Here is a 72,089-nt window from a genome sequence, read left to right as displayed (position 1 = left end):
AAACATTTTACATCTATTGTCTTTCTACTTGAGAGATTTTTTTGCCTTTGGAGACGCCATTTGCCTAGTGAATGACGTTTCATATGTTACTTTATATATATATTTGCTCATTTCGTTTAATGTCTAGTTTCTAGCTGCACTGCAGCATTAGTTAAAATAAAATTTAATAGATATACTAATATAGATATTTTATGCCTACAAATCCAGTAAATAACCATTTTATGATAAAAAACGAGGGAGCACAAAAAGACATTTCCCTTCACAGGAACTGCATACATAATTTTTATCAGTGACTGGGTAACTTGTTTCGTAGATAAATCAAGGTGATGCGTCACTCTAGTGTTAAGATGTGACATAAGTATTACACATGGCCATTTTTACTGTAATATTTTTTCTGCTTGAGCTTTGTCATGTTTAGGTATAAGTTATTGCCTTTGCTGCTGCTGCTTGCCAGGCACTGTTACACAAGTGCCTAGTAGAAGAAAGGAACTCGACGCAGTGTATGATGTTGCTTTGCAGACAACTCTCAGCATTCGGGACTTTAATTTGTTGACTGAAATATTTGATAACAATTCCTATAGCACAGTTCTCATGATAAATTGTTATTCATGTATATTGTTCTCACAATGAAAAAGTTCCTTGTTTACTCCCTATAGTCGTCACAAAAATGTTAAGTCTATATTGGTTGACATAAACAAATATTTTCCTTACACCACACACAGCTGATAACAGAAAAATTAATACATTCAGGCACTTCACAGTAGCTATTAGTTTTATTTAGACAAAAGTAACGCTGCGTGGGATTAGCCGAGTGGTCTAAGGCGCTGCAGTCATGGACTGTTCGGCTGATCCCGGCGGAGGTTCGAGTCCTCCCTCGGGCATGGGTGTATGTGTGTGTCCTTAGGATAATTTAGGTTAAGTAGTGTGTAAGCTTAGGGATTGATGACCTTAGCAGTTAAGTCCCATAACATTTCACACACACACACACACACACACAAAAGTAATGCCCACTTTTTTTCTCGAAACGTATTTATTGTTGAGAGTCAGAATTTGGTGACAATATACATCAACATGTCTTGTCCAGCTCTTGTTTTTCCATGTAGTCTCCATCACGTTCTATGGCTGTACGCCAACGTTGTGGAAGAGCATGTATTCACTGCTGGTAAAAGCTCTTGTCGTGTATGCGTAGCCATATTTTCACTACATGACTGCCACTCTCGTCATCTTCAAATTGTGTTCCCAATAGATAATCTTTAAGCAGCCCGAAGAGATGGAAGTCCGAGGATGCCAGATCTGGACTGTAGGGTGGATGAGGCAATGATGTCCAACCCAATTTGCCAATGTGTTCCCGGATTCCCAGACGTGTGTGGGCCTACATCATCGTGTTGGAGCAAGATTCTGCTGAATTCTTGTCCATCGAACACGTCGGAAACGGTTCTTGAGTCAAAGTCTTTACTTATGCCTCTGAACTGATGCTTGACCTCTTGGCATCAAGTCCACGAGACCACGAGAATGAAGATGTCATACTCCCAGAAGACTGTCACCATAATTTTTCTGGCAGAGGGGGTTATCTTGAATTTCTTCTTTTGTGGTGAATGAGGATGATGCCACTCCATGGACTGCCGTTTTGTTTCCGGCGCAAAGTGTTGGACCCAGTTTTCGTCCCCCGTAACGATACACGACAGAAAGGCCTCTCCGTCGGTCCGAAAACGCTCCAACAAATCATATGAAATGGCCTTCCTTTGAATCTTGTGGTCCGCTGTTAGCATTCGTGAAACCAATCGTGAGCATCTATTTGAATATCCGAGAGTATCGATCATTGCAGACGCACTTCCAATGCTGACCGACAACCGTAGAGCAAACTGTCGATTTGTGATGCGCAGGTCGGCACGATTCAGCAGGTCTGGAGCAGTGGTTGTGATGGGACGTCCCGACCGTGGCTGATCGTGAAGCTCTGTTTCTGCATTTTCTGAGGCTGTACCTTTCTTTACCCATCGCCCTACTATACTCCTATCAACTGCAGCATAGCCATACATTGCACACAAACGTTGTTTGGACGCATTTGGTAATAACGTCGCTGTAGTTCACGTTTCCGCATTTACTGCATGCATGTCAGAAAGGCATGAATCCCATACTAATACCTTGCCTGCATGTCACTGTACGCTAGAATCATACTACGTTGTATACACGCACAAAGATTTGAAACGGGAACTTTTTGTTCGCACCTTTATAGAATTGGAGCTCTTCCACAGTAAACTGTCTATTCCAATTACCTTATGGTTATTCACGCTCACAACGCTGGTTCCCTGGTAGTCTTCTTCCACAAAGAAGTAATGATTATGTGTTGGGTAATATTAAATCTCCATTTTGTTAACAGTTTCAGTAAGTGAAAGGGACTGTTCTGAGATGTGTATGTTACAGAATTAGTGTTACAACTTCGTTTTACAACGTAGATTCTGACACAAAGCAACCACATAGTTTAATCAGGCTTCCTCCTTATCATGCTCATTTAAATCCAACTGTAAATATATGGGCCTAGGTTGAAGGTAATGTGGAAAAAAGCAACAAGTAGTTTACGCTCAGGAGGTTGAAATGCCGTCAAAAGAAGCCATTGTAAATGTTACACCACAAGACTGGCCCCAAATTGTCAGTCATGTCAAGAAGGTAGTTGAGGAGGCAGGGCTTCATGAAGGACTGTGATGAGTTTTGAGTAAGATGTAACTTCGTTAGTTGCGATCTTAAAATATGTTTTTTGTTTTGTTTTTTGTTTTGGCAAAACACAGCAGTGTTTACAATATTCATCTCAGTAACTTATAATGCAGTTGAAATTGCGACAGAGTTCTTAAACAATTTATTATTAAGCTAGTAACTGAGGGCAAGACAGGTTAATAGCTTATCAAAAAGCTCTTATCAGAATAAAAACAAACGCGTAATTCTTCACTTATCTCGTTGTAAGGCTCACAGTAATTCTCGTTTCACCAGATACCGGTGGTCCTTAAAAATTATATCATTTCATTGAAAAAAATCTATAGTTGCTTTAATATTACGGCAGATATGAAAGTTTTGCATGTTGATCATATGGCAAAATACTCCCCTCTTTGCAAACTATCATTTGCCAATTGTTTCGATAATTCAGACCGTTTATGAGATATGAGTGATTTATGAATATTTCATTCTGGCTTTTTCACTGGCGCTTGCGTTCGTGACGGAGCGCTTTACATGCATTCCATTTTCTCGACATTGGATACAGATAGCGATAAGCTTCCAAGTGTCAAGTACAATGCAATAAGATATCTATCCTTCATATGCAGCAATATATGGTCTAACATGCACCAAACGCAAATTCATAGCAACCCCTATTTTTAACTGCAAACTTTAAGAATTTCTTGCAGTAGTTTACCTAATATCGAAATATCACAATAACAGTGACCATTAACGAAATGATAGGCAGTTCATCATGAAGCTGACGAATTAAGCTATAACAAGTGCTGGAAAAACAAGGTCATTATCGAATAGTTTCTTTAAAATCGTTTGAGAAAAATGGTAATCGTCCGGCTTGCTCTTCACACAATCAATCGAGCCTGCCGGTTTCAGCGCTGATCTGTCAAAAGTCATAAGTAATTTTAAACGCACCGTAAATGCATATACTTTAAATAGTTACGACAGTGGCCAAAGGTGGCATCACGTACCAGTTACTGTATGCGCTATATGCGCTATGCATTTACTCATAGCCAGACTACCGACTCGTGAACGAAACAGAAAGAGAATAATATTTATGTGTATGGCCATAATGTTCCAGAACGTGTATGGAACTAAGATGTTAAAACTACTCTTCTGTATGTTATTTTACTGTGTCATGTAGTTTTCAGTATATAACAGCACATGTATGTTAAGTCATCGCTAAGGTACATCAGCTACAGTACGTGAGATTTTTACTGTCGTAAAAGAATAATACAGACAATTCGGATGTGGAAATAACATATTGGTATTTAATTTGGATGTCTATTACCACAAGTGCGGCGCACTGCCCTGTCACATTAACGTGATCACGTGTCAAAAGCCTGAATAACCGCCTTTTGCAGTGCAGACTGCTGTGGGGTAGGCAGCAAGGTTGTCTGTGAGGTTCTGGAAGGTACCGACTGGGATGTGGAGCCATGCTGACTACAGTGTCGTGGCCAGCGGCTCTAGGTTTCTCGGATGAGGATCCGTGGCACAAACAGCCCGATGGGGGTGGCCTCACAGATTCTCTATTGGGTTTCAATCCAGGGAGTTTGATGGTCAAGGGAGAATGGTAAACTCATCTCGATGCTCTCAAACCATGCATGTACACTGCGAGCTGTGTGACACATTGCATTGTCCTGCTGGCAGTTGCCATCATGCTGAGGAAAATCAAATTGCACGAAGGGGTGGACATGGCTCTCTTTACTTGATCCATTGCGCCTTCCAAAATGATGAGACTACCCAGGGAATTCCACGAAAACATTTCCCAGACCGTAGAGCAAGCTGGATGTTTGCTTTCAGACGTTTCACGCCGTACATACCAACGGCCATCTGTTCAATGGAGCATAAGCCGTTGATTCATCTAGAAAAACCGCCTGTCGTTACTCAGTGGTGGTGCAGTTGCGGTAGTGGCCTGCAAATTCCAGCCTACATCGCCTATTAATAGCAGTCAGCATCGGTGCATGAACCAGGGACCTGCACCACAAGCCTATTCACAGCATAGTTTGCTGAACAGTCGTTGAGGAGACACTATGGGTATCATCTTCGTTCATCTGCGTGGTCAGTTGCTTAATAGTTGCACGTCTGTTCGTCCTACACATCTCTGTAGCGATCGTTCACCCCTGTCTTCTATGACCCGTGTTGCGTCACAGTTGCCTCAGCGCCAGTTTTGGATACTGCCATTTTGCCATGCCCGGTATAACCACGGTGGCACATGAACAGGGTACAAATATTAGCCCGAAATCCAATGATAATGCCCTTTTGGACGTCAGATAAATCGCTCAGTTTCTGCGTTACAACAACGACTGCAGTGTTTCTCGTGTCTCCCCGGCACGCTTTGTAATCCCTCTACTGACAGTTCTGCCACTTCCCGTCTGTGACGTCGACGTCGAACATCGGCGCTCGTCACACTGATGTGATTCGACCATGTACTAAGATCGTATTACTGTCGATGCCAAGTGTAGCTTAACCTATGACCTGTAACAATAGTGGCAATAAGCGAGACATAGGTATTTTGTACTGCTATGAAAAATATCTGGAAATAACATTGCGATATTTAATTTGAGGGTTCAGTGTGCCTTTTACCAAGTTGGCTACAAAGATCAAAATATAGTTATCGCCCAGTGTGTGTCTAGTTACTGTGAAGTCAGCAAGATCTCAATCAGTCGAGACTTGACAAATTTGTATGTGTTTTCTCCTGATGAAGCTGTGTCAGGTCAAGGTTCAGAATAGTTGAGATCTATAGAGAGCTGTGTGTGTGTGTGTGTGTGTGTGTGTGTGTGTGTGTGTGTGCGCGCATGTGCGTGTTCTGCTGATGAAGTTTATTTAGCGTTACTGCAAACACTAATAAGAAGGCCGACTCTGGAGTACATACTGGCTGACTGTTCCACTATAATATCTCGTAAAATACTGCGTTGTGACTGGGAGATCTAAGTATGCTTTTAACGGTTTATAAGTTGTCTGACTGGCCGGCCTATTTGCAAGAAAGGAGCGTTGTTTGGCAGTATCGATGGGAAGGGAAAGGAGAGGAGCGTGTTGTCGTCATGCATTTGCCCCTGCCCCCCGCATGTAGGCCATCCGAAGGTTCGAAGTCAATGGTGCAGAAACTCTATTTTCTTCCCACTAGTGAGACGTATTGTCTTGCTCCGTGATAGTATAAGGTATTTTAATAGTTATTTTTTAGTGTATCAGCGAATTTACCCAAGTTCAAGTGCAGTAAACATGCCAACTAAAGTAAGATGACTACATAAATGTGAAACAATCTGAAGTTTTGAAATTATACAAGTTGTGAAACTTAGTGATAAATACAGCAAACAGCACCAACTGCTCCACACTACGAGCTTCATAAGACACACTGACATGTCTTTCCAGTCACCGGGAGCAGTCTGGTGACGTTACGACCCGATCGTAGACCGGATACGTAGATGTGATTGCTGAACTTGTTTAACGTAGAAAATGCTACTTGAGTCTTTATAGCTCCTGAGGATGTCGCCAGGGCTCTTGACAAGGATGAGTGTGTCACACGCACATTCTAAGATCTCTCTAAGACTTTTGGCATTGTTGATCATAATATTCGACTAAATAAGATAGACTCGCTAGAAGTAGGAGGCATACCTAGTGACTGGTTCTGGTCATACATGGCGGATGGGGTACAAAGTGTGGAGATTAACAAGCTTTAAATAAGGCTAAGTAGTCAAACACTTATCAAAACCAAAATACATTAATGTAGGTGTTTTTCAGGCTAGTAAATTAGGACGAATACCATTTAAGATATACATTAATGACGTTACCAGTAGTGTTAGCCATGAGGAAAAATTCTCTTTGCTGTTGGCAGTAATATTATAGTCATTTAGAGAACAAGAGTTTTTCTTTCTGTGAAATCAAACGAAATTCTTAAGAACATATGTAGTTGAACAATACTCAATAAAGTGGCACCAAACACAAAGAAACCAAATTCCATGAACTTAAGTTCGAAGAGAGAAAGTGACACTGTTATGCACTGTGTAATAAACACAACATTTCTAGCACTAAATGTTTATTCTTATTTTAAATGGCGTGGACACACAAGCACAATGTCATCAACATGTCCTGTCATCAATGTGTAACAGACAGTGTCTTTTAGTTATATCACATTGTCCTTTTCTGTGGAATATGCCACAGTATTCAAATTACAGAATAGGGTCATAATAACACGACGGCGTGCTGAAACGTAATGCCTCCCAATTTCTATGTGGAAACTATAAATGCCTTTTAAATAAAACAGACGTTATTTGCATTCTACATCTTTTTTCTTCTTGCCTACGTATTCGGAGCACTCTGCTGCCAGTAGCGTGTAACGTTAACTGTATCGGTGCGTGAGAAACAGAGTGCTGTAATCAAATTTCGACGTATAAGAGTTCATCCACACACGAATCACCCTCTCCTTCAGGATGTGAGTGCCAGACCACACGCGAGGTCTGCGACATCTGCGTCATTGCAACAGTCCGACGCCTTGGGTTTTACCGTTGACTATCACCCCCCATACAGTCCCGACAAGGCCTCATCCGACGTTCATCTGTTTTCAAAACTGAAAGAACACCTTCGAGGATTTGATAGTAATGAAGCAGTGCAAGCAAATGTGAGCTTGTGGCTCCATTGACAGAGTCAAACATTCTACAGTGACGGTATCAACAAACTGGTCTCCCGCTGGGAGAAATGTGTTCGTAGCCAGGGTGACTATGTAGAGAAATAAATATGTAGACAAGAGGGATAAAGATGTAGAATGTTAATAGCGTTTGTTACATTATAAAGCTGTAAGAGTTCTCACATAATACAATCAGAGGCATTTCTTTTCAGTAAGCACTGGAAATAACAAAAACCCGTTGTCGAGCTCATTGCAAAGATCTGATCAAAGCACGAGGGATTCTAATTACACAGTGTGAGTACATTTACCAGTAAGTTATGCACATAAACAACATAGTAATTACTGCTCAAACGACTCTGTGCTTGATCATGGAACAAGATCTCGACTGAACGTGCATTTACCAAGAAAGAATAAACACAAAACTCGAAACAGCATTTTCTGCCGGGAAATAAAACGGTGCAATAAATTGTCTAAGGTACTTGAAGAGATTTTCTAAAAGGACCACTCTTTCACGCTGTTTTTCCTTTTCTTTTTTCTTCTATTTCCTGATAAACCCTACTCTCTAAGCTATGCCGTTACGCCTTATCATCTTAGTCATTATAGAAGAATGGTGACTTAGTGTTTTAGGATAGAAAATGGGAAGTTATGATACACAAATTTGAAATCAAACGTCGTCCATTTGATCCTGATGTCAGTTAATAGTATGTGTTGTGTTACCTTATGAAATAATGTAGGTATTTTGAGTGCGGTGACTGGGAGTCACAAATGAGAGAACAATAAAACGCTCACCTTTTACGTTATTAAATAACGTCTTCACAAAACAGTATTGCACACTAGGAATAATCTGACTGAGGTAGCACTGTCTTAAACACATTGACCTTGTATTTGTGAGAATGGTGATTCCAGTTTCATCCGGCCGTCATGTTTTAGGTTTTCTGTGGTTTCTCTAAATTATTTCTGTGAAACGCCGGGGTGGCCGCCGCAATAAGACCGCAGCGGATTACCTGTACCATTCACGTCAAACTAGAACTGCAAGTACGGAAATACTTATAAATATGAATTATTTTGTTTTGTGAAATTATATCACCATGACATATCCAAATCCTCGTAGAAGCGATCCACATATGAACAAAACTACCGCCACCACAACTACTTTAAGCATTCTCACATGGGACATTGTACTAAAATACTTCACAATTTTTTATTCTGCATGAAACTGTTGTTGTTGTGGTCTTCAGTCCAGAGACTGGTTTTATGCACCTCTCCATGCAAGCTTCTTCATCTCCCAGTACCTACTGCAACCTACATTCTTCTGAATCTGCCTAGTGTATTCATCTCTATGATTTTTACCCTCCACGCTGCCCTACAGTACTAAATTGGTGATCCTTTGATGCCTCAGAACATGTCCTACCAACCGATCCTTTCTTCTAGTCAAGTTGTGGATCAGATTTTTCTTCTCCCCAATTCTATTCAATACCTTCTCATTAGTTATGTGAGCTACCCATCTAATCTTCAGCATTCTTCTGTAGCACCACATTTCGAAAGCTTCTATTCTCTTCTTGTCCAAACCATTTATCGTCCGTGTTTCACTTCCATACATGGCTACACTCCATAGAAATATTTTCAGAAACGACTGCCGGCCGGAGTGGCCGTGCGGTTCTAGGCGCTACAGTCTGGAGCCGGGCGACCGCTACGGTCGCAGGTTCGAATTCTGCCTCGGGCATGGATGTGTTAGTTAGGATAAACTAGTTCTAAGTTCTAGGCGACTGATGACCTTAGAAGTTAAGTCGCATATTGCTCTGAGCCATTTTTCAGAAACGACTTCCTGACACTTAAATCTATACTCGATGTTAACAAATTTCTCTTCTTCAGAAACACTTTCCTTGCCATTGCCAGCCTACATTTTATATCCTCTCTACTTCGAAAAAATGTATGAAATCTTATGGGACTTAACTGCTAAGGTCATCAGTCCGTAAGCTTACACACTACTTAACCTAAATTATCCTAAGGACAAACACACACACCCATGCCCGAGGGAGGACTCGAACCTCCGCCGGGACCAGCCGCTCTCTACTTCGACCTCCATTAGTTATTTTGCTCCTCAAATAGCAAAACGCATCTACTACTTTAATTGTTTCATTTCCTAATGTAGTTCCCGCAGCATCACCCGACTTTATTCGACTACATTCCATTATCCTCGTTTTACTTTTGTTGATGTTCATCTTATATTCTACTTTCAAGACACTGTCCATTGCGTTCAACTACTCTTCCAGGTCCTTTGCTGTCTCTGACAGAATTACAATGTCATCGGCGAATCTCAAAGTTTTTATTTCTTCTCCATGGATTTTAATTCCTACTCCGAATTTTTCTTTTGTTTTCTTTACTGTTTGCTCAATATACAGATTGAATAACATCGGGGACAGGCTACAACCCTGTCTCACTCCCTTCCTAATCAGTGCTTCTCTTTCATGCCCCTCGACTCTTATAGCTGCAATCTGGTTTCTGTACAAATTGTAAATAGCCTTTCGCTCCCTGTATTTTACCCCTGCCACCTTCAGAATTTGAAAGAGAGTATTCCAGTCAACACTATCCAAAGCTTTCTCTTAGTCTACAAATGCTAGAATCGTAGTTTAGTCTTTCCTTAATCTATGTTCTAAGATAAGTCGTAGGGTCAGTATTGCCTCACGTGTTCCAATATTTCTACGGAATCCAAACTGATCTTCCCCACGGTCGGCTTCAACCAGTTTTTTCATTCGTCTGTAAAGAATTCGAGTTAGTATTTTGCAGGTGTGACTTATTAAACTGATAGTTCGGTAATTTTCACATCTGTCAACACCTGCTTTCTTTGGTATTGGAATTATTATATTCTTCTTGAAGTCTGAGGGTGTTTCGCCTGTCTCATTCATCTTGCTCACCAGATGGTAGAGTTTTTTCAGCGCTGGCTCTCCCAAGACCAGTAGTTCTAATGGAATGTTGTCTACTCCCGGGGCATTGTTTCGACTTTGGTCTTTCAGTCCTCTGTCAAACTCTTCACACAGTATCATATTTCCCATTTCATCTTATATTCCTTCCACCTTTCTGAGCTCTTGATATTCATACAAGTGGTTCTCTTTTCTCCAAAGATCTCTTTAATTTTCCTGTAGGCAATATCTATCTTACCCCTAGTGAGATATGCCTCTACGTCCTTACATTTGTCCTCTAGCCATCCCTGCTTAGCCATTTTGCATCTCCTGTCGATGTCATTTTTGAGACGTTTGTATTCCTTTCCGCCCTGCTTCGTTTACTGCATTTATTTCCTCCTTTCACCAATTAAATACAATATGTCTGGTGCTACCCTATGATTTCTATTAGCCCTCGTCTTTTTACCTACTTGATCCTCTGCTGCCTTCACTATTTCATCCCTCAAAGCTACCCATTCTTGTTCTACAGTATTTCTTGCCCCCATTCCTGTCAATCGTTCCCTAATTCTCTCCCTGAAACTCTCTACAACTTCTGGTTCTGTCATTTTATCCACGTCCCAGCTCCTTAAATTTCCACCATTTTGCAGTTTCTTCAGTGTTAATCTACAGTTAATAATCAATAGATTGTGGTCAGAGTCCACATCTGCCCCTGGAAATATCTTACAATTTAAAAGCTGGTTCCTAAATCTCTGTCTTACCATTATATAATCTATCTGAAATCTTCCAGTATCTCCAGGCGTCTGCCATGTATACATCCTTCTTTCATCATTCTTGAACCAAGTGTTAGCTATGATTAAGTTATGCTCTGTGCAAAATTCTACCAGGCGGCTTCCTCTTTCATTTCTTACCCCCATTCATTATTTGCCTACTACGTTTCCTTCTCTTCCTTTTCCTACTATCGAATTCCAGTCCTCCATGACTATTAAATTTTCGTCTGCCTTCAGTATCTGAATAATTTTTTTATCTCACCATACATTTCATCAGTCTCTTCGTCATCTGCGGAGCTAGTTGGTATATAAACTTGTACTACTGTAGTAGGCGTGGGCTTCGTGCCACTTGACCACAATGCTGCCACCGAACTTCACTAATTCCCACTACACCTAAATTTAACCTACCTATTTCCGTTTTTAAATTTTCTAATCTACCTGCCCAATTAATGAGTCTGACATTGGACGCCCCGATCCGTAGAACGCCAGTATTCTTTCTCCTGATAACGACGAGTAGTCCCCGCCCGGAGATCCGAATGGGTGACTATAAATCACCCACTATGCGCCACTGCAGCGCCTTGATTATGGACTACTGAATCATTTACGGTCGATTATATTTTGCAAATCGCTTATGAAATTTAACGTAGCACATAGCTTACGAAAAATCGAACAAATGACAGTATTTGGACGTAAACAGCCAAAGGAAATAAAAACTGCTGAACCACTTTTACGCCACATTTCTACCCCAAAAGTAGTCTCCATGTACATCGATACTCCGCAAGCCACCTGATGGAGTATGGCAGAGTGTACTACTGATACCATCAACTTAACCACCCCCCCCCCCTTTTCCTTGTTATATTCACGAAGGGCGCCTGGAAAGAATAACTGCTGATAAGTCTCTGCATTAGCTCTAATTTCTCGAATTTTCTCCTTGTGGTCATTTCACGAGACGTATGTGAGAGAAAGTAAAATGTCCGACTCTTCCCAGAAAGTATCCTCTCGAAATTTCAATAGCAAACATCTCCGTGATGCGCAACGCCATTACAGTTACTTGAGCATCTCTGTAGCGCTCTCGCACCAATTAAACGAGTCCGTGACGAACGCGCCGCTCTTAGTTGGATCTTCTCTCTCTCTCTCTCTCTCTGTCCCCCTCTCCCTCCCCCTCTTATCAGTCCTACCTGGTATGCGTCCAAGATTGTTGAGCAGTACTCAAGAATTGGTGAGATTCGTTTCGTAGGGTAAAACAAACGACGGTAAGCCACTTCTTTCGTGGGTGAACTTTCATGGATGAATTAAATTTCCTTAAGATTCTTCATATAAATCTCAGTCTCGCATCTGCTTTTTCTACTATTGTTTTATATGTTTATTTCAGTTAAGATCGCCGAGGGTAGATACTCCTCGATATTTTACGATGATTTTCAGCAATTTATCGTCAATAGGGTATTTGTACAGTAGGGATTTCATTTCCTATGTATGCGCAATATGTTACATTTACTTACGTTCAGGGTCAGCCGCCAGTCTCTCCACAAATCATCAAAGCTCTGTAGATCCTCGTGCACATAGTTACTGTCTTCTGGCATTGTTACCGTCTTATAGACAACCGCATCATCTGCGACAGCCTTAAAGAGCTTCCGACGCATTGTACTAGATCATTTACATACATTTTAAACAGTAATGATCTTATCACGCTTCCTTGGGATAGCTGCGAAAGTACCTTTACATCTCTCGATTTTGTTCCGTTAACAGCAATGTGTTAAGTTCTACCTGCAAGGAAGTCTTGAATCCAGTCGTAAATTTGGTCCGATGAATACTCCATTGTTGCTGTTGTGGTCTTCAGTCGAGAGACTGGTTTGATGCAGCTCTCCATGCTACTCTATCCTGTGCAAGCTTCTTCATCTCCCAGTACCTACTGCAACCTACATACTTCCGAATCTGTTTAGTGTATTCATCTCTTGGTCTCCCTCTACTATTTTTACCGTCCACGATGCCCTCCAATACTAAATTGGTGATCCCTTGATGCCTCAGAATATGTCCTATCAACCGATCCCTTCTTCTAGTCAAGTTGTGCCACAAATTTCTCTTCTCCCCAGTTCTATTCAATACCCCCTAATTAGTTATGTGATCTACCCGTCTAATCGTTAGCATTCTTCTGTAGCACCACATTTCGAAAGCTTCTGTTCTCTTCTTTCTAAACTATTTATCGTCCACGTTTCACTTCCATACATGGCTACACTCCACTCAAATACTTTCAGAAATGACTTCCTGACACTTAAATCTATACTCGATGTTAACAAATTTCTCTTCTTCAGAAACGCTTTCCTTGCCATTGCCAGTCTACATTGTCAAAAGATTTCTCTAAGTCTACAAATACTGCATATTGAACCTGAATCTGTCGCTGTATTTCACAACATATAATTCTGTTCAAATGTGTGTGAAATCTTATGGGACTTAACTGCTAAGGTCATCAGTCACTAAGCTTACACACTACTTAACCTAAATTATCCTAAGAACAAACACACACACCCATGCCAGAGGGAGGACTCGAACCTCCGCAGGGATCAGCCGCACAGTCCATGACTGCAGCGCCTTAGACCGCTCTGCTAATCCCGCGCGGCTATAATTCTGTGAAGCGGTAACTGTTGACGTATGTAAGTTGTTTGAGAGTGAGTGACATAATCGCTTTTATACAAACTTCATGGCGTCATCCTAGCGTCATATATCAAAATTATCTCCAGTAATCAGTTCTGCAGAACTCTTGTTGTGAGAGTCAACAGCAAAATTTCAACAGCGCGTGACGAAGAGGTGGGAGCGCCTCAAACTCTGTATCAGACAATTCTGCTGATGTCTGTTACCACCTGGTCACAGATGACCGACCGAGCGAGTTGCTGCAGTGGCTAGCACACTGGACTCGCATTCGGGAGGACGACGGTCCAGAACAGCGTCCGGCCATTCTGATTTAGGTTTTCCGCGATTTCCGCAAATCGCTTCAGGCAAATGCTGTGATTGTTCCTTTGAAAGGGCGCGGCTGACTTCCTTCCCCATCCTTCCCTAATCCGATGGGACCGATGACCTCGCTGTTTGGTCCCTACCCCGAATCAGCCAACTAACTACAGATGGCCATAGCAATTTAGCCGTATTGGCTTTTGTTACCTCTGGCAGCTGATAAGTATGCTGGACGCCTTACTACAAGAACATGTAAATCTCTTAAAATCTGAAGAGTGGTTTTTACTAGCAAACTAGAACGTAATACGGAATCCGTTATCCAGTCTAGTGCAATAAGCAAGCCAAATATCCACGCGTGATAATAGACCATAAATGCACATGCAGAAAATATGTGGACGTCATCGTAAGAAATGCGTAATTGAAGTTAGATATTCTGTATCAAATGCACAATGACGACTCACCTGTAGCTGAACAGTGCGTACTAAAACCAAGTAGCATAAAGACTAGTGAGGGTAGAGTCCGCAGCAGCATATGTTTAGCTGTTGAAACTACATTCCATCGAAAATAAGTTTCTACGATGGGCATATAATATTTCCTGAAAATTTTCTACACCCATCGTCTACGACGCAGTGGGAAAACCATATTAATTACATGTGTCATGAAGTTTGTCGTGGGAACAATGACTGTTAATTACAATGAAGAAAATAAATAACTCTGTATCAGTCACGAAGTTTAATTTCATCCACTTCGCATTTCGCTGATTAACCATCATTATAAGGTCGAAAGGATGTTTCACATGTTTGTTGGTAGTGGTAAGCATAGACAGTTTCGTGAAGCAGCATGTCAGGCGGCAAAGAGGTAAGATTATGACTTTCACTGTCAATAATTCAGTGAATTAACCGTAGAACTTATTAATGTTTTCATGTTCAGATGGCGACTGATCACTTTTGAGCCTGGAAAGCTTTTCTTTGTGCCTTTTACCATTTTCACAATGTTAACTGTGAACGAAAACATTCGTGAAGAGCAAAACAAATTTTGCGTAGTTATAGACAATTCAAATGCAGAATGTAGTGATAATTAACTAAATCTACTAGACAATGGCCTCAAATGTAATATTCGTCAACCTCTGAGCTATAAAAATTCAAATGATTTAATAATAGCCACCAGAAGCGCAACAGATACAAGAGAACTAGATTCTTAACACCAAGATAGCTATTGTGGACAAAGTGAAGTTCTTTTTTGAGAAGGAAAACAGTAATGACAAAGTGAGGGAGAAAGACACCTTAAGTAAAAAAAGGTCTTCCATAAATACAGAAAGTCACTTTCTGTAAGAGAACTATTGATGACACATTCCTCATCATTAATGGAGACAACAAACTTTTAAAAAACTCCAGAAGAATATTAACTTCGTCTGTGGGCATGAAGTAGAATACAGAAGAAATTTCCTTGATCAGAACATACGCAGGCAAAACGAGAAACGTACTTTTAAAATGTAGAGGAATCTCACCACCACTGGCATAAAGACACATTCTTCCTTTTGCCACCCAAAGACACACAAAGTAGCTGGATACAGCTTCTTTATCCCCCTCTGCCTGAATGGAATAGACACGAGAAAATGGATATAATTAAGCAGATAGGTGCAGTAATGGTTGTGCGTCTACATCAATAGACAATTTGCCTGAAAAAAGAAATTGAATACAATGAGGAACAAGAAAATATACCCCTGAATGTATCCCATATTTAAGTAATATTTCACAAGAAATGTCCTTAAGCGACATAAGAACAGCCAACCAACAACAATGTGTCACAGACTACCCCATAATCTTAAAACTAATTATGACAAATCCAACAAATCTCACACTTACAAAATTATCTACAATGAAAGCTCTGATATGTAGAACAGACTAGAATGAAGGAATGAATAATGGAGTTAAATGTCCCATTGACATCAAGGTCATTAGAGACATCAAGACCGGATTGTTTCAGGGATGTGGAAGGAAATCGGGCGAACCGTTTCGAAGGAACCATTCCGGCATCTGCCTGAAGCGAATTAGGGAACTCACGTAAAACCTAAATCAAGATGGTTGGACGCACATTCGAACTATCGTCCTCCCAAATGGGAATCCAGTATGGTAACTCTGCGCCACTTCACTCGGGTACAGAAAACTGGCCTGACTTTCCCACTAGGTTCAAAGAATATTCTGGTATCACAAATACGGGCCACAATTCTGATAACATTTCAAACGTGGGCCACAAAATTTCCGTTTATAAAGAGAAGATATTTACAACCATAGAAAGAAAGCATGATTTACTCATTGACCATTCTGAATGAGAAATCAAGTAAGTTCTTCAAAAGCATCGACACAATATTTAAAGATTTTCAGGTTCTTAACTCTTTCCCATGTAATCAAGAGTGCTGTACATATTACCTCCATTATCTTTACCCAGAAACGTTCCGTTGGCAATATGCATCACGCCTTTTTCGTGTATCTGTTGAGTTACACAATTTACATAGCTCTATTTTATTTTCATTACGATATTCCACAGAAATTTCTAACAGTGGAACTGTGCGACATTCAGACGTAGTTTAATCGATTCCTACTGTTGTTAAATGTTTATCAGAAATCCTCTTTATCACAGTACACACAGTAACACAAGAAACGTACTTACAGTATATGTCTTAATGAATGTTCTGTTTGCTATATTGGTTTAAAACTCTTTATCGAACAAATGAAACGTCTTTGCTACATAACAAGGTCATTGTGTGGCTGATGTTCTGTGAGAAGCCTATGCGAATTATTGGCTCATTTTGTTCTTTAAGAACTTTTGCTATCTTTTAACCATCTGCTACGTCGTGCTATAAGTTCTGTGATTTACATTATTAATTATTAACAGTGTAAGTCGCAACGTAGTCTCTCGTTTGCCTCACACGCTGCTGCACGAAATCGCCATTGCGTACCACAAACAACAATCATATAAAGGTCTTCCACTGGATGATGATGATTAACCATCGGAACGCATAATGGTTGAAATAAAATTTCGTGACTGACGGAGAGTTATATATTTTTTTCGTTCAAGAGGAGAAGGCCGACGACTAAAAGATTCAAAACTACAGTGCAAAAACTCTACGTCGATATAAGTAGCTGAAGTCATGGCCAAACATAGTCTTCCAAAAAATCGATAAGCTAAATGTGTATAAAATGTAACACAGTTGAGAGTAGGAAGAGTCGGTCAGCCTGACGCTACGGAAATTACATATATAAACTATGTAGGCTCAGTCTGTACTGTCTGTTACTGTAGTTCATGACTATATAGCGGGAAATAGTTTGAGATACATCCGCACGCTATAGAACATTTCGAGGCTTGCGGATAAAATCGGAATCCCAGGTTTTCGTTACGCTGGTTACTCGTATTAGGTCATAATACAACACGTCGCATTTGCGACCATTGCTGTGGGAAAGTATTTGTATCATCCAGTCAGAAAACGACCATTTAGAATGGAAGACACTTCGTAAGACTGATGATTTGTCTTCCTTGTTTCGAAACTACACAACAGTGGGTCCTTCAGTAAACGTGATTGACAGATGACTTTACTGTTCGTCGTTACCGGTGGACAATGTTCACACTACATAATTAGACATACAATTTGAAACCTGCACTTCTCACCGAATGAGACGACAGTGATAGTCAAAGATGTTCGAAAATAAATCTTACATCTCGAATTTCTAATCTTTTTTTATACGCTGGCTACAATTTTCTTTCACCGTGCCAACCACCTCGCCCCCATGAAATGCACACCTTTGACGGTTGTGCAAGAGCGTTTTCTCGCACTGTCCATGCTAATATTGGTCTATCAGAATCGATACTTCGTAGTGAGAATAATTCAGTTAGATCTACATAGAGCCTCATAAACCTGTCGTTCTTCCTGCCATACTAGAGTTTGTTTGTGTTAATGTTCAGTATATTGACAAAATGTGCGACGGGGTGGACAAGGCGTAATTGAGGAATCACGTAACACGCATCACACGGAGCCGCGTGTAGTAAGGAGGAAGGAAAATTAAGAGTTTGACGTCCCATCAACAGCAAGGTCATTAGAGACGGTGCACATAGCAAGATTAAGCACCACGTCTCCGACAGAGCAATAACAAGGAAAGTGGGACATTTGTTCTGGATCGTTGTTGTTGTTGTTGTGGTCTTCAGTCCTGAGACTGGTTTGATGCAGCTCTCCATGCTACTCTGTCCTGTGCAAGCTTCTTCATCTCCCAGTACCTACTGCAACCTACATCCTTCTGAATCTGCTTAGTGTATTCATCTCTTGGTCTCCCCCTACGATTTTTACCCTCCGCGCTGCCCTCCAATACTAAATTGGTGATCCCTTGATGCCTCAGAACATGTCCTACCAACCGATCCCTTCTTCTGATCAAGTTGTGCCACAAACTTCTCTTCTCCCCAATCCTATTCAATACTTCCTCATTAGTTATGTGATCTACCCATCTAATCTTCAGCATTCTTCTGTAGCACCACATTTCGAAAGCTTCTATTCTCTTCTTGTCCAAACTATTTACCGTCCATGTTTCACTTCCATACATGGCTACACTCCATACAAATACTTTCAGAAATGACTTCCTGACACTTAAATCTGTACTCGATGTTAACAAATTTCTCTTCTTCAGAAACGCTTTCCTTGCCATTGCCAGTCTACATTTTATATCCTCTCTACTTCGACCATCATCAGTTATTTTGCTTCTGGATCGAACACCAACAATAAACTGATCTACAGATTTTAGAGGTCCCGCGACTACCTCAAATCACATTTTGCAGAAAATATCCTGAAAGCGGTAGAGAAATCAAAATATGGCATTTATAAATTACCCTGTGGCCGCTACTACTGCCCAACACGTCCTTAAGAAATCCTCTGATGACTACCGTCTCAAGATTTCGAAGCTCAGAGGCAGAAGAAAAATGCACAGAAACTTCAGTGCAGTGGTTGGACGTACTGGCCTAGCGAGGCGTCTCATCACTTAGCATTGGACTGCTAAGCTTTACGGACCACGGAGCTGCATGCTGAGCGGGAGTGGGGGGTCCTGCTGACGACGTCAGTGGCGGTTAGCAGTTGGCCACTAAGTAATTTAGTTCCAGTCTGTGCTTGAATACCTGCATGTTGGTAGCTTCGATATCAGGAGTAGTGTGAACTATAGCCTCGATTGCTCCTGATCAGGAAGTCGTCTGTTCACAAACGGTGAGAAGCTGTGGTGTCCGCTGATTTGCTTGCTGCCCACGTCACTGTGAATTGTTTCATGTCAAAATGTTGGGACGCATTTCTGCTGTATGCCCGCCTCGATAATTGACCTTCTACTAGCCGCTCATATACAAGTCACTCATTTGTATTTGTGTGCAACGGTACCGCGCTAGTCTCAACTGCTGATTTTTCGGTCTTCACCGTAGTTGCAATACCCGTTCTCCAGTTTGAAACTCCAATATTCAGTGTACATCTGATTTAAAAAAGAATTCGTCGCATTTCTGCTTATTTTAAATACCCATTATTCTAAGCGTAACTATCGTACGTCTAATGGTTAATGATATCGCCAGTCATTTAGCTCTATTTAACCTATTTTATGTCAAAATTTTAATACATAGTGATGCGCAGATTTATTGGGGATGTTAGGAGTGGTGTGAACGATACTGTATTAATTCCGATTGGCGATGAGAAAACTTTTAAAGACATTGTCCAATGAGACTGTGGTGTTAAGGTAACCTTTCGCAACATCTAGGCGCAAGACGGTTTACCGTTACGTACCAACGGCTTCCACGAGTTCCGGAATAATCCAAGCAGATGAGCGGGAAGGATTCCTTTAAAAACACACGGACGACATCAATTCTTCCTTCCTTCTTCTTGCAATGTACTAACACCGGCACTCCTGGTTCTATTCCAATCACACAAGGTTTGAGGGAAAAGATGGCCTGTATGGGTCAGTCCATACTATTGTTTCTGATCTCATTCTTGTTCTGCCTTGATTGAAACTTTTGAAAAGGTTTTTCCGAGACTAGTACCAGTCAAAAACGTTTTGTCTAACGTGCTTAACATATTTCATTCTGGAACATGTTTCGAGGCATAATCTTACAATCATGCAAAAACAATACAAATACGTTTAACGCAAGCAGACATACATCTCAAAGTGGTTTGTATTCTGTATTGACACAAGCTGCAGTTTGCTCTGTTCATCTGAAGTGGACAGACGCTTATGTTAAATGTTTTTGTATTACCATTTTTGCCTAATGATGAAGTTATACTTCGAAACATGTTACAAGATTAAGTAATTTAAGCAACTTAACGAAAAACTGTGAAGAATATTGTTCTCTGGAAAACCTGTTCATATACAGGAGAACTGTTTTGCACAGTATAATTCGCTAATTTTACCCCACAAGGTTTCACAAAAACAACACTGCATTGCGTCAAAACCTCCTCATCTGTTCTACACTACCCTGTGGATTATTTCGCCATGTTATGATGTAAAGGGTGCATCATGGAGTTATTCAGACTTATTTCGCCAAACCGACATGTTCAGGTCAACAAGTACTGCAGCACTATTCTACGATAGGTACATAATCGATGCATTAGAACAGTTGCTGACTCTGCTTCGAATACATCCTGTGTGCTTTATCCTCAACTCTTAGTAAAAAAGAATTCACTTCTTAAAAGAAAGTGGTTAGAATAATGTGTGGGGCTCGTAGTCGCACATGTTCTAGGAATATGTTTGAAAGGTTAGGAATTCTTACAACAGCCTCACAGTACATCTATTCAGTAATGAAATTTGTTCTCAACAACGTGGACCAGTTTAAAAACAACAGTGACATTCATGATTATAATACCAGAAGAAAGAAAGACTTACACTATTCTCCACTTAACTTATCTTTGGCACAGAAAGCGGTAAAATACTGTGCCGTAAAACTTTCGATAAATTATCAAATGAAATACAATGTCTGAGAACAGCAGTAAAAGTTTCAAAAATAAATTGAAATCAAATCTCCCTGACGACTCCTTCTATGCCACAGATGAATTCTTGAATAGGAATAAATAAATCTATAGGTATAATATAAGAATTTTGTGCAATTTAAGGGAATAGGGTAGATAATAAAAATTTTAAACTCCTTTTTCTTTTTTTTTTTTTAAATTAAGCCTTGAACCATGTGTGTATTTCTTATGCACTTGACATGCTCCACATCATAACGGTTACCATGAGATCGTTCAATGGAACACGTAACTAACTAACTACGGCCAAACAAAAACTATTAGAGCGTTTTATTCCTTTATCTGTGCAAAACGAAGAGATACAAAAATTCTCCAAATGAAAGGACACGTGCGAGAATCTAATAGCATCAGTAGAACAGTGATGAAGATTTTAATCTCCTGAACAAGACCAAGTGGAATAGTTTTGCTGGAAAATGTGTGTATATCTTCATCTTATTCTATTTAGCATTAAAAAATATTGCTCTAGAAAATGGAATAAACGTGAAAAATATTCTAGATAGTGATAGTAATAATACACTGAACGTTCCCCAGATTAAAGTGTTATTAATTTCATAATCAGGAGCGTATTGTGTAGTAATAGCTTAATTCTACTGGCTGACGCCTCAGAGTCCCAGATCTTATCTTATTCAGCGATATCTTATCTAAGGTAAACCGCATAAGAGCGAAGCAGGTAGAGCAGAGGTACGTGTCACATGGAGTACGAGGCAAGGGAATGATGTGAGTACGAAATATTAAGTATAACACTGAGACACGAGCGGCACTTCATTTTCATCCACATATCGTGTTCGATACATGCTTGTACCTGTAGAATGGAACTGTGATAAATGCGAAACTGTCAAGAGGATACATTAGTAAACATTCATTCCAGACTACTTTACGTCTTCTGTGTCTGACCTGATTATGCGGTTTTAATCAAGGGTATCAGCTTTATTCTGTTTATACACAGATTGGCTATAAATGTACTCTTGTTTACTTGGAAGATCAGCTATTTAGAAAGAGGATCATTGTTTCGTAGTTATGCTATTTAGTTACTATTAATCGTCTGAAGCGTTTATATATATATATGCTCTGCATCAATGTGGTTTTTTGAAACATTATTCCCACATTATTTGTGGAGATTAGAAACCGCAGATTCAGGATATTCGGAGTAGAGTACATGACTAAGAAGATATCCGTCTAACACATTACGAATTTCTGCATTTTTGTAATTTCTTACCTTACTGGTAGACCTGTGAACACCTTTTACATCAGAAGATAACAATGTGTTCTGAACTACAAACAAGAGTCAAAAGTCCACGTGAAACTTATTATGTATCTTGTCTCGTGGTTGTGTATACATTCAGTTATGAACTTTGCTATTAAACGCAAATGGCTTCAAGAGCCAACGAACTGGCCTGTAAGTCTAAGAGCACCACGGATACCGACTTGCTATATATTCTTGTTTTTCGCTAGTGCAACATAACGACTCTTCTTGTTCATTATTTGTGTCCAGTGCACGCAAAAGCCGTTTTAAATACTAAAAATTGCAATGCTTACAGGGGCGATTCAAGAAGTCGGTCAAGGGGGGGGGGGGGTTGGGTGAGGCTAATAAGGAAGGGGGGGGGGGGTAGGGGGTTTGGGAGAATGGAATATCGCTTAACAAAAGGAGAGTTGTGGTCCTCTACCGACAAACTGGTAAAATTTGGTGTTTCTTAAAGTAGTTATTGGTAACAGTTTTGGAGTTCAGGGTAAAAAATGTGTATTAATAAATAATAAGACGCCTATTTTCAGTTAAATGATATTTATTGGTTTAGGTAGTAAGCTATTTGCCGCTCTTATTCTTTTGTTAAAATGTGTTTGGAATGCATTGCAACCTATATTGCTATATAATCATAAAAAATGATTGAATCTGTTGGAATAATATATTCGCTGATTTCTGAAGTCATTTTATCCAGTGTAATATGATACTCCATGGGGGGCTTTCAGCAATTTTCTTATTTGTAGTCCAGCAAATATACCCTCTTTCAGCTTCACCCCACTTAATTTGGGAAACTTTTCTTTTAAGTGATTGAAGGCCTCGCCTTTATCCAGAGCTTTTACAGAGTTCTTGATAAGGCGCAACTTGCTATGAAGGGGAGGCAGAATGGTTGTATCGGGCGCAACCAATCGGGTATTATTCACATTTACGTTTCCAGTAATATCTGACATCCTTATAGGCCATTTCTTGACTGTATAGTGGTTCTTGGTGTCACGGCTCTCCCAAAGGCACAAAAAGCAGCATTATTTCGTGAATCCAGCCTGTAAACCCGTAAGGAGTACAACAACTTTTAAATCATAGCAAAGCTGCCATGCATGATCCTTATATTTGATGCCTCTAGCAGCAAAGACATGGTTTCATATGTTTCTTTCACGTTTACTGCGTAAGACAAAGGTACCGATGGAAATGCTGGTTTTACTGGAATCAATAAATAGTCGGCACTCATGTGGATTATGTTGTACATCTAACTGCCTCATCAGACCATTGACATCTCTACATACACACACTGAATTCTGCATATCGAAATACTGAGCGAAGGAAGCACCTCTTGATCTGAATCAGGAAATTTTTGTCCCTGGAGCTAGGTTTCGTTGTTGCAGCCTCGAACCCAAGAGTTCAGCTTGCTGTTTCGAAAGTTTTAGATCGCAAACCAAATCGTTCAGTTCCTTTTTATTAAAGAGCTGTTGCGAAGTGTCATGATACTGAGGGCAGTACACTTCTATATATACAATAGTTTCTGATTCACTTGACATAGTGTCTGGTTCCGTGGCTTTCAAGTTACAGACAGGAACACGCAACCGCTCATCATGGGGCACAGGCAAATGCACTGAAGATACATTTGGATACTTTATTTTGTGTCTAGTTTTGCCTGAATGTCCCGAAATACTTGTAATACAGAAGTAACAGTCTGAATAATGGTCTTTAGGCTCACACCACACCATCGGGACAGCGAATGGCATGGCTCGTCGTTTTCCTTTCAACCACTCGGTTAAGGTTGTAGTACAAGTTAGGCAGGCAATATCAGGTGCAAAATTTTTATCTTGATCACCAACAGGACAATCAAAATACGATTTATATGCCTTCGTAACCAAATCAGTGATTGGTTTTCTATGGGATTTTGGAGTGAATTTCCCACACATATAACAAAAGTTGTCGGGGACGTTTCGACAGCAACGAGATTTACTAGTTTCCATTTCTCTTAGTGTTAGTTTAAACATAAAAAGTTTGCACTATCTTTCACAGGAAACACTCACTGAGGATCTCTTTCACACCACTGGATTACCACACCAACCATTTACTGACGATTTGGAGATCTTTTAGTTCTCCTGTGCAAATCAAAAACAACAGTTAAACATGAAACTTAAGGCTGTGAGGACGGGGCGTGAGTCGTACTTGGGTAGCTCAGTTGGTAGAGCACTTGCCCGCGAAAGGCAAAGGTCCCGAGTTCGAGTCTCGGTCCGGCACACAGTTTTAATCTGTCAGAAAGTTTCATATCAGCACACACTCCGCTGCAGAGTGGAAAGCTACTTCTGGAAACAATTAAACATCAAAACAGAAGAACAGCAAAAAGCGAAATTCTGAATACAAAAAATAAAAAAAACCTTAAAAACTCAAAAATGGTACATGCTACAACATTCTGAAAGGTATATTCGGATTCTTCACAGCAAAATACATACTAGTTGATGCATCACATCCCAGATGCAAATTAGCTGTTGATTAGTGTAATTTGTATAATTAAAGACAAACGGATGTTTGTTAGTCACTCCTGTCCATCACCATTTACGCGTTTCAGTAATAGATTATCTTCCTCGGGACAGGAGGAGCAGTCAAATTGAACCGTTTTCAGTTTAGTTTCAAATTGTGCTTTGCTTTCTGTAAGGCATCTAGTATCACTGAGTAAGTGATAAAAAATTTTGGTTCAACATTGTGAACCGCTGTTTGTACTACAGATAACCTTAATCTGACGTAACTAGTATCATTTTTTTCTTCTGGAATTGTAATTATGTACATTATTGTTTCTCCTGAAGTGCAGTGAATTGTTTACAACAAACTTCGTAAGAGAATAACTGTACTGTGAAGTGGTTAGATTGCTATTCACACGCCGAACAGCAGGCAGGCGCGACGAAAAACGAATTCATATTAAATTTTCGGTCAAAGCTCTATTCAGAAAGGAAGCAAAGCGCAGACACACATTCATACAACCATAGACACAAAACTCATACACACATGACCTCTGTCTGCGGTTGTTCCAGCCAGAATCTTTTAAAGAATAACGAATAATTAACGGCGGGAATAATTTAGGACAAAGGATGCTGCAACAACAATTAGCGCGGACTAGTAGCAGTGTGGTGTGCAGGGACGAGACCGTTGATATAGTGGGTCTCGGATGTCGGAGCGTTCGCGGTTTTGAAGGCAATGAAAAACACAGGAAAGAAGAAAAGTAAACAGCGCAGCCACAATTCGTGCGTACAAAAGAAAATAATGCTTGAACTACTCCACTTAATAATGAAAATGTGTTTCCTTTAAACTTTAGATTACGGTCGGATCGATTAGTACACCCGCAAACGACGCAAGCTGGCATTTTTGGTGAAATAACTACGTCCGCAGCTCGTGCTCTTGCGGCAGCGTTCTCACTCCCCGCGCACGGGGTCGGCGTGGTCAAGGATTTTCCCTGCCTCGCGATGACTGGGTGTTGTTGTGTCATCTTCATCATCACCATTCATCCCGATTACGGTCGAAGGAAGACAATGGCGTACCACCTCCGCTAGGACCTTGCCTACGCTTCCCGGAATATGGGAGCTCATCATCATCATCAACTACGTCTCCACACAAGCAAAGCACCACATGCTATTTGGGATACGACCACAAAAGTGGTAGATATTCACCACTGTCGAAACTGGGCACAGGCACGAGTGACATCACGCCATGGAGCCTCCGTGGAGTAAACCATTGAGTAGAAACATCTCTGCATCCTATACATGTCGCCAACATTAAGCTGGAATTTTCACGTGATTTTAGGACGACGACGTTCGTTTAAGGCCAATTCACTCTGCATGTCACGTCACAACAAAATATTTCACAGTTCATTTCAAATGGTGGCATCCACGCAGGCCGTCAATGGACTGTCACGTCACATTACGGCACGTAGAGATTTCTTGGGAAGAAAGCTTTGACGTTAAGTTAATCTGTTTTCACCACTCTCACTCGTTTTATAGTAGTGGATCCTCTGCTTTTGTGTGTTCTTAATTATCATTTTATTATTTTGCTTTTTCTTTTTTTTTTTTTTTTTTGTGGCAAACTGCAAACATTCCACGGCGACATGGATATTTGTTTCCGCGAGATCAGATATCTGAAAGCGAAAAATTATGTAAGTTTTACAGTAACATACAGAGCTGATGCACGCAATGTATATAAATAAGAACGTATCCAAGCAATTTCCAATAAATAATGTTTTAAGTGACAATATCAGCTTCAATGAAGGAGAAAAATACGGTTGTTTATGACATTATTAGTTACGTAGGAAAAAAAACATAACTGATAAGGTAAACAGACTTCATTTTTTCCTATATAGCTATTGTTGGAAGTGTTTGTATGTAGAGAGTTTGTCTAGCAAATAAATGTCGATTTTTTGAAATGTTGTTTCACTCCTCAGCCCTTTATGAAACGAAATTGTTCAAGAAGATACGTTATGAATTTTATTTCGTCCGTTAATAAATGTTACCATTGTTAGTGCTTTAATTTCGATACTATGATTCGATTTCTCACCTCACTTTCGTCGTTCGCTAGTGGGCCAAGTCAGCCGCCGTGACGTGACGTGATGTGAGAGACAGTATAAATGCACGCTAACATGACGATGCCGTTACGTGATGCCAATTCAAAAATGCTTCAAGTGGCTCTGAGCACTAAGGGACTTAACATCTGAGATCATCAGTCCCCTAGAACTTAGAACTACTCAAACCTAACTAACCTAAGGACATCACACACATCAGTGTCCATGGCAGGATTCTAACCTGCGACCGTAGCGCCTGCGCGGTTCCAGACTGAAGCGCCTAGAACCGCTCGGCCACAGCTTGGCGATGCCAGTTCCTTTTGCTCTTCAAAGCTAAGGAGTCTACTTTATTCCATGTGTCAAGTGCAAATTGTTTGGTGTTTACAAAACGCCAAACCAAATCCACAGCACCTACGAAGGGAATCTGTCTGTGTTAACGATATAACGAAATTCAAAATTCATAGGATGCATTATCGACACAGGCAAATGGCCTTGCCGCAGTGGTAACACCGGTTCCTGTCAGATTACCGAAGTTAAGCGCTGTCGGGCTGGGCTAGCACTGGGATGGGTGACCATCCGGTCTGCCGAGCGCTGTTGGCAAGCGGGGTGCACTCAGCCCTTGTGAGGCAAACTGAGGAGCTACTTGACTGAGAAATAGCGGCTCCCGTCACGAAAACTGACAACGGCCGGGAGAGCGGTGTGCTGACCACATGCCCCTCCGTATGCGCATCCAGTGACGTCCTGGGCCTTAGGATGACACGGCGACCGGTCGGTACCGTTGGGCCTTCCAAGGCCTTTTAAGAGAGAGAATTACGGACACACCTACGACTCCCGAGATCACGTGATCGTTGTGGCAATGCATGCAGACAACACAAAAATCAGTTCCTACATCTGGATGCCCACTACAGAAATATTTCTACAGAATAAACTAAACATGTTACCATTATGATCTGCACATCGACAGAAGTAGTTTTCTCTCTCTCTCTGACTTCAGTGAAATAGATACAATTTTTTTTCTCGAATTATCAATTTATCAATGTGATGATTCTATCTTAGTTTATCACCCATATGGACTGGGAAGAACATAATAAAAGAGTTTAATTTAGTGTATGAGGATTAGTGTATTTTTTGTAAAATCCATATATCGTTAGTAATAATATAGTGTGGATTTTCACAATATTATAAGTCTATTTGCAGTGCGATAGGTACAAATCTGTTCACCTATTATGTAAGACATCTGTTTTATGATAGAGTTCTGGTTTTTGATCCGTGGGCCAGTACATGAAGGAAGCTTTGAAAATTTGAAAAATCCTCTCCATTTCTGAGGTAGACCATCCGTGTATGTAGAGATTATAAATATCCAGACATTCGTGATACGAGGTTTATAGAACACCAGTTGCGCGTTTTGTTTTATGGAAAAGACGGCATACATGAGTCTAATATTATTGATAGGCTTTCCATTTGTTTGAAGATTTTTGTAATATTCTTGATACTAGTGGCTCGAGAGTAATGTGAGGAAAGGAAGAGTGTCTGTGGTTTGTTGTTTATTTTTATTAGTTATTTCTACCTTTTTCAGAAAGAATACGTGTTTTGCTAATCACTAAGTCCGCCTGTTCCAAAGCTATTTAGCGAGAAAGTGAATCTCATTTGACATCATGAGGCTACTCTCGCTATACGGACTGACTCGTGTCGTACCCTGCACTGAAGCGCAGAAATACTTGCAATGTTACTAAAATCAGAGGACTGAGGTTTTATCTTCTATGACACGATACATTGTAATTGAAGTAACTGTCACATTTTATTTCACTGGACACTTAAAATAAACTCACACCTATAATTTACAACGGATAAATTCATTTGGTTACGTACTGCGTTTAATGTTCATATTATACAGCAAAAAATAGTGGCTCTGAAAAAAGACGCAGCACTTCGTGTTGTTCGGACAGATTCCATCACTGAGCCCCATCATGTGTACTGCTTGTTATTAATCAGAATTAATACAAACTTTCGATGTTATTTAACACAAGGGAATTCCACTAACCATTTCAGCGAATATGTTTCTCTCTTTGAGTTTCTTTCGTACACAGAAAGTGTGCACCAGTGGCGTGCTAATATTCGCTTCCTACCAATCCTCACGATTGGGTTAACGTGGGAAAGGCTCGGAGCAGAAGGTTTAGCGATGTTCCTAAATCTCGTTTAATGCAGATGTGCTACCTGCTCTCGAGCGCCCCCCCCCCCCGCCCCCCCCCATCCAAAGAAAAAAAAACTCTAAACCTTTTGACCTTACATGTGTTTTCAAAATGAATAAATAAAAATTGCAGACCATTATAAAAAAAATAAATATCTCCTGCGACAGAATCTGTCACAGGGGTATGAAATTTTTATTCATTGCCAAGTACTTATACACTTCTAGGGGTGGTTTTCCATGACTCCGCTAAACCTCTAGTTTATCATCACGCGGCTGACGTTTGTGCGAGGATGAGTCAAATGAAACCCTTAAATATTTTTTAAATATTATGTATTGTGCAGAAGTGATACAAAGCTGTATCACTTTTCAACGTAAACTCCTCCATGCTCAATGCAAGTACTCCAGCGCTTACAAAGTGCATAGATTCCCTTAGAAAAAAATTCTTTTGGTAGTCTGCGCTACCACCCATGCACCGCGTGGCGTACCTCTTCATCAGAACGGAACTTCCTTCCTCCCACTGCGTCTTTGAGTGGTCCAAACATATGGAAATGAGTTGGGGCAATGTCTGGTGAGTATGGTGGATGAAGAAGACACTTAAAATGCGGGTCTGTGATTGTTGCAACTGTTGTACGGGCAGTGTGGGACCTTGCATTGTTATGTTGTAAAAGGACACCTACTGACAGGAACCCACGTCGCTCTGATTTGATTGCAGGCCGCAGATGATTTTTTAGGAGATCTGTGTATGATGTACTGGTGATAGTGGTCCCTCTAGGCATATAATGCTTCAAAATGACCCCTTTTTCGTCCCAAAAGAGAGTCAGCATAACCTTCCCTGCTGATGGTTCTGTTCCAAACTTCTTTGTTTTTGGTGATGAGGAATGGCGCCATTCATTGCTCGCTCTCTTCACTTCCGGTTGGTGGAAGCAAACCCAGGTTTCGTCGCCAGTAACGACTCTTGCAAGGAAGCCATCATCTTCTCGTTCAAAGCGCCGAAGAAGTTCTTCACAATCATCAACACGTCGTTCTCTCATTTCAAGAGTCAGTTGCCGTGGCACCCATCTTGCAGACACTTTGTGAAACTGGAGCTCATCATGCAGAATGTGGTGTGCTGACCCATGACCAATCTGTAAACATGCTGCAATGTCATTCTGTGTCACTCGGCGGTTTTCCTTCACTATGGCTTCAATTACTGCAATGTTCTGTGGAGTCACAACTCGTTGTGCCTGACCTGGACGAGGAGCATCTTCCACTGAAGTCACACCATTTGCGAACTTCCTACCCCATTCGTAGACTTACTGCTGTGACAAACATGCATCACCGTACTGAACCTTCATTCGTCGATGAATTTCAATAGGTTTCACACCTTCACTACGCAAAAACCGAATAACAGAACGCCGTTCTTCCCTGGTGCAAGTCGCAAGTGGGGCGGCCATCTTTATACTGTACTGTGACGGTATGTGTGCATCTACACTATGCTGCCACCTACAGGCCATTCTGCACACTGTTTGTTGTACGCTTACCAACTTACAGGATAACGGCGCGAAATTTCGATTTGTTATTACAAATTTAAGGTTTTCATTTGACTCACCCTCGTATATAGCCTAAAGTTCTCGTCTATATTAGTTACTGATTTCAATTTCGAGCAGCTAATCATTCTTGTATATTGCTCGTTCAACGTCTTTTTTGACAACAATACTTATCTCTGATCTATGATACCAATTTACTGTTGTAATAATTTTACTGTTGTTATCAAAAATGGCTACATACTAGAACTCAGGTAGACAGAGAAAGTTATGTTGAAGAAAGAAACAATGCCAAACAGATAATTGCTGCATCCAAGAAGAAATATTGGGAAGACTTTGGAAACAGGTTGGAGACTTTGGGTCAAGCTGCTGGAAAACCATTCTGGAGTGTAATTAGCAGTCTTCGAAAGGGAGGTAAGAAGGAAATGACAAGTATTTTGGACAGGTCAGGAAAACTGCTGGTGATTCCTGTTGATGCCTTGGGCAGGTGGAGGGAATATTTTGAAGAGTTGCTCAATGTACATCTACATCTACATTTATACTCCGCAAGCCACCCAATGGTGTGTGGCGGAGGGCACTTTACGTGCCACTGTCATTACCTCCCTTTCCTGTTCCAGTCGCGTATGGTTCGCGGGAAGAACGACTGTCTGAAAGCCTCTGTGCGCGCTCTAATCTCTCTAATTTTACATTTGTGATCTCCTCGGGAGGTATAAGTAGGGGGAAGCAATATATTCGATACCTCATCCAGAAACGCACCCTCTCGAAACCTGGCGAGCAAGCTACACCGCGAAGCAGAGCGCCTCTCTTGCAGAGTCCGCCACTTGAGTTTGTTAAACATCTCCGTAACGCTATCACGGTTACCAAATAACCCTGTGACGAAACGCGCCGCTCTTCTTTGAATCTTCTCTATCTCCTCCGTCAACCCGATCTGGTACGGATCCCACACTGATGAGCAATACTCAAGTATAGGTCGAACGAGTGTTTTGTAAGCCACCTCCTTTGTTGATGGACTACATTTTCTAAGGACTCTCCCAATGAGTCTCAACCTGGTACCCGCCTTACCAACAATTAATTTTATATGATCATTCCACTTCAAATCGTTCCGCACGCATACTCCCAGATATTTTACAGAAGTAACTGCTACCAGTGTTTGTTCCGCTATCATATAATCATACAATAAAGGATCCTTCTTTCTATGTATTCGCAATACATTACATTTGTCTATGTTATGGGTCAGTTGCCACTCCCTGCACCAAGTGCCTATCCGCTGCAGATCTTCCTGCATTTCGCTACAATTTTCTAATGCTGCAACTTCTCTGTATACTACAGCATCATCCGCGAAAAGCCGCATGGAACTTCCGACACTATCTACTAGGTCATTTATATATATTGTGAAAAGCAATGGTCCCATAACACTCCCCTGTGGCACACCAGAGGTTACTTTAACATCTGTAGACGTCTCTCCGTTGATAACAACATGCTGCGTTCTGTTTGCTAAAAACTCTTCAATCCAGCCACACAGCTGGTCTGATATTCCGTAGGCTCTTACTTTGTTTATCAGGCGACAGTGCGGAACTGTATCGAACGCCTTCCGGAAGTCAAGAAAAATAGCATCTACCTGGGAGCCTGTATCTAATATTTTCTGGGTCTCATGAACAAATAAAGCGAGTTGGGTCTCACACGATCGCTGTTTCCGGAATCCATGTTGATTCCTACATAGTAGATTCTGAGTTTCCAAAAACGACATGATATTCGAGCAAAAAACATGTTCTAAAATTCTACAACAGATCGACGTCAGAGATATAGGTCTATAGTTTTGCGCATCTGCTCGACGACCCTTCTTGAAGACTGGGACTACCTGTGCTCTTTTCCAATCATTTGGAACCTTCCGTTCCTCTAGAGACTTGCGGTACACGGCTGTTAGAAGGGGGGCAAGTTCTTTCGCGTACTCTGTGTAGAATCGAATTGGTATCCCGTCAGGTCCAGTGGACTTTCCTCTGTTGAGTGATTCCAGTTGCTTTTCTATTCCTTGGACACTTATTTCGATGTCAGCCATTTTTTCGTTTGTGCGAGGATTTAGAGAAGGAACTGCAGTGCGGTCTTCCTCTGTGAAACAGCTTTGGAAAAAGGTGTTTAGTATTTCAGCTTTACGCTTGTCATCCTCTGTTTCAATGCCATCATCATCCCGGAGTGTCTGGATATGCTGTTTCGAGCCACTTACTGATTTAACGTAAGACCAGAACTTCCTAGGATTTTCTGTCAAGTCGGTACATAGAATTTTACTTTCGAATTCACCGAACGCTTCACGCATAGCCCTCCTTACGCTAACTTTGACATTGTTTAGCTTCTGTTTGTCTGAGAGGTTTTGGCTGCGTTTAAACTTGCAGTGAAGCTCTCTTTGCTTTCGCAGTAGTTTCCTAACTTTGTTGTTGTACCACGGTGGGTTTTTCCCGTCCCTCACAGTTTTACTCGGCACGTACCTGTCTAAAACGCATTTTACGATTGCCTTGAACTTTTTCCATAAACACTCAACATTGTCAGTGTCGGAACAGAAATTTTCATTTTGATCTATTAGGTAGTCTGAAATCTGCCTTCTACTACTCTTGCTAAACAGATAAACCTTCCGCCCTTTTTTTATATTCCTATTAACTTCCAAATTAAGGGATGCTGCAACGGCCTTATGATCACTGATTCCCTGTTCTGCACTTACAGAGTCGAAAAGTTCGGGTCTGTTTGTTATCAGTAGGTCCAAGATGTTATCTCCACGAGTCGGTTCTCTGTTTAATTGCTCGAGGTAATTTTCGGATAGTGCACTCAGTATAATGTCACTCGATGCTCTGTCCCTACCACCCGTCCTAAACATCTGAGTGTCCCAGTCGATATCTGGTAAATTGAAATCTCCACCTAAAACTATAACATGCTGAGAAAATTTATGTGAAATGTATTCCAAATTTTCTCTCAGTTGTTCTGCCACTAATGCTGCTGAGTCGGGGGGTCGGTAAAAGGAGCCAATTATTAACCTAGCTCGGTTGTTGAGTGTAACCTCCACCCATAATAATTCACAGGAACTATTCACTTCTACTTCACTACAGGATAAACTACTACTAACAGCGACGAACACTCCACCACCGGTTGCATGCAATCTATCCTTTCTAAACACCGTCTGTACCTTTGTAAAAATTTCGGCAGAATTTATCTCTGGCTTCAGCCAGCTTTCTGTACCTATAACGATTTCAGCTTCAGTGCTTTCTATCAGCGCTTGAAGTTCCGGTACTTTACCAACGCAGCTTCGACAGTTTACAACTACAATACCGATTGCTGCTTGGTCCCCGCATGTTCTGACTTTGCCCCGCACCCGTTGAGGCTGTTGCCCTTTCTGCACTTGCCCGAGGCCATCTAACCTAAAAAACCGCCCAGCCCACGCCACACAACCCCTGCTACCCGTGTAGCCGCTTGTTGCGTGTAGTGGACTCCTGACCTATCCAGCGGAACCCGAAACCCCACCACCCTATGGCGCAAGTCGAGGAATCTGCAGCCCACAAGGTCGCAGAACCGTCTCAGCCTCTGATTCAGACCCTCCACTCGGCTCTGTACCAAAGGTCCGCAGTCAGTCCTGTCGACGATGCTGCAGATGGTGAGCTCTGCTTTCATCCCGCTAGCGAGACTGGCAGTCTTCACCAAATCAGATAGCCGCCGGAAGCCAGAGAGGATTTCCTCCGATCCATAGCGACACACATCATTGGTGCCGACATGAGCGACCACCTGCAGATGGGTGCACCCTGTACCCTTCATGGCATCCGGAAGGACCCTTTCCACATCTGGAATGACTCCCCCCGGTATGCACACGGAGTGCACTTTGGTCTTCTTCCCCTCCCTTGCTGCCATATCCCTAAGGGGCCCCATTACGCGCCTGACGTTGGAGCTCCCAACTACCAGTAAGCCCACCCTCTGCGACCGCCCGGATCTTGCAGACTGAGGGGCAACCTCTGGAACAGGACAGGCAGCCATGTCAGGCCGAAGATCAGTATCAGCCTGAGTATCAGCCAGAGACAGAGCCTGAAACCGGTTCGTCAGACAAACTGGAGAGGCCTTCCGTTCAGCCCTCCGGAATGTCTTTCGCCCCCTGCCACACCTTGAGACGACCTCCCACTCTACCACAGGTGAGGGACCAGCCTCAATGCGGGCAGTATCCCGGGCAACCACAGTCGTAGCCCGATCGGGGGATGCGCGGGACGAGCTGGCCGTCCCCGACAAACTCCCATCCGGACCCCCACAGTGATGCCCATTGGCAACAGCCTCAAGCTGTGTGACCGAAACCAACACTGCCTGAACCTGGGAGCGAAGGGATGCCAACTCAGCCTGCATCCGAACACAGCAGTTGCAGTCCCTATCCATGCTAAAAACTTGTGCAAAGAACGTCTGAACTAATCTACAGAGAGCGCAAACAAATCGACACAAAATTTAAACGGTTATTAAAATACGAGATTGCCTAGTAAATGCAGTAACTTGTGCACTGCTGACACACTGCTCGGCGGCGGAAGGAGACTACGCGAATTTACACTATTCAGGTACTAAAACGCGATGCTACAACTCTCAAATACTATAATACGCCCGAAATTTATGAATTTAACAATGCAAGTACCAAAAACACGCAAAGAAATTAAGAATTAAACTATGTAACAAATGAGTGAGCTAGGAGTATACGACTTGCTGCTGCAGCTGCTTATCCAACGGCGGCAGGGAGCACACTGACTGACCAACCGACACTGGCCGTTCAAAACAAAAACATAAGACAGACGACTACGCGAATTTACACTATTCAGGTACTAAAACGCGATGCTACAACTCTCAAATACTATAATACGCCCGAAATTTATGAATTAAACAATGCAAGTAACAAAAACACGCAAAGAAATTAAGAATTAAACTATGTAACAAATGAGTGAGCTAGGAGTATACGACTTGCTGCTGCAGCTGCTTATCCAACGGCGGCAGTAATGTTTCAGATTTCGATGTACAATGGGATAGGAATGATGATGGAAATAGGATCACATTTGAGGAATTGGAGAAAATGGTCAATAGGTTGCAGTGCAATAAAGCGGCTGGGGTGGATGAAATTAAGTCGGAATTCACCAAATACAGTGGCATGTCAGGTCTTAAGTGGCTACACAGGATCATTGAAATGGCGTGGGAGTCGGGACAGGTTCCATCAGACTGGACGAAAGCAGTAATCACACCAATCTTTAAACATGGAATCAGAAAAGATTGTAACAACTACAGAGGTATCTCTTTAATCAGCGTTGTGGGTAAAATCTTCTCAGGTATTGTTGAAAGGAAAATGCGAGTATTAGTTGAGGACAAATTGGATGAAAATCAGTGTGGGTTTAGGCCTTTTAGAGGTTGTCAGGACCAGATCTTTAGCTTACGGCAAATAATGGAGAAGTGTTACGAGTGGAGCAGGGAATTTTATCTATGCTTTATAGATCTAGAAAAGGCATATGACCAGGTTCCCAGGAAGAAGTTATTGTCTGTTCTACGAGATTGTGGAATGGGAGGCAAACTTTTGCAAGCAATTAAAGGTCTTTACGTAGATAGTCAGGTAGCAGCTAGAGTTGACGGTAAATTGAGTTCATGGTTCAGAGAACTTTCAGGGGTAAGTAAGACAAGGCTGCAACCTGCCTCCACTGTTGTTATTTGTCGATCATATGTTGAAAACAATAGACTTGCTGGGTGAGATTAAGATATGTGAACACAAAATAAGCAGTCTCGCATATGCGGATGACTTAGTTGTGATGGCAGATTCGATTGAAAGTTTGCAAAGTAATATTTCAGAGCTAGATCAGAAATGTAAGGACTATGGCATGAAGATTAGCATCTCCGAAACGAAAGTAGTGTCAGTGGGAAAGAGATATAAACGGATTGAGTGCCAAATAGGAGGAACAAAGTTGGAACAGGTGGACGGTTTCAAGTACTTAGGATGCATATTCTCACAGGATAGCAACATAGTGAAAGAACTGGAAGCGAGGTGTAGCAAAGCTAATGCAGTGAGCGCTCAGCCACGATCTACTTTCTTCTACAAGAAGGAAGTCAGTACCAAGACTAAGTTATCTGTGAACCGTTCAATCTTTCAACCAACTTTGTTGTATGGGAGCGAAAGCTGGGTGGATTCAGGTTACTTTATCAATAAGATTGAGGTTGTGGATATGAAAGTAGCTAGGATGATTGCAGGTACTAGTAGATGGGAACAATTGCAGGAGGGTGTCCATAATGAGGTAATCAAAGAAAAACTGGGGATGAACTCTATAGATGTAGCAGTCAGGGCGAACAGGCTTAGATGGTGGGGTCGTGTTACACGCATGGGAGAAGCAAGGTTACCCAAGAGACTCATGGGTTCAGCAGTAGAGGGTAGGAGGAGTCGGGGTAGACCAAGGAGAACGTACCTGGATTCGGTTAAGAATGATTTTGAAGTAATAGGTTTAACATCAGAAGAGGCACCAATGTTAGCACTGAATAGGGGATCATGGAGGTATTTTATAAGGGGGACTATGCTCCAGACTAAGCGCTGAAAGGCATAATCAGTCTTAAATGATGATTATGATGATGATGATGATGATGCATAATCCTTATTTGGCGGCGGAGGAGGTTTCTCCATCGTTTGTATCATAAGCGGCCCATAGACGGTCAATAATGCAACACAACAATATTGTGCAATATTATTGACCTCCCTATACTGCTCATTTAAATTGTGCAATAATATTGTGTTCCGGAATTTTGGCGATAAAGACGCTGCTGCTGTGATAATTGATCTAGTTTGCTGCAAGCAGAATATAAGGTGGATGCGGAATTGGGTCAAGGAGTCAGAGAGATCACTCTCGAAAATGTATTGAGAGAATTGAGGTTGAACGAAAAAAAATTTAAAAAATCATAACTTTATGTGTGTTGGTGGTCTAACATCTGATATATTACTGGAAATGGTTGTCATCGTACATAGGCGTCCCCATAGATTGACACATGCTTCCCCCTTTCCCACTCCCTCTTGGAATATGCGGTATGAAATTTTTATTCACTGCAAAATACTTACACACTTATAGAAGTGATTTTCCATGACTCCGCGAAACCTCTCATTTAGAAAAATGACCTCGTTGAGACAATACTATGGCTTTCGAAACTGATGTATAGTCGTTTGTTTGTTGTTTTTGAGTGCGGTTTCGCAATAATGTACTTGTAATAAATATTGAGTGGATAACCATCAGTTCTCTCGGATACGTGTTTCGTGCTACCTATAAAATTTAGTTCTTTGTATATGATACGTTCCAGAACTGACGAACTCATTTACACTAAAAGTAGAAGTATTAAGAGTCTTGCATTCCCCCTACCTGCCCCCCCCCCCCTTCCCCAGCAACTTCGGTTAAATTTTTGTGCACGCTCAAATTCCCATGATCAAAAAACAAAATATTACACGAAGGAACGTAATTCCACAAAGTCAGTGTTTACCTACTATACTACTATACATTGCCACTGGTAATCCTTTCGAAGACTTTAAAGTTACGAATGCAGTTTCACCTTAAAGTATTTGATACAAAGTTATGGAAACGTGTCATTACGTGCATTGCGTTAGTTTAAAAAAATAGTCCTTCGTGACTTTTCCAGTATTTTCTGAGCAGCAGCTCACACGATTCTTTCTTGGTATTTCTGTTTTTATAATCATCTTCCTTAACATCCCACAGTGCAAGTAATTGCATATACATTTCGATGCACTCGTATCATAGCACTTTCTCTTGTTTTGAACTCATGCTCAACATCATAACAACAGCGAACAGTGAAATCAGTGATACTCATAGTCTGAAGCACGCGAGAGACTGGCAAAGATATTGTCAACACTGTCCACAGACGACACAATATTTTCGGGGAGCACAAAATATTTCGGAAGTTTGTTATGTTCTTAGTATTTATGCGCAGCCTCTCAATCTCACCCCTACACGTTTAATATTATAGCTCAGGAAAAATTGTACAATATTATTGGCCATGTAGGGGGCGCTTAAGTCATAATTTTCTTCCAAGTAATGTCATTGCATAGCTACAGTATTTAAAAATTGTACTTGTTTGTTTCAATATGCCTCTTGATAGTTCTGTGTTTATTACTGTAACTGTTTTTGTCGCTAGCGTATTCGAAAACGGTTTTAGAGCACTAACAAAAAATGATCGAATTTCTATATTGTTTCATAAATTACCCGGCTGTTCCTTTGCTTCTTTTACAGCAAAAGCTAGTTTCCGTCTTATTCTAAGGTATTTTAAAATTATGTTTTTTACTTGCAACCCTCTCTTATTTATAGCATTGGAAGAGATACAATGGTACTCATAAAGCCTTCTCTTGAGAATAGAATTCGACGCATCGTAAGCGTGACCAACGATGCACAAAGGGCAAATTCATGATCATTAGGCAGTTTTATTTACCAGAGAATACGAAAACCTGCACATTTTTATTAATATATTTCAACCTCAAACCATGCTAGTGTATCATTATCGGTTTCTAGTTGTTACCAAATAATCATCAGATTAAATGTTTAAGAAGAAACAAAACAGGAGATAGCAAAAGTGTAGTTAATTGAATTACAAATCAGACTTGCTTCTGTACACAAGTAAACGTACTTGCATACATGCATTCACAACGTAAATGTGTCTGTGCTTTGACTGTTGGAACTGAAGTTAACACAGTTCGTCCGATGATGACTAGGTAATAATCCGGAACCGTTAATGATACCATCTGTGCTACATGAGACAGAAATGCATAACAAGCATTACATGGCGGCCACTGTGGGTCCCTAAGGCAGTATGCCGAATCTGTGTACACTAAAACATGCGCTTACCCGCACGCTCTTTTCCCCGAAAATGCATTCTAAGATAAAAAAAAAGGTGTACACTACGAGAAGAAATTATAGGAATGGGGCAGAAATCGGTAGATGTGGTGTACAAGTATAGACAAACAAATGATTACAATTTAGGGAAATTAGATGATTTAGTCAAGAGAAATAGCGCCATAAACCGAGCAAGTCAGTAACGCGTTGGTACACCTCCATCCGTTATGCAAGCATTATTGGATTTGGCGCTGGTTGATAAACTTGTTTTATGTCATCCTGAGTAATATCGTGTGAAGTTCCGCCCAACTGGCACGTTAGATCGTCAAAACCCCGAGATGGTAGGAGAACCCTTCCCGTAATGCTCCGAATGTTCTCAATCGGGCAGAGATCCGGCGACCTTGCTGGCCAAAGTAGGGCTTGGCAAGCACGAAGACAAGCAGAAGGAACTCTCGCTATGCGCGGGCGGGTATTATCTTACTAAACTGTAAGCCCAGGACGGCCTGCCACGAAGGGCAACAAGCCGGGACGCAGAATGTCGTCGCTGTGCTGTGAGGATGCCTCGGATGACAACCAAAGAGGTTCTGCTAGGAAAAGATGGCACGCCAAACTTCACTCCTATCATCCGTTCATCATAAGAATAAACCTGATGTAAACAAACACAAACGCGATGATTGGACAGAAGCCGTAGCACACGTACACTCTTGGAAGTAGGTGCTACTTATGTTTTATATATCTTTACTAACTTGCGTTAAATGAAACTTTAAGATATTCAAATGTATTAACAACCATGAACGTTTTTCTGAATCACATTTTAGCTACGTAGTTTTTATTTCAAAAATCGTGTACAGTCGCAGTCTCTGCAGCATTGTCCTCTGATTTTCGCGCTGTTAATGCGCAGTAAAAAGTGGCTGAGGCTGCTTTTGTTCCGCAGTGAAGCATGCGCGTGGAACACGGTTAAAAAGTGCCGATGAATAGGCTGTTCTTAATGTTTTTCATAAATTTACGGAGATAACCGGCTTTGAAGTTCTCCCAGCGGCGTATATACTGCAGTTTAAGAGGTATTCTACCTTGAACGAGTAACGCAGTCGGTAGCGTAAACGAATCTGAACCAGATGCGGTTATACGTGCGTTGAATTAAATCTCCCCAGTATGTTTTTTTCTCGTTAAATTTGAAATACGTACTTCACGTAATTGTAAAACTCATCATCATTTTCTGTGAATAATCCACGTCTTCTTGTTTCTAATTAAATATTGGACGTGAAATTCCTGTTTCCATTTCAAATGAAAAATCTTAATTATCGATGTTTTATGAAAAACTGTTCAAAAAAGTTGTTTAAATTAAGAAAACGTAACAGTTTAATTTTTTAAAGCAAATACGAGAAACCAAATCCTCTTTATCTGGACTATGCCCATCGTTTTATAACACAGAGATAGATAACTATCGTAGAGACATGAAAACCATCATATTCAAAGCATCGAGCAAAACACACAAATGCTGCGTTTTTACGTTTGCTATTGTAGCATTACATTATGAACCCAACAGAACTGATCCGGCGGCAAGGTGCATGATTTGTCCCGAGAAGTAACAAGACTGTTAAGCTGCCAGACGTACTGGAACTAACGCACGCAGCTTTTTCACACGCCTCTGCCGAACGCTGGCGGGATATAGAACGCCTCGTCATAAAAGAAGAATGGAAAATGCTGTGCCTGGTTGGCTTCGTGGATTCTGTTGCTGATAGGCTCGTTATCAACGTAGCAGGTGAAACTTCCAGAACTGAAAAGTATTTCTTTCATTCGGATAAGGAAGGAGCTCAGGGATTACCAGACGACTGACTGTAATACCTTCAGTGGCTTCAATACGGTGAAATCCTTCAATACACACAACTTAGAAAAATTATCCTGTGGTTAAGTCAGGAATTTTCGTCATTCTTGTTTCTAATTACAGTAGCACGTTAGCTAAAACCGATAACGTGTTGCGGTTTTCGTCTAGTCGTCTAAGGACCGTATTGTGGGAGATTTGCAGTGTATTATTTCATTCTGCTTAAAAATTAAATGACATTGTTTCTTTGCTCGTCTCGTTTTACGTGTGAACTGCAGCTGGCCATGTCACTGCAGGCTAGCTGTACCAGCTGACCAGCCAGTGCTGTCCAAGTGCGCCAGTAAAGCTGTTGTCCCGTATTATCGCTAAGCCGATGTGCGCGTAACGCACAGCACAAAACGTACACTTATTATAGTACTTCACGGTACTCGAGACTGCTTGGCTGCAGTCCCACGTGAAACGGATATCCAATAAGGTTCCAGCAAACGCGGAAGAATACATAGTGCAGTGTTTACATCAGATTTATTCTTATGATAAACGGGTTATAGTTGCCGGACGGCAGGCGGCAGTCAGGCTGGTATCCCACCGCTTTCCGGGACGACTTCACACAAGTCTTCGGTCTGGAATCTCATTGACTGGAGTAGAATTGTCTTCAGTGATGAGTCCCGCTTCGAACTGAGCGCCGATGACCAGCGAAAGTAATAACAAAGCTTGCAGTAAGCTCGTAACTTTTTCGGTTTTCCGCAGTTTCGAAGTCTATCAAACACGGCAAGGACTTGGGTTCTCTTATGTAATAGTCCCACTGGATTTAATGCCACCAAAAGAGTGCACTGAGTTTCGCAATATCGCTACTTGCGGAATCCATTTTGAATCCTTTAGAGGAGACGTACTTTCTCCAAAAAGGTCCTGATAAGCCATCATAAAACGTGTTTCATAGTTGTTCAACATGGGCCTATAACTACGTGCATGCGAGGTGCGACAATAAAGTAATGAGACTGATTTTCTTTGCAAGATGTGGCAACCCTGCAGGCTTGTGGAGGCACAATATCTTTGACCTCGGTCTATAAGCTGCTTCTAGTCCAAGTGGCACATCAATGCAACTGCTCAGTCGCGAGCTGTGCTTCAATAAGTTAACATGTGTTTGTGCCTCTCGTCACGGACATGGGACTGCATATTATTGCGCAACGGTATGCCATTTCTTTTTGCGTTAAATTGGGTGAAAACGTGACGACAACTTACGGTAAGCTTCAGAAGGCTTTTGGAGAGGAGGTTATCTCAAGAGCTCAAGTTTTTCGTTTGCATAAAATGTTTAATGAAGGCAGAACGAATGTTGAAGATGAAGACCGCAGTGGACGGCCATCAACCTCACGGACAGATGTCAACTTGGCCAGGGTGCGTGAACTTGTACGATGTGATGGAAGATTATCCGTGAAAATGATTGAAGAACTGGACATCAATCGAGAAACGGTTTGCCTGATAATAACTGAAGATCTTGGTATGAGAAAGATTTGTGCAAAAATGGTCCCCAAAAATCTCACACCACAACAGTGAGAAACACAGAAAAATGTGGCAGCCGATCTGTTAGAGCAAACGGAAATCAATCCAGAATTGTTGAGCCGTGTTATCACTGGTGGTGAAAGTTGTTTTTTTCAGTACGATCCAGAGACAAAACGCTAAAGTTCGCAATGGTGCCCAAAGGGATCACCCAGACCAAATAAAGCTCGCATCTCAAAGTCAAAAGTGAAATGCATGCTTGTGTGCTTCTTTGATTCCAAGGGAATTGTTCATAAAGAGTGGGTGCCTCCTGGACAAACAGTTAACCAATATTACTACAACGAAATTTTAGAAAGACTCCGTAAAAGAGTTCTTCGTGTCTGTGCCAACATTGCTCGTAATTGGATTCTACTTCACGGTAATGTGCCATCCCATACTGCTCTGTCAGTACAGCAATTTTTAACCTAAAGACAAATTTCAGTACTACCACAACCACCTTATTCACCAGTTATCGCTCCATGATACTTTTTATATTTCAAAGAGTCAAAACGGCGGTCAAGGGACACCATTTTCAAGCAACACAAGATGTCCAAAAAGCTGTGACGAGGGTCTTGGAGGATATTACAGAAGATGAGTTCCCGAAATGTTACCATCAATGGCAGAAGGGCTGGAAAAAGTGTGTGAAATCAAAAGGAAACTATTTTGAAGGAGACAACAATAAACTTGACTAAAACGGTAAGCAACATTTTATTTTTTCAAGTCAGTTTCATTACTTTATTTTCGCACTTTGTATGTCTGAAGCTCTTCCTTGAAAACGGGAACAAACTGAGGCTTTTTCGAAACACTTGGTACGTTTCATTACCCCAACTACGTACAATAAACTACTGCCGGAAGGGGAAGAATTTTCTCCGCATAATCTAAAGAAAGTCATAGATATATCCTCATCTCGTCAGATACAACCACCTTTCCTCTGTTGAGCTATTTTGATTTTCTGGTCCTCAATCACTTATGCCAGTATATTTCGTTAATAATAAAAAAAACCAGTAGAGCTTAAAAAGTTGCGCGCGGTGACTGTTAATTTTTAAAGAGGGAATCCCTGCCTGAAAGTGCGTAGATTCGGTGCAATGGGGAGTAGAAGTCTGAGAATACTTGCTCAAGCTTCCTCAGATTGGTGAGGGATGGCACTGAATACTGGTGTTTGTTACTTGTTCTCGGATGTGTTGCGATGTGCTCGCTGCACAATACTGCGTTCCTCCTTTATGATGATCAGACTTGGTCGATCTTGACGACCAGTATACATGTACCTGTCCTGACGTTACCATGCAGCCCAGCATCGCCCCGCTTTCACATGCAAATGCTCTACAAATCTGAGTAATGCACGATTCTACCAGCCGGCCAGTGCAGACTCAGAATCAGACCCAATTCAAAGTCTCTCAGGTGCTGCTTACACAACTAATCAGTACACCAAACAAAATCATAGGAAACTGATGCCACCGTTCTGTAACTTTTACTTACCGGAGCGCATTTCTCGACGGAAGTGCTTTCTAGAGAAAAAACATTTTGCCGTCCTGCACAACATAATACGCGTTGTCGGTGTGTTTTTCAAACCTCTTTATGTTATTTCGCTATTCATCTGACGATTAAAAGTAAAAAACGTAGTACTACCTTCATAAATGAAACATTTTCGGAAGACCTAAGTGTGTATTTAAATTTCATGAGACCCAAGCTTGTGTTGGGTGCACAGACAGTCATTTCTGAGTCATTTTACCGTTAATAAAAATTCGTTTGGTAAGTGCTGTTGTCCGTTCTTGCTACTTAACGAAAGAACCTAGCTTGCCCTTTTCGTAACGTATCGGATAACTTTTCACTTTCTCCCGTTCCTACTGCCCACAAAAAAATATCTTTGCCCTCTTTTACTTGCACACTTACAGAAAAGGAAAGTATGACACTAAAAAGCAATAGTACGATGTTTATGGAGGTGATTGTCACATAACAGATATTAAAAGATTAAACTTCCGCTTCATTCAGAACTGATGCCCACCGTCAGCATCAGTATGTACAACCTCTATCGTCATGAATACACTATTCGTTGCTGGCTGGACGCTCGTTGTAACTATACCTCTTTTTGTCACATCTCATACATGCTGTATGGGTTACTGGGTAGGCAAGTCAAGAATCTATATATTACTCAAGGCGTTTGTGGTGTGAACTGTACTGTGAGATTTTGGATTCTTGCGCTGAAACAGGCCATTTGGTTTTCTGGTCATGAATGTTATAACTACAAAGTTTACCATTCATGACTTCTAATGGCAAGTCTTCCGTGAACAGTACCATACGAGTTTTTGTTGTCGTATCCAACGCCTTTCCACAACACCATACCAGGAACTGGAGAGGTACGGCTCTCAAGAATCACTGCTTCCTTTGAAAGTCGTTTACCGACACATTGGCGTTGATGTGACTGCCACAGACAGAAGCGAGGCTCGTCGCTGGTAGCACAGAATTCCACTCTGTGTCCCATTTTACTCTGGCTCCACATCTCACAAATAGGAGTGCTTGCAGAATAACATGGCTGGTAGATGCGTAAATGACAGGGCACGCGTTGGGAAAGCGGCAGTGGTGGGGATTGCAGGCAGGCTCTGTAGGAGAAATGTCGAGCGTTGAAGGGGAAGCCTATTGTCACATTTTTAGTAAATATTAAGTGAAGCGTCTCCTCGCCGGCACCTGTAGGGCGACCATTCAAAAAGGTCTGCTGTTATCTCTGCTTCGGTTAGTATCTGGCAAGAATGCCGATGAAAATGCAACAAAAGCAGCGATTTATTTTCGCCTGGCTTTTTAACCATTTGTAACTCTCAGAGAAGCATCATGAGTGGAGAATGTTGACTAAAACCACAGTTCTCTTGTTACTATGATAAAATTTGCTTCTTTTGTTGAAACACGGTGGAGTTTCCAGTGTCAACTTACTGACATGTGCTGATGCAATTGCAAGAAAATTCTGAAACCATGGTTTATTAAGTGTGGAACTGTGAAAAAGTAAGGTTAATACCTTATGAAAAAGCACATTATCAGTACAAAAAAAAAAAAAAAAAAAAAAAACGTGTAATGCCTTCACTTATTCTTTTCCAAAACCCACAGGATTTTTCGTTTCACCAACTATCCATGGCCCTTAAAAATTACATTCTTTCATCGAAAAAGTCCTTAGTTAGTGGAATAACATGGTAGGTAATGAAGCTTTGCACAGTAACGATATGGCAAAATACTCTCTCCTCTCTGTGTGCTATCATTGGCCAAAATCTCATTCAGATACCTCAAACTATTTATGAAACATGAGGAATGTTGTGCATATTTCATTCTGGCTGTATCACTGGTGTGCCACATCAGATCAGTTTTCTCGAGTTTGGCGACAGACGGAGATCTCCACCCAAGTGCAAGAAAAATTCAGTATCATAGCAAAATTTTATGTGCACCAACATATTATCCGATATGAAAGAAAAATAAAATTATAGCGACCCCTGTTTTTCATTGCAACTTTTTCGAAGTTCGTACAGTGTCTTACTTAAATGCAAGTATCACTGTAACAATGACCATTAACCAAATGATGGGCCATCGTCATGAACGTGACATACAAAGCATAAGTAAATCAAAAATTAATTTTTTTCAGTCATTGCAGAGCATGGCCAACTGGCCGAAAGCGGTCAAACAATGTCGTCTTTCCCATCCGACAAACAAATGAACTTGCCCAGTGCTTCAGACGAAAACTGTTCACTGCATTTCGGCCGCCGTATACTGTGCGTACCCTGTCCACAATCTGTAGTTTGATGTCGGCGGCAAACGGAGCATGACAACTCTATATCTCAACCTAGCTTCCAGTAATCTGCTCCTTCTGGTTCGTTATTATTTTCTGCCTGTAACCTCTGCCTGGATTTCAGACGATGCCGTCCATCTATTAGTCAGAGCCAGTAGAAGAATCGTTGTGCTTTCTCGTTGTTTATTCCTTCTGGAAGGACTTGTGCCTGCTCTTCTCGTCATAGTGTTGTACTCAGAACGTCAAGTCACCACATGTTCTGCAGTTATTGCACTGCAGACTACTGTCTCTGCGATCTATTTATATGAGAATCCCATGTTCCTCATGCCAGTGACTCGACCTTTTCCAGAGTCTGAAAACATGGCGATAAGATGAACGTATACTTCATCTGAGGGTCCTATGTTGTGGCCTCCACCTGAAAAATTCCAGTAACGTAAAAAACACCCAATAACAATAGTGTACTCACCATTCTTCATCTGTAGGAGAGGCATTTTTCTCTACTGAAAAGGAACTTGCAAAAGGATGAAATTGTAATCAGTATATCATACAAGCAGGGAAATACTATAGTATCAGTTTGTTAGCGTTTGATCAATGTGCGAATGGTGTAACACTTCCCATCTGAGTCAGTTTGTTGTTACTGAGAACATGTCTTGTCTAACAAAAGTACTTGGTGGTGTGACTACTGTGTTGTAATGTCTGTATAACGATATACATTGTGAGATTCTTTTTACTGTTAGCATCTTTTCAGTTGGTAAGACTCTTACAGTTTTGGCACTCTCCATTTGTGACAGACTTAATGAAAGTAGAAAACTTTTGTACTGTAACTAACAGTGGAATGTAATAAAATTGATTGCCATGTAATTGCGTCACTGGTGATTTTTGGTATGTGGGCCGTTGGATGTAGTTTAAGTCATATTCCTGTGCTTAATGTTTCGTCTTCTAATGGTGAAGACATCACCAGAAGCGAGAAAAACTCTGATAGTAGTTTCAAAGTTAAAAAAATCTTAGCAAGTCAGTTTATGCCTATCCACGCAACAGTGGAGCCTTGGCATCATAGACCGAGTTAAGAAGAAACGACGTCATCAGACGCATTCGGGCTAACAACAGGTGAAAATTTGTGCATGACTGGGATTCGAACTCGGATTTATCACTTAAAGCGAGCGGTCGTCTGTGCTACCTCTGCTATCCTGGCACGCTGCCCATCTGATCCAGTTTCCCATCCTGTCGTACACAAGTAGCGTGCCTGTACATTCTCCACCTGCCGGTAGCTCATAATGAATCCCACAGGAGTTCGGACATAATGTGCATCCGCACTGAAATAATCGTAAGAGCCGTCGCACTCATATACATGAGGATATACACATGTACATATGTCCATGATGTCTGTTCTGTCGGACATGTCCGACCGAAGAGAGACCTTGCATACATATGCGGGGTGTTCGGAAATTCCCGTTACAAACTTCTAGGACTTTTAGAGGGAAGCTAGTACATAATATTTTGAATGGGAGTCCATGTACGGAAACGTTGTCCAACTACGCTACAGAGCGTCAAAGTTATAGACGCCGGCACATGTAAATACGTGTATCTACAGGGTGATTCCATGATGATGTTACAAACTTTCTAGGATGATGGAGAAGGATAAATGTATCAATCTGAGATGAGTGTCCGTGTCCTGGAAACGAACGAGTCGAAAGTTGTAGATGAAAACCTTTCTGATACCTCTGACAGTGGACTGCATGTAATGGTACTGTTGTTGCTGAGATGGTAGTTTAGGCAACTTTCAGAGCTGGTAGTATGGACCAAAACAAGAAGAAATATCCAGCAAACATGGGCTCTAAAATGCATAAGTTAAGAGCTGGAGCACTTGTTGAGTAGTGGAGATGTGTTTCACAGTAGTGAAGATGAACAAGTGCTTATAGCTCTTAAAGTATGCATTTTAGAGCCCATGTTTACTGGATATTTTTTCTTGTTTCGGTCCATACTGCTACCTCCGAAAGTCGCCTCCCACACACTCGCCAACAACAGCACCAGTACATGTATTCCACTGTTAGAGGTATCAGAACGGTTTTCGCTTATAACTTTCGACTCATTCGTTTCCGGTACAGGGACCCTTACCTCATATTGATACATTTATCCTTCTCCATCATCCAAGAAAGTTTGTATCGTCATCACGGAGTCACCTGTATATGCCTACTTCCACAGGTTTCAGCGCCTATAGTTTTGACGCTCTTTAGCGTCGCTGGGTAACATTTTCGGACATGAGTTGCGATTCAAAATATTTTATACTCTCTCTCCTTTACAAGTCGTTGAAGTTTGTTTTGGAATTTTCAAACACCCTGTATTGCGTATAACTTCATCATCAGACTATGCACCCCGCAGGAGGGATGGAAATGGTACAAAACACTCACATTTAAAAAAAAATTACTTTCCACCGAAAGCGCAACTTGTTTTTAAAAGAAAACTCTTATGGTGGAAGGGTGTCGACTTTATATACTAAAATGACCATTTAAATAATAACCCATGAAATGCAGTCTTACATAAAATGTACAAACATGCTCTACATTACACATATACCGTCTCTGAAGATGATAGGCAAGATAAAAACATATTTCAGGAATTCGGCCTTTACACCTTAAGCAATAAATTCGTTAACACCGAATGCGACAAACATGACAGAGGCAGCTATTAACGTATGGCAGATCGACACAGACAGACAGACACTACCTGCCTAACAAATGAGAGACAGACGAGCAGGCTGGGGACGAGAGACTGACCAAGAAAACAAGTAGAATTTAACACGAATCACTTAACTTCTAACAAATAGCGATGTTTGGCGAAGACCTGGCGTAGCACCCCCAAAACGCTCTCCCGAACCGTCCGCTGCCAGCGGCTTCAAACGAACGCAGGAAGGCGCGCCGATCTCCCGTCTCACTGCGTCGCAGCTCGCCCCGACCAGACCGATGTTGTGGGTTGACTGCTGTTGCTCTCGTGTCGGCCGCGAAGCCACTACCCCTCGCTATACGGCGCGGTCCACTGGACTGACGTGGCGACCTCACATGCTCCGACGCTCAAGACGGACAAGTCATCTTGTGTCCCAGTGCGCGACCGACCAACGCATCGATCCAACCGCCAATGACCATTGCCTGAACAAACTCTGAACAGACTGGCGGCCTAACACATACTAGCACTCCGGACGACAGACAGACACTGACTGCCCCACACTGACCCGGCTGACCTACTGACCAGACTCGCCGCCTAGCGAGTTTCTTTTTTTTTTCCTTTATTGAATTTCAATTCCCCCCGAAGGGGGCAGGCTGGCAGCAGCTTAGTACGCTGCTCTACAGCCTACTGACTTTTTAAAAACGTAAGAAGAAAAGAAACAAGAAAAACAGGCGATAAAACGGTGACTTAAATTGTAAAACGGCGGAAAATTGTGGAAAGTTAAAACATAAAGCAAAGGGTTTGGCAATGTTAATAAAATACACAGAAATCAGACAAGTAACATAGTAGACAGTCTGGTTTCTGTTCGCAAGAGATAAAAAAATCACACCCAGTGACAGTGTGATGGTCGTTCGCAACACTTCCCAAAAGACACACAACACGGAACACTCACTGTAAAACACTCACTGTAAAGCACTGCACGAAAATGTCGGCACAAACATGACACTCCCTAGCCAAGGGCAGATGGGGGGGGGGGACCTGGATGAGGGGGAAAATAAGGAGGGAGGAGAGGAAAAAACGAAAGGAGGGGGGGAACCAAATGAGGGAGAGGACTCATAAGGGGGGAGAGGGGCAGGGCAGACGTGAGAGGAAATGGGAAAATGCAGAGGAGGGAAATGCAAAAGGACTCGGGGGAGAGAAGGGGGGCAGTGAGATCGTAGGTGGGGAAAAAGGAGGATGGAAGGGGGGGAGGGAGCCTGGGATAAGGACAGAGGAAAGGAAGGTAGTGAGGATCAGAGTTGATAGGAGGGATAAATGGAGGGAGAGAGGGAATCAACCAGGAGGGGGAGTTGACCTTGGGAAAGGAGATGAAGGGTGTAGAGATGGAGGGTAGGGGAGACACAACAGTGAATACATGGCAGGGGGTGGGGATGGGAGAGGAGAGGAGCAACCAGGGGGTGAGGGGGATCAAGGCGGCGGGAGGTGTAGAGTATGTGGATATGTTCGAGGAATAGGAGCAGATGGGGGAAAGGAATGAGGTCATAGAGGATCCGCGTGGGTACGGGAGGCGTGTACGGAAGGCGAGGCAGAGTGCATGACGCTCAAGGATCTGGAGGGACTTATAGGATTTGGGGGGGGGGCAGATATCCAGGCAGGACTGGCATAAGAGAGGATGGGACAGATTAAGGATTTGTAGGTGCGGAGGATGGTAGAGGGGTGCAACTCCCATGTCCGGCCAGTGAGGAGTTTGAGGAGTCAGAGGCAGTTGTGGGCTTTGGATTGGATGGAGCGGAGATGAGAGATCCAGGTGAGGTGACGGTCAATGGTGAGGCCAAGGTAGGTGAGGGTGGGGGTGAGGCAGACAGAATGGGCGCAGACCGTAAGGGAGAAATCCAGGAGCCAGAAGGAGCGAGTGGTACGACCTACGATGGTTGCCTGCGCCTAGCGAGCTCATAGCGCCCCTTAAATGCACGTGAACAGACTACTTTTCCCCTTTCCCTCCAGAGGGAGACACCCAAGCTGCGATTGCCACAGCACCACAGCAGCGCCACTGCCAGAAACGGAGGTCAACTGCTTCACACTATGCACTGCGGCGCGCTCTTCAAAACAGCAATTCTTACCACGGCTCACGCCTGCTGAGACCGCGGTTTGCTGAGATTTTTCCAGTTGGAAAGTACTAGTTTGTAGCGTACGATGATGTGTCCAGCATTAGAAAATACAGTCCGTGAAAGACTGCACTGCATGTTACGTAATTTTATGTTGTCAGGAAGACTTGCAAAATGAAAGTGACCGAGAAGGACCTGACGGTGGAAGAGGTACTGCAGTGGACGCCATTGCAGTTTGCCGAGGAAACGAACGCCTGGTATTGGGTGGATTTGTTGCTGCAGGCTGGTGTACCACAACAGGATTTGACAATTACGAAGACCAAACTCCGCGACGAAGATAGTGCCGCCCAAATAATGAGGGCAGCTTGCGAGTCGGGGTATGTGTCCCTGCTGAACTTCGCACTGTCTGTGGACCCGTCGCTGGTGGAGGCGATGCTGGACTCGCACGGCTCGACGGCGTTGCACGTGGCGGCCTCGAACAGGCGCAACGCGGCCGTGAGGATCCTGCTGGGCGCCGGGGCCGACGTGGAGGCCACCGACCTGCGGGGGCGGACGCCGCTGCACGCCGCGGCCGAGAACGACGCCATCGCGTCCATCCACGTGCTGCTCGAGCACGGCGCCAACGTCTGCGCCAAGGACTGCGACGGAAAGACGGCCACGCTCCTGGCCCAGGAGTGCGGCCACGCTGCCGCGTCCAACACCCTCGACCTGAGCGGCTGCATGCAGTGGTCCATGCGCAAGCTCATCATCGCGGCCGAGGCGGGCAACGTGGAAGCCGTCCGCCAGATGCTGCCGACCGTGAAGACGGTGGTGAAGCCGGGCGAGTGGCCGCACCTGCACTGGGCGACGCTCAACGGCAGCGCGACGGTGGTGCGCACGCTGCTGGCCGCGGGCCTCGACCCCAACGGCAGCGACCGGCACGGCAACACCGCGCTGCACGTGGCGGCGGCGCGCGGCCGGCCCGCCACCACGGCGGCGCTCGTCGACGCCGGCGCCGACCTGGACGCGGCCGACTCGAGCGGCTCGACGGCGCTGCACTACGCGGTGCGCACCGACAACGTGCCGGTGGCGCGGCTGCTGCTGGCGGCGGGGGCCGCGCCGGACCCGCGCGACGACCAGGGCCAGACGCCGCTGCACCGCGCCGTCGCCAGGGGCTCCGCCGCCGCCGTCGCGGCGCTGCTGCGCGCCGGCGCCAGCCCCGAGGTCGCCGACGCCGCCGGCCGGACGCCCGCCGACCTTGCGCGCCAGCTCGGCTACAAGGACGTCCTCAGGTGCCTGCGGCTCGCGCCGCACTGACCACGTGCGCGCTCTTCCACCTCTTGTCTACAGAAATAAACGAGGCGTTGCACACATGGATGAATCTGTTCTTCACCTCCCTTTCCTATCCACCACTGGATCGTATGGTCCACTGTGGCTTCTGTGCACCTACTGCTTGATCCACAAGCATACCTCTTCCTTTTGAGTGCAAATGTAACATTCCATTAGGTAATCGTTCTTTGGACATCCACTGTACGTAATTCATTCATTTCTGTGATCAGTAAACATTTATTCTACATTTATACCTATACTCTGCAAGCCACCTTACTATGTGTACTGCAGTTACTTCCCCCACCACTGTTTCACATGCGAACTGTGCAGGGGAAAACCAGCTCTTCATGAGCCTCCGTACTAGTTGGAGTAACTACATTTACCTTCATGGTCCTGACGGCAGTTGTATGTAGGAGGAACGAATATGTTGGTTCACCGTTCTGTGAACATGTGCTTTCAGGGATTCAGTGGTAAAATACACTGTAATGAACAACGCCTCTCTTCTAACCTCTGCCACTGGAGTTTGAAGAGTATATCTGCGACGCTTACGCAATTACTCAACGAACCTCTGACGAAACATGTTGCTCTTCCTCGAATCTTCGCTGTTTCGTTCACCAGTCCATCTGGTGTCGATTCTGGATTGAAGAGGAATACTCAAGTATCAGTCGACCGAAGGTTTTTTAAGTTACCTCCTTTGCGGCTGTACTACTTATCCTGAGAATTCTTCCAATGAATCATAGCACGCCATCTGACGATACTACGATTAGTATTATTTGGGCTTCATATTTCCGTGTACTCATACTCCCAGGTATTTAAATCATGCAATGATTTTCAGCTATCGTTCGGTTGTGGTATAACCAAACAATAATGTACATCATTACGTATTTATGTGAAATATTTTAAAGTTATCACTACAGCCGATATACTCGGAATGAGAGAACAGCAACTATGTTTTTCTTTAAAGCAATTCCCATTTATCATCCAGTCTCATCTGGATATTTTAAATACATGACGTGTTTCGATCTCTCTGGATGATCTTCCGTCAGCAACCTGTCGCAGCTGTATCATCCATGCACCCTTAAAATATTCTCCTATGTTTACATTACCTACACTGTGAGCAGCAAGTTAAATATTACAGTTTAGGCTGGAATTATTTTTTCATGTAGACTCATATCAGAGTAGTGAAGTGATCTGAAGATTATCCAGAGAGATAGAAACATACCATCTATTTAAAAATGTGTAACTGAGATCGAAGAATAAATCAGACTTGTTCTAAATACTTCACAATTGCTTGCGTTGAGAATCAACTGCCACTCCCTGCATCAAAAGTCACCTGTGGTAGTTTGTCTCCTTTATCACTCTGCTTTTTTAAAAAGACAGCTAGAACCGACGCCAAACATACATTTACACGGTGTGACTCAGACTGTTTAATTCAGTTCTGGACGTTGCAATAAGGATTAGTATAAGAAATTTGGACATACAGGTTGTGACACCTGCGTGTAAGTGCTGATATTTCTGTTGGTGACTGACAATTGTGTACTGAACAACATCATCTCAGCAGTTTCGTCATTTGCAGACTATTAATTACAGCCACTACACGTCTTGCGTTTTTAGGTCGGTTAGTACCTCCAAATACATTGGCAAGATCATGCCATTAATAGCATTTCCCCCTGCGCTGCAAGTCAGGTGTTGAAGCGTGGATGCGTGGGCGAAGGACGCTTATTCGGTACTGATAAGTGTAGGACACTTAGTGCTGCAGTTGCGACCATGCAGAAAACTTCAGTTCGTAATTTTTGTGACATGTTTGTCTCTTCGACACAGAGAAAAACAGCTAACATACTGATGTGTGTACATATTAAGGTACCACATACATAAACTTATGTACTTATACCTGTCACACCCTATATAGCACCACATGAGTAACTGGAGTTTAGAAGAAAATATTATAGACTACAGAAGCATATTGTGGAAGCTCTTATGAGATGACAAATGAAAGATTACCAGAAGGTATGCTTCATTAATGCCCAGGAATAAGTTGGAGAGAAAAATAACAAGAAGTCTGGCTCAGTACTGAAGACGTACACTATTCTTGTTCTAGTGAAAATTTGCAGAAGTATCATTCGATTCTAGCCTGCTATCCTGTCCAGTAACAAACAGTTTTATGTATATACATCTTTTTTGTAACACTTCACTTCAGTGACCGGTCTCATGAGTGACACTTGCCGGGAAGGAACAGTCCAGGTCCTCGCAGCTCCATTACGTTAAAAAAAGCTGCTCTTTGACTAAACAAGCAGTAATACTGAGAAACTAACTGCCTAACTGTCACGAATTAGAAAGGTATAGTGTCACTGTTATGTCCGCACTATAATACAAATATTCCGTGATAACCAAATTTATTTGACCTTCTGTCACTCAAAACCTGTAGCGCCAAGGAGGAAATCAGAGTCACTAGTAGAGAATACAAGTCCAAACCACTGCCAACCAGTCGATACCGACGTGTCGCAAGTTTCCAGCCAGGGAGGCCACAGTACGGTTCGGTCGTCGTGAATCCAGCAGCCGGGTAGTAACACAGTCATCGGCGAACATTGAACTGGTTAAACGGGCTCAGGGAGCTAGCATAAATCCGCAGGTCCGGCCAATCAGAGTGTTGGTAAATGGCGCCCTTATGCGGTTGCTCACTCTGGTGACAAGGGCAGCACCGCCAGGGTAATCCGTATCGATAGTGGTGTGTACGCTGCCGCTAACCCCGCGACGACGCGTTCACTTGCGCCAGTTGTTGACGTCGTGTGCGGCGCCAGCGGTACTCGCTGTGTGCCGCGCGTGTTGTAGCACGCCGCGCCCAGTGGACGGCTGCTGTGCGACGGCCGATACGATAGTCACACTACATTTTCTTTCGCACAACGTCTCTTGTTAGTCAGCCTTATAGCGATGTTTCAACCCTGATGCTTCAGTCTTATCCTAGCCTTATTCCAACGGGCTATTTTTCTGATGTTAATTTTATTACTGCGATTTTTTTTCAGTTTATTTGCATTCCTGTTAAAACTGGGTGACTTGCCCTGGTTCCACTGTAGAATGAAGGGCCAGATACTACATGTAATTTCTGTCTTACACCTTCCATTGTATCTGACAATCTACCTGCAGTCTATTCCAGCCTAAACTATAATATTTAACTTACTGGTCACAGTGTAGGTAATGTCAAAGTGGGAAAACATTTAGGGGGTGCATGAATGACACATGAATGGTATAACATTTCATTTAACAGTCGATGTGAAATTGAATTCACATTAGGTCATATTTCGTTATTCTTATTTCTTGGTGGTTTTAGAGGTTCTGTCAAAGATGTGCTGTAGCTCTGGCTCTTACGTCAGTTGCTTTTACTCGTTTTGTGTTCACAGACTTCAATTGTTCTCGGAATTCGCCAGCAGTATTTCGGGAGGCATCATCAGAAGAGGGATGGGAATGGATGGAGGAGAGTGGGGCAGAGAGTGTATACATCTGTGGTTTGGTTTCCTAGTCTGAAGCTGAACTGATGGGTCTGTTTAATATCAAATGTATTCCGTAAGTGTCTGTATTGTGAGACTTCTTTGTTACGATGAAATCGCGGCCATATTGTTGACATTTTTGTAGGTATCATCGGCGATATTTTTTGTGTGCATAGTAGTGGGCATCTTTCTGTCCAGATTAATGCTTGGTGATTTATCCAGTCATGCTTTCTGCGTCTGCCAGAATATATTCTAGCAACGATGAGAACTGCTGTGTTATTCGCACTGCTGTGGACTAGTCCATGTATGCCTCTGATTACGTTTTGTCATCTTCTCTCTTCCTCTGTCTGCTACACGTGGGTATCATAGTAAAGGTATGTGTCTTGGTGATCAGCACACTATGGTATTTATACTGTCATGTTTTAAAAGTAGTTCATGCCGCAGGGTGAAACAAATGTCTACTGATTGTTGTTCCATTGCTGGTCTATGTTGCGGTGTTATGGGAGGTTTAATTTACACGTTTACCTGCTTGTTGTCACATTTATTCATTCAGATCTCTAATTCTTTCGGGTAACTGTGTGTTCAGCATTAGTTGATGGCTGCATGAGGCACAGTCTATTCCTCGAAAGCATTTCCTCTGTGTTGGAGGTGGTGGTTATGTGCATGTATATGTGAACTATGGTGGCGGTATTGGGTCAGAAGTGCAGACCCATGTGTCTTTTCCAGGGCACGTTATCGAGTATCTCATAGGTGCTGGTAGAGGACTGTGTCGACGATTCCGTGATGAGTTGCTCATAGCTATATGTATTCAGCCACAAGAAATTTAGCTACGTTTCATCTCAGTACAAGGGATACAGTTTGATGAGGCAATACATGCAGAGATGAGACAAACAGCTTATTCGTCTGCATTAATTTCTCACAGAAGAAGAAATATCACTGGAGGCCACATAAATCCATATGGTAACTGAAAACGAGCCTACTTCTTACATAAAAACATTTCATTTGTGGTAGTTCAGTAAAGAACAATAGATTGCGTAGTTGCATTATATTATTGCATGTTTGTCTTTGTTTACCAACATTCGGGTACTGAATGACCTCACGTAGGATGTTGAAGGGTTGGCTTTTTCATTAAACTGTTTTCCTCCACTTTCATCTGATATTTCCACACAAACATGCGCCTTCTTATTTTGCCTGGCGCTGTACGTGAGTATAACAATAACAGTCTGACCTAACGGCTTACACAATGCTTGCCAGCTTTGTTATGTGCCACAAAGAGAACTAAGATATTTGTTTTTCTTAATGTAAACAGCTGCCATCTACAAACTGTCAACAACCTAGATTTGCATGAGTTTTGTTTGCCTGTAGACATTGAAACCTTGACAGTACACAAAGCACCCTTGTACTGAGACCCATATTGGATAATAACACAGTGGCAGTGGCAGCGCGACGTGCGTAATAAGTGAAAAGCTGGGAACATTGGCCAACTGTGACGATGTCTGTTGAAGCATTTAAGATGATGAAAATTTTATGAGCTTCTGAAACTAAACAATTATTTTTTATAAGGCGCATGTGTAACTATTGGCGTTCTTAGCTACGAAGCATTTCGTACTTACCCACTGTTAACATGCTGAAACTTACTAAATAAAAAATAAAAAAGTTGATTTTTTTTTAATTTTTAAATTTTTTTGCTACCTCTGCTGATGGAAACCAGTCTATGTGATTGTCAATTGGCCAAAGCTCTTCCCTTTGGTCATAAAGACCTTGGGTTCCGCTGCAATGTAAAGGAATTGGGTATCACCAACCAGCAAAAGTAAGTCAACATATCATATGCGACTGCCTTTTAATAATTCTTCAAAAAATAACCTCATTTTCTTGTATCTTCTCTTAAACACATGTATGAAATGTGAGTACTCGTCATTTAACAGTTATTTGTCAGTTATTGTTGTTGTGGTCTTCAGTCCTGAGACTGATTTGATGCAGCTCTCCATGCTACTCTATCCTGTGCAAGCTTCTTCACCTCCCAGTACTTACTGCAACCTACATCCTTCTGAATCTGCTTAGTGTATTCATCTCTTGGTCTCCCTCTACGATTTTTACCCTCCACACTGCCCTCCAATGTTAAATTTGTGATCCCCTGATGCCTCAGAACATGTCCTACCAACCAGTCCCTTCTTCTTGTCATGTTGTGCCACAAACTCCTCTTCTCCCCAATTCAAATTTGTCAGTATTATCCATAATATAGAAAGATACCAGTGAATTCTGTGTGCTAACCAAGAATATTCTTAGTTCAGAAAAGAACGGTCAAGAAGATCTACAGAGGCAGTTGGTGAACTTAATGTGTAGGCCGTTTTGTTTTATAATTCTCACTGGACCATCGTCATAAATATATTTTATCATGGGATTTCTAGTTGATAGTACTGATCCATTTAGAAAACTTTGCAGCATTCGTTCTGTGAACACTAGATGGAAAAATGATTTGCACTTGGATATCTACATCTTAAACGTTATACAGAAATTTGTGCGCTATTCAGCAAGTTTTATTTTGACTGGGTTTCTAACAGAACAGAAAAATTGCGATAAACCCCTTGTCTTCAAGTTTAAGTGAAAGGTTTCCTTGCGGCATATTTTTTTGTATTCTGGACACGATATCCTCGTTTTAGCTGAGGATTAGCATTGCAGTGTGTTACGTATTCATATATGCTTTTACATTTTTTTCTTGTTTTATTAGTTAATTAATTCTCCTTTATAAATTTTCTAATCATCGTTGCATGACTAAGCAGCTATAGTTCACATTGTCCAACTAAACCAGATATATTAATAAATGAAACTGGAGCTGCATGCCATCAGCACCTGCAGGAAACGGACCATACATCAGAAGACCAGGAGGATCATCAGCTGGACGTGGTACATCAACTGCGGAATCAACAACGAGCCACAGAATGAAGAATTTTTCGTACCGAGAGCGCTAATGCGCCTCTTCCTGGACTTTGGTAGGCGCGCCGGCCCCGGATCGGCGGGTTAACGACGTGGGCCGAAGTGTCAGCCAGCCTAGATGTGGTTTTTAGGCGGTTTTCCACATCCCACTAGGTGAATACCGGGCTGGTCCCCACATCCCGCCTCAGTTCCACGACACACAGACATTTGTAATACTTCTGCCCTATTTCATGGTTTACACTAGACGCAAACAGCTGGGGTACACTGATTCCGTCCTGGGGGGTGTGGGGTGGTGGCAGGAAGTGCATTTGGGCACCCCTTTAAAATAACCTTGCCAAATGCGTTGTAACCACGCCGACCCTGCGGTCATTGCAGGACAAAGGTGCAAGTGAAAGAAAGCTGTTTTATGTAATTGGGCTGGGTCCCTGTGTTCCATGGAAATCAGGAATTTTCAAAGGCAGCTAAATAGATAGAACATAACTGATGTTTAGAGCAGATTCAAATGTAATTTTTAGAAGAAGGGAAAGAAAGTATTAGTGTTAAACGTCACATCGACGATGTGGTCATTAAAGATACGAGACAAACTTGATTGGCAAAGGGTGAGAAACGTAATCTGTCTCCTTCACTTCAAAGGAACTAACATGGCAACTGCCTCAAGCAATCTATTGAAACCACCAGAAAAGCTACGTCTGGGTGGCTAGACGTGGATTTGAATCGCAAACTTTCGAATGCAAAGTCAGCGTCTTAATTACTGAGCCATGCATCTCAAGATGAGGCTTTTGGGTGTGAGACGTTATGGTGTGGTTCAACCACCTAACTGGGAGGTCTGTCATGCACTACTCATGCTGGTACCTGCACTTCATGAATCATATTGCGTCTTAGTGTATCTTTACAGTGTTGGTGCCGTTGAAGAGTGGATGCAGGGTGTAGTGTGTGTGTTTAAGCAGTTGGTGACTGTGGTAGAGGGAAGATAAAGCACAATGTAGGCAGAAAATATACTCTTCTCGAGTAGCCAATCGAAATGGATGTCATCCTGTGAGTGTGTCAGTTTGGCTTCGTGCAACATGACACTGTAGAGAGATTTGTACACTACTGTTTTTGAAAATTGCAACGCCAAGGAAGATACATGTGATTACAATGAAATTTATTCTAAAGTTAGAGATACGACAATACACAGGCTGGAGCAATCAAAAATTGGCCTGGAAGAGTCGATACGATTGGACGTGAATGTGTGCTTATTACCACACCCCATGACGCGCACTCCACGTGTACCCACCATGTAATCCACATTGGTTCAGAGTGTAGTGTGGGCTGTGTCAGTGTGAGTGGCGCAGTGTAAAGGTCAGCCTGGTCATGGCCCTAGCTGGCCACCCAGGTCACTTCATCTGTCAGTGTGCGATTACTTTGTGTTGGGAGCCCTCAAGTCCTAGGTATATCGCAGCAACCCTCATAGTCTTCAGGAAATGCAGCAGAGGATTTCGGATGAGATTTCAGCAATTCCTGCTGTCTAGCTTTGATAGTCCTTTAGCAGCTTGGTGACTGGGACCCAAAAGTGCTAAGAGATGAATGGTGGTTACTTTAAACATCTGCCTTAGTCAGGTTAGAACTGAACTTCCTTTCCTGTGCTGTGTTTCTTTGTACCATGGAACTCTGTTCTCTGGGCCATTTTTATTTGCCTCATCATGTACTAACGATTGGAATTACAGAATTATACTTGCACTTTGAGGAGAGAATTCAGTACGGTGTGAAGCAGCCACTTGCTGACTTGCTGCAATCGGAGCCTCTGGACATCGTGGCATGGAATCAAACCGTCACACTTGTGTTTTGCACGATTAACGCTCAACTATGCGGTCTGCGTGACTGCGTTTACCACTGTAGGGAGTAACACGTAAGCGGTCATGCTTTATGACCAGTTGAATCTGGACTCGTCCAAGAACACCATATTTCGCCACTCAGCACGCCAGTGAAGGCGTTCATGTGCCCTTCTCAGTCTTAACAGAAACCGGTGAAGATTACCACCATTTGTGAGTTTTTCTCGTATTCACTGACTGCGCCTACACCTGGACAATTTGTAACCCATCTGTATTACAATATGGCGTAGTACAACTTCTCTGACTCGTATTGTGACAGACAATTTAGTTACGAATTGCTGCTCTCACTAGCGTGGATATCACTGGAAATTTTCGGTGATTAATTTACGCTACTCGCTGATTAATGTGACCCCACTATGTGTGTACCAGTCGACAAGGAATTTGAGGTAGTGGATAATTATGAGCAAGAAAGCAATATTTCATATCAAACGTTAGTATCTGGTGAAACAGGAATGGGAATAGATAACCCACTCTTATCTCACTCCTCCTCGCAACCCTTCCTCTTTATCACAACTGGTTCCCAGAATTGAACGCTGGACAACTTGTTTATCACTTGAGTGAAGTCAATAGGCGCACCTAATCAAGCACCGATTATAGCTCACGTGTCATCAACCTAATCAATCAAAATATGAAGTGAATCTCTACAAGAGCTTATCGCGAGAAAAACTACAGCAAAGGGGCCTAATGGTATTGTTAAAATTAACCTCCTCTTAAAGATATCATACCACACAAATCGCGGCGTCAACTTATTCTTTGACTCTGGGGAAGAGATTTACAGGAGGATCCATCGAAATTATAACTTTCCAGAAATTTGAAATTAATGTCGTCTTCTGTAAAATCTTCTATATTTAATCGTCTTCTCTACTTTATCTTTACGTTTTGATCCACCAACGAACTTCTGTTTCTCTCTCTCTCTCTTATCCCCCCCCCCCACACACACAAGACCCATACATTTATTATGAAATTCGTTTCCTCCCTCCCCCACTTCCCTTCTTTTTTCTGTAGGCTACCGATCTCAACAATTTTCCTCATTGTCCATCTCTTAAAACACTTCTTGAGGACGGCAATTTTCGTTACTTGTCAGCGTTTTGCAGCTATTTTCTAAACTGCCGCTCCGAAAAGGCTTCTTCTTAAGAGCACCTGTTGTTTATTCTGTGCTTCAGTAACTTTTAGACTGCAAAACGCGACGTAATGTGTCCTTATTTCCAGTTGGCGGCCTTAACATCCATTTCGAAAGCAAAATACTAAACACACAAAACGTACTATTAGCAGAGTAAAGTGGTGACAACTGACTTCTATGTTATTATTACCGAAAGTATTTTTTTATTTATTTTGCTTTAATTTCATACAATCACTAAAACAGTTAAGCATTGTTACTACTATCATTATATATGCACTTAACATCAAATCCAGGTACAGTGCTTTGTCGTTTTGGCTGTATTTTATGGCTCATCTTACAAGTTTCTCAGCCTGTTCGCAATCGTTTCAAACGTGGGGAAAGGAAGCCAAGGACGACTGAAATTCAGCAACTAGCGACACAATTTCTGGGAACCAAAACATGAGTATCTTCACCAGTGAGAAACGAAAAGAAATGTTTTCAGTCGCGATGAAGGCGACCACTAATTACGTCAAAGAAGATAAGCTTCGACGGTTGCTTTGGTAGACGTTTGCCTTGTATAAACCAGTTAAAAATTAACGTTGTTTGCAAGAATTATTAATACGTGTACGTTGGGAGAAGTTATTTCGTTTTATTTAATGCAACATTTTGACAAAAAAATAAAGAACGCCACTATTCAAAGCGAGAAAGGCATATACTCTCAAATACTGCATTAATAGTACGGAATGGGTTATTATAATCTGGTGTAACATCTCAGTTATGAATATTTATGCTCTTTGCATGATACCTGTGGAATCTGTAACATTCATAAGCTTCATGTGTAATCAAAGGGCCAAACTTTTTGTGGATGTTTATCAATGGGGGAATGTGGTATATGTTTTCTGGGGAGTCTCCATATTTTTTAAAAATGATTACCTTTCATTTATAATCTTTTATGAACACCGCCTGTGTAATAAAGGGCTTTGCTGTGATAAAGTATACCAATACTGTAAGGATAACTTGGGGCATCCCCAGATCAGTCGTTAACACGGTTGAACTAAACCCAAGAGAAACGTGTTCAAACCTAGATCCAAATATACTTGGATTGACCCACAAGACATATGTTTCTGAGGTCGACTCAGTCTGAAATGAGTACCAGGAACAACCCTGACATCACACTGACCATGTGTCCGCCCACACAAAGACATCTGTGCCATGCCCTGGCCCGCAATTGCAGTCGCGTTCGTGGGTTTGTGTTATAAGGATAGGTTCCTATAATGAATAGTCTCAACATACGGAATTATAACATTAATTGAGTCTTTCTTTATTAAATTATTAATTTCATTTTCAGCTTTTAATTCAATCATATAATGCCAGTTAGCTCTGTAATTATCAAATATTGTATACTTTAAATAACTTACACCCACAATGATTGCAAGAGGCAATGATATTATCAACACGTTACTAAGAGAAAATAACATATTCATGCAAATGAAAATGAAAAAAGTTACATAAATGCAAACAATTTGAATTCTGTTGGAGAAAGAACTATGCTATGATCTTTCTGTAAGCATAAACTACAAAATAACTATATCAAGATACCAAGTAATAATAATAAATATTATTATTATTATTAATATAATGATAGCAATGACATATTAACTTTCAATATAAAACACATTCCTTCTTACATAATTTGAACTTATGAATTTGTTTGCAGTTTTGGTAATGTCAATATTTATAGTCATATCTTTATGAACATTTAAAATTGCCAAATAATTCATTCTTTCTTGGGTCATTTTTGACCGCAAAAACGTTTTCAATCGTCGTGCTGAAAATGCCGCTCAGAGTTACAAGAAGCAACAGGTAAGGTTAAAACTTCACAAATTCTATGAACATTACACACATGGGACACAGTTTTCTCTGCTTAAAATGTTTCTAATCACCAAAAAGTTGGCAACTACTAATTTCATCGTTCTGCACTCAACTAGGAACATGTCCCTTTGCAATGTTTGCTTGTCTTTATCAACGTCTGCCCCATAGAAAAGCAGAATTCGCTCAGCATTAATTTGATCGATATGAAAAGCTTCAAGTAGTCATATAAGTTCCAAAAACCTTTGTTTGAACTATACCGTTTAGCGAATCGACAGCCACATCAATTATTTCAACAAATATTTGTCTGCACATTTCCATCGGTGTTTGATACATTTGAGGATTACCGCCTTTATAGTAGCGTTTTGGCAGCTTCCTTTTTCTAGGCAAAATTGGTTCATCAAATTTCAATTCCTTCGCTTTCCTCATGGTTTCATCCTACAACTAAAAAAAAGTATCCCTTTGTAAAGCTGAACTTGCAGACAAATTTTCCAGCCAAGTTTTGATTTCTCAGTATGCCAATGATTCCTTCTGAAAAGAATAATGAAGTTGTTCATCTGCCGAAAACTAAAGGTAACAATTTCAGGAAAATAAGAAATCTGAATTGATGTTAGACTTCCTGGCAGATCAAAACTGTGTGCCGGACCGAGACTCGAACATGGGACCTTTGCCTTTCACGGGCAAGTGCTCTACCGTCTGAGTCACCCAAGCGCGACTCACGACTCGTCAACTTATTCTTTGACTTTTGGGAAGAGATTTCCGCCAGTGCCTCGTTTCCTAGCTTCCAAACTTCACACTCATGCGAAACTTGCAGAACTAGCACTCCTGTAAGAAAGGATATTGCGGAATCATGGCTTTGCCACAGCCTGGGAGATGTTTCCAGGACGAAATTCATTCTGAGTTGATGTAGGTTTGAAAAATATCCACTAGCCTCCCCATTGGCTTCACTTTTTTCTGACAGCTCTTCAAAAAATTTCAAGAGAACGTCACAATTACTTTCCAGCGATTTTAGTGATGAGCACACCACAGACTTAATAGAATGTAACCAGACTCAAGCATTACAAGAATTCCAAAATCTTATACATGACTGTGAAAATGCAACGGTGTAAATCTGAAGAGGTTGAAAAATCAGCCAACCAGATGCAAATAAAGGGTTATTAACCATGACCATGGCTTCGATATTTGTAAAACTATCTTCTTCAGAAGCAGTGGCCCTAAAAATGTATACACCAGTTACAAAATTATTTTTACAAACATAATAATATATGAAAAGCTAGCCCATTCGTTGCTTATGAAGGAATACTGGACGAAAAGGAAGGCCAACAGATGTCGATCACGCGTGGTCCTAAGTGATCCATCTGTGAAGAAGAAGAAGAAGAAGAAGAAGAAGAAAAGAAAAATATTTGTGAGGTAAATGTATTCACTTATTACATCACATGAAGGCAAATAGATTAGATGAAGCCGAGCGGCTCTTGCCATAACTAAATTGATAAAACAAGTATTATTGCAAGCCATGGCGTTATATGGCGCCAGATTACGTGTATCATACTTCAGAATAAATACTCATTAGCAAGTGCCCACAGATAGAGGCTGTTGTCAACATAAAATTGTAATAGGCGTCACAGGATAAACTATTTGCAATGTACCTTATGCCAGAGTCTAAGGCCAACTGCTACAAAGATACATGCTCAAGTGGCTAGGAAAAATTGGGCTGCAGAGTGCGCTAAATGCATGCGTGTGAGAACTGTGTCGTGGTTGTGTTGAACAACAGCATTTTATAATAAAGTAAGTATGAAATCTCCTCTACAATGCTATTAAAATATAATAGATTTACAGGTAAACATTACTTATAAAATTATTAATACATTTGCTGACACAGTAATATTGTACATAAATTGAGCATGCAGAAGGTAGGGTTCTATTTACAAAAGATCACTGTTACAATTACATGGGGAAAGACGAGCAAATATAAGCTAAAACAACCTCACTAACAAGAAAAACATTCTGCTTCACACTGCGGAAGCGTAAGCGATAAGAAAAATGGGGAAACAGGGGCGCTATATACATGCGCGTAAGCACTGCTCCTTGCGTCGTTAAAGTAATATGACAATTTTTTATTGAAGGCCACTACCAAATGCAACAATTTTAGAGGTATACATTAAATATAAAATCTGTAATACATATACAGTGATACTGCATGTAGCTTTAGTGCGCAAAAGATAACAGATACAAAGCTTACTATTGTTACCAAAAAGGTAGAGGTCACAACAAATGGATAAAGTTGCATCGTGACATAAAAAGTTACATCACAATATAAGAAAGATAGTCTTCTGTTAAACTGTACCAATACCATTTTTGGAATATCAACTGTATGAACATGTGTTGATAAGGTCACGAAAAATGAAACCGAGTGATATGAAATATCAGGAGCTCAACAGTAGAAAAAAATATATTTTGAGAAAAAAGCACTTCCTTGATGGGTTTAAACCGCTGCTCACGCTCACATAATGCGTATATACGATCACCGCCAATATCGCTGAACATGCCGTTTTCCTCAGAATAATTTTTTTTTTTTTTTTTTTTTTTTTTTTTTTTTTTGCGGTTGAGCACCTGATACTTCATTTTTCGTGGCCTCATCAACACATGTACATACAGTTGATATTCCAGAAATGGTGCTGCTGTAGTTTAAGATTTGTTTTTTATGTTGTTATGTAATTTTTTATGTTGTGATGTAACTTTATTCGCCTTTTTGCTAACAGAAGTAGGCTTTGTATCCGTTATCTTCTGTATACTAAAGCTACGTGCAGTGTCACTGCGCTTCATAAATGTATTACAGATTTTATATTTAATGCATACCTTCAAAACTGTTTATTTGTTAGAGGCCTTCTATAAGAAATGGCCATATTGCTTTAATGCAAAATTATACTACTTAACACCAGCAAGACGCAGTGTTTACACGCACGTGTATAGTGCCCCTGCTTTCCCATTTTCTTATCGCTGAAGGTTGCGTAGTGTTAAGCGGAAGTTTTTTCGTATTGGTGGGGTTGTTTTAGCTTATATGTGCTCTTCTTTCCCCGTGCATTTGTAGCAATGATCTTTTGTAAACAGAACTCTAGCTTCTGCACGCTCAATTTATGTACAACATTACTCTGTCAGCAAATGTATTAATAATTTTATACATAATGCATACCTGTAAATCTATTATATTTTTAACAGCTTTGTAGAGGAAATTTCATACTTACTTTATTATAAAATGCTGTTGTTCAGCACAACCAAAATGCAGTTCTCACGCGCCTGTGTTCAGCGCACTATGCAGCGCAATTTTCCGTGGTTGCTAGAGCTTGTATATTTGTAGCAGCTGGCCTTAGCCTCTGACATAAGGTACATGTAACTTACGCAAATATTTTATCCTGTGACGTCTATTACAATTTTATGTTGACAACAGCCTTTATCTGTGGGCACTTACTAATGTGTGTTCATTCTGAAGTACGATAAATGTAATCTGGCACTATATATAGGCATTGCTTACAATAATACTTGTTTTATCAATTTAGTTTATGGCAAGAGCCGCTCGGCTTCATCTAATCTATTGTGCCATCATGTGATGTAATACGTGAGTGCATTTACCTCACAAATATTTTTCTATTAATAATTTATTACCCTTGTAAAAATAATTTTGTAATTGGTGTATACATTTTAGGACCACCACTTCTGAAGAAGATATTTTTACAAATATCGAAACCATGGTCAAGCACCAATAAAACTTTATTTGCAACTGGTTGGCTGATTTTTCAACTTCTTCATTACAAGAATGTTTCTTCACAGCATTATTAGGACTACATTCGATTAAACTTTAAGAATACAGGCATTGAGAAGCACTTTTCACCATTGCCATTGCAGTTTATGGATCACCCTTACAAAGCACATTGTGGGGAAGAATAATCTCAGAGTCGCTCAGAGAGTGATTTTCACGCTATCTTCGTTGTGTTCTTGTAGCGACTGAAATAATACTAGTCTCTGGCGAATGACTTAGAAACGAAGTTAATTCACGAAGTATCACTAAAAAGTCTCGCACACAACTGTACCTTGCACTACCGAATACAACACAATGACCAAACAAAGCTCTCGGTTCCAGCTGTGTAATCCTACTTGTAATTCTGTTACTCGCACTTTCATAATGTCCACGACAGTATTTTATATCCAAAGATAATCATCTTATTAAATTACAGACGGCTTCAATCAGTGTCCTAGAAATTAAGTAAGTTACCTCATAGAAACCCGTAAACACTTGTTCAACTTACAAATTTTTATCAACAAATCTGAAACATATGGATATTTGTTGTTTCACTGATATGTCCGAAGTGGTGTCTACAACGAGAGAAAAATATTGTACCGTATTAAAAGGTTTCACAATATTTTGCTGTGCATCGCTGAATAATAAATATACAATTTCTTTAAGTGTATCGCGATAAACCCACCTATATGTGGTTCGCTGCAGCCAAGATTTTATCTCAGGAGTATCTTTTGCTCTAAGCAGCAACAAGTGATGAATAACTGATACTCAGTCTGTGTCGTCCTTACCTGCTATTCTTTGCTGACTTAAAAATTGAGGGACGTTACTCTCTTTAAAATTGCCGCGGATGCATTTTTTATATATTCTAATTTATGTTCGATTCCATGTGAATGATTGGCCCCACGGCCTTGATGTAATCCAGGACACTCTTCCTTACACTAAGCTGCAGTGACAGCTGAAATCTACAATGATGAGTTAAAACATTGAGACTACCTGTTTAATAACTTGTTTGTCCCCCTTTGGAACTGAATACGCCACTGGTTTTGTGTATTAGGGATCCGAAAGTTTGTTGGTAGTTTTGTGGAAGTGTGTGGCATTAGATGTCTACGCACAGGTCATGTAATTCGCGTAAATAACGAGCCGCTGATTTTCGTACTCAGAGAAGGTGCCAGATAGCGATCCCGATGGATTCCAAACGATTTATATCAGCCGAATTTGGTCACCGAGAGATCAATATAATTTCACTATAATGCTCCGCAAACCACTGTAGCTCGGTTCTGTCTCCGAGATACGGACAGTTATACTACTGAAAGATGATATCGCTGTCGGGGAAGACAGCATAAAGAGATGCAGATGGTTCGCAGCTCTCAGCATGTCTTCTATTACTACCACAATCCCTTGCAATGGCATGATGAACGGTGAGCCCTGAAACACTTGTGGGTGCACCAGCATTGTGTTTTTTCGGCAGAAATACCACAGATCACCATATGTTCTGCTTTACAACGCAGACACGTCTCCAAGCTCCACTTTCTGTGAAGAGTCGTGGACGTCCAAACATTGAACGTCTATTGGTAGTCTCACTGTCCTACCTCGTTTCGTAGACACTTAGGACCGTAGCAAGTGAACATTTGACAAGCTTCGCCGTTTTCGAGATACTAAAAAAAAAAAAGTTCAAATGTGTCTGAAATCTTATGGGACTTAACTGCTAAAGTCATCAGTCCCTAAGCTTACACACTACTTAACCTAAATTATCCTAAGGACAAACACACACACTCATGCCTGAGGGAGGACTCGAACCTCCACCGGGACAAGCCGCACAGTCCACGATTGCAGCGCCTGAGACCGCTCGGCTAATCCCGCGCGGCTTTCGAGATACTATTTCACAGGCTCTGCGTAATAGTAACATGTCCTTTGACAAAGTCGCTTATCTCAATGGATTTCCCATTTGCAGTCCCTGTCTTCGCTAGGGTGATTCCCCGTCCATGTTAGAAAACCTACTGTTAGAATTCTAAAATGCGGAAAGAAGAAATCTTCAGTATTGTGGTTCTGCTTTCCACACGCGTCCGGTAATCGTGCCATGCTTGACAACTGTGAAAATTTTTGCCCGGCAGAGAGATTTTGCTTCACACATCCAGTTAGTCGACCATCTTCTTTTTGCTAACTGTTAATACGGTAACATCCTTTTTCTGAGAACGAGAACTTCCAGTAAACGATCTAAGTTCCCGCGTCCTTCTAAGCCACTCTCCCTCGGAGAACAAACAAAGCGATAACAATCCAGATTAATTAAAACTGTGGTGTCACCGCCAGACACCACACTTGCTAGGTGGTAGCTTTAAATCGGCCACGGTCCGTTAGTATACGACGGACCCGCATGTCGCCACTGTCAGTGATTGCAGACCGAGCGCCGCCACATGGCAGGTCTAGAGAAACGTCCTAGCACTCGCCCAGTTGTACAGCCGACTTTGCTAGAGTTGGTTCACTGACAAATTACGCTCTCATTTGCCGAGACGATAGTTAGCATAGCCTTCAGCTACGTCATTTGCTACGACCTAGCAAGGCGCCTTTGTCATTTGCTATTTATCTTGTGATGCATGTACCGTCAGACCGATGTTCACCAATTATGGATTAAAGTTAAGTATTCCAGAAGCTACGAACTATTTTTGCTACTATAAAGACCTTGTCCTGTTCCAGACCTCACGCCAGCCTGCGTGAGCTTAACGCGTGCCTTTCGGCTACCAATCATAGTGGCTTGGCTGTCTTGCCAGGTCACAACAGAAACCAAGTTCACTGAAATCATAAATCACGCGGATTTTGTCAGACTGAAACAAAAAAAGAAGAAAAAATCAACTATTGAGCTAGTCGGCCACAGTCAGCTTCCTAGTGTTCGGTGTATTCTTTATTAGTGCTCAGTATCGACAAGTAATTATTTTAAAACAACTGTTGACGAATGGAATGGGCATGTTTTAGTGTGTCACTTATAAGGGAACATCAAAGCAAGCAGAAAAGACGGAATTCTATTCACAATGTTCTTGCATTATTATTTTGGTGACTGTCTTTGTCTTCGCCAAAGGCAGGCGAGGAAGGTTGGGATGTGTTGCTTGGTTGTCTTTGCAGAAATGTGTTTCGAAAAAATAAAAGACTCAGTCAGGCTTTCTTTCGCTGCAATGACACAATCGACACTAAAGACTGCTCACAAGTGTACAATAACATTTTTAGATTCATCTTTCCTTTAAATCATATTGTTTAGATTACTTCCTGTTTAGGTGTTAACTGTGAAAGTGAAATCCACTGGCCCAATATTCTATGAACTCTCGTCCAGTCACACATTGCTTCAGTGCAGTTGCCTATCTATTAAGTCACAATAGCCTTCCACAGTTCATCATGCGACTAGATCCAAAATATTCTGCTTAAGTAGTGATTCTCATTTTCTTGTTTTTCAGGACAGTTAAGCTGTAAGTAGGCTTTACAAAGTATCTTTACCAATCCGGAGTGACGAGAATTGCATACTTTGATTATATGTTACTGCTACTTTCTGTCTTTATTATGTAGATTGTAACGGGTATAAGTGCGGATATTTTTATATGTGGTACTACAATATGAACACACGTCAGTGTGCTGGTTGTTTCTTCTTTGCAGCAAATAGTCTCCCGACAAAAACATTACAAACCTTACGACTTGATGTTTTCTGGACAGTTGTACTGCACGAGTAAGTGGACTACGCCTGTCACTGTAGACTAACCTTTTTGCGTTCTAACCGTTTCGCATTCACATGTCCACACTTCAGCACCTGATCTGCTGCCCAGGGAAAAATAAGCATTAATGGCTTGCTCTTGCCACATGTAGTTGGAGGTACTAGCTAACTTAAAAATATACAACTTGCAATGATTGTAGTTATTAGTCTGCAAAGGTACTGATGTTACATTGTTCAGTCCACCATTTGCAGCCACTAACAGACATATCTGTACTTATACGTGTTACACGCTGTGCAGGTAGGGAGGCGTGAATATCTTCTATGTCATTCAGAAATGTCACATATTTTATCATTTAAAGATGACTCTTAGGATGTCACTTCCAGTCCCTGCCGCAACTCCCATGGAGGAAACTGATGACATAATCAAAAGCAGATTTTAAACAGGGAAAAAAATCATGATGGTAGAACGACAACTTGTCCAATCTAAAAATGGTAATGAATTGAAACTATACCTAGGAAAAAGAGAATAATACATCAGTGTGGCGAGACATATTGATGAGGAGTTCGAATAACTCCAATTCTTAAGGTAAAATGTCTGGAAAATACTTCAAAGTACCCGCCTCCTTTCCTGTACATTGTAAACTCCCCGCAAAGAATAAAAATGAGAATGTGAGCAAAGTGTAACCTCCCACAAAAATAATCATTAAATAAATTTTTTACGATTGTAACCTCTGAACAAAATTGATTTTAATGTAACCTCTGAACAAAATTGGCTCCCATTTATAGTCTCTGTGCAAAGAATGCTTTCACACTTAATATTCCCA

At 41.7% G+C, this 72,089-nt stretch overlaps 1 protein-coding gene and 1 pseudogene across 1 annotated transcript; both read left to right on the top strand.

Moving 5' to 3' along the window:
• Positions 1–21,681: 21,681 nt before the first annotated feature.
• LOC126155094 (ankyrin-3-like) lies at positions 21,682–52,514 on the top strand. Its single transcript, XM_049916207.1, has 2 exons — positions 21,682–21,699; positions 51,380–52,514. Exons 1-2 carry the CDS (start codon positions 21,695–21,697, stop codon positions 52,512–52,514), a joined length of 1,140 nt encoding a protein of 379 aa, XP_049772164.1. The 5' UTR covers positions 21,682–21,694.
• Positions 27,251–27,368, top strand: LOC126163759 (5S ribosomal RNA; annotated as a pseudogene).
• Positions 52,515–72,089: the final 19,575 nt, after the last annotated feature.

The sequence above is a fragment of the Schistocerca cancellata genome, chromosome 2, assembly GCF_023864275.1.
Source record: "Schistocerca cancellata isolate TAMUIC-IGC-003103 chromosome 2, iqSchCanc2.1, whole genome shotgun sequence".
NCBI lineage: Eukaryota > Metazoa > Arthropoda > Insecta > Orthoptera > Acrididae > Schistocerca > Schistocerca cancellata.
This window is presented reverse-complemented; position numbering and strand designations above follow the sequence as displayed.